At 48.6% G+C, this 51,822-nt stretch overlaps 1 protein-coding gene and 1 long non-coding RNA gene across 4 annotated transcripts; both read right to left on the bottom strand.

The window, feature by feature from the left end:
• Positions 1–8,027: 8,027 nt before the first annotated feature.
• LOC125755727 (uncharacterized) lies at positions 8,028–14,397 on the bottom strand. Of its 2 annotated transcripts, XR_007412879.1 has the most exons (3): positions 12,512–12,908; positions 10,097–10,409; positions 8,028–8,239 (listed from the first exon to the last, which is right to left on the bottom strand). It is a non-coding gene; the product is annotated as an uncharacterized LOC125755727 (long non-coding RNA). The 2 variants fall into 2 exon arrangements; XR_007412878.1 differs by lacking the exon at positions 8,028–8,239 and having other exon boundaries at positions 10,155–10,409; positions 12,512–14,397.
• Positions 14,398–23,862: 9,465 nt separating this feature from the next.
• On the bottom strand, positions 23,863–47,811 carry CCR7 (C-C motif chemokine receptor 7). 2 transcript variants are annotated; one of them, XM_025439652.3, is made up of 4 exons: positions 47,497–47,804; positions 38,348–38,419; positions 31,019–31,068; positions 23,863–28,125 (listed from the first exon to the last, which is right to left on the bottom strand). In XM_025439652.3, the coding sequence occupies exons 2-4, from the start codon at positions 38,355–38,357 to the stop codon at positions 27,046–27,048; spliced, it is 1,140 nt and encodes a 379-aa protein (XP_025295437.1). In that variant the 5' UTR covers positions 38,358–38,419; positions 47,497–47,804; the 3' UTR covers positions 23,863–27,045. The 2 variants fall into 2 exon arrangements, with proteins under 2 accessions (XP_025295437.1, XP_035577272.1); XM_035721379.2 differs by lacking the exon at positions 38,348–38,419 and having other exon boundaries at positions 47,497–47,811.
• Between the last annotated feature and the right edge of the window lie 4,011 nt (positions 47,812–51,822).

The raw sequence follows: 51,822 nt of genomic DNA, 5'->3' as shown, positions 1-51,822 counted from the left end.
GAGATGGAGGCTGACCTGCCCACAGAAGCCTGAAAAAGCTTAGGACTTAGATTTGCTGGATGCAATGGAGGATGACAAGGGGCTATGTGGCTGAAGATAGGGGCTTAATTGAAAACTTCCCTGACCCTTGTATGCAAAGTGCTCAGCCAGGCATGCATAATGCTCAGCTCTACACTGTACCCCTGTATCATTCCTGCCCCATAAAATGGAGAGTCTTTTTAAAAGAAATTGTCTGAGGAAGACTAGGAAAGCTGGATTTGAAGGTAGCACCTTTGAGTAAAGCATATCTCAGGCTATTTGGAAGCCCCAAAGCATAAAGATCAACTCACTCTGAAACAAAGCCTGCCATTCATCTCTTCTTATCCATTAGCACAAAGCTTCCAGGAAACTTTTCTACTGCTTTATTCTTAAATATGAATGGACAACCACAAGCCAGAAGCTATTTAAGGAAGCTTGAAATAGGAAATAGAAAGACAAAGATAAACAAACTGAAAATAAGACCTCTGAGGCAATCAAAAACAATTTATAGGTAGAAGTTAAAAGGAGAATTCAAGAAAGCACTGAATTTATAAAACATGAGTAGTGTTACAAAAAAAGGAACAATTAGAGAACAAAATAGTCCTGTAACATGAAAACTATAATATTCAGTAGAAATGTTGAACGTTAAAGTCAGAGTAATCTCCCAGAAAATAAAGCATAAAGTAAAATAATAAAAAATGTATTAGATAAAAGATCAGAGAAAAAAAAAACAATGCAGGAAGTCCACATTTGATGAATAACTATTTTAGGGAGAAGGGAATAAGCTGGGGAGAGAATTTTCAAATAAATAATTGAACAGAATTACCCAGGCCAAAAAGATTCAAGTCTTGAGACTAACACAGATCATCAAGCCCCCCATGTAAAGAACACACAAGATTTTGAAATTTCAGAATACCTAGGAAAATGAGAAGGCATCTCCTAAAACTTTCCAGAGAGAGAAAAAAGTAATCTACAAAGGAATGAAAATCAGAAAGGTGCCAGATTCTCACCAGCAGTGCTGGATGCCAGAAGACAGTGGAACAATATCTTCAAATTTCAGAAGTAAAATGACTTTCACTTTACAATTCAGTACCCAGCTAAACTGTCTACTAGGTACCAGGGCAAATCAAAGGCATATGGAGATAGATAAGGGCTGAGGAAGTTTACTGGCCTCATGCTCTTTCCTATTGAGGTATGTGAGGATGTGCCAAGGTAAAACAAAAGGGGAAACCAAGAAAAGGGAAAACATAGAACTTATCAGCCTGCAAGTTAGCTTGGTATGTGGTTTTATTTAGTAAGTTAATTAATTTCTTAAGTATATTTTCTCTTTGTTAGGTTTAGGCATCAGGGTTATGGTAACTCTGTAAAATGAACTTTCCAATCTTTTTTATGCTCTGAAAATGTTTGCACAGGGGATAATCTCTCTCTCGAATGTTTGCCCCCCCTTCCCACCTAGCCCTACCCATTTAGATTTTTATTTTATAGAGTTTAGTCATTCATTCATGCAATCTCTATATGCAGTGTGGGGCTCAAAGTCATGACTCTGAGATCAAGAGTCGCATGCTCCACCAACTAAGCCAGCCAGCCAGCGCCCCCCCTAGATTTTTTTTTAAAAGAAGCAGTTCTTTGACAGTATTTTCTATGGTTTCTTTCATCATTGTTTTATGACCTTTGTGAAGGTCATTCTGCTATCCAGAATTTGTTCTTGTTCTTCCTTTATTTGAAAGAACTCAATTTAACCAAGTTAGAAATTAAATTTCATAGGTCTCCTTGCAGAGAGGTAGGGCAAGTGGCACAGTTCGGGTCAATGTGAAAACATATATGTACTGAATGGACTTCCCATGAAAGCTATTGTTTTCCTGATAAAAGGGACAGATTCACCTGTTCCTTTGCCTTTCTCCCTCCCACCTGAAATGTAGATGGTATGCCTAGACATGGAGTAGAAATCCTGTGAGCACAAGGACAAAAGCCACTTACTAAGAAAGTGCAGCAGAAAGACAGAATGAACACTGGCCCAGGGTACATCATAGAGCTTCACATCAACCCAGGACCGCCCATCTTTGCATTTCCTGTTGTGTAAGAATATATTCCTTTTTAGTTAAGGTATCAATTGTTCAATTTTCTGTGGCTTTTTAAAAAGGATTTTATTTATTTATTCATGAGACACACACACACACACACACACATACACACACACACACACAGAGGCAGAGATACAGGCAGAGGGAGAAGCAGGCTCCATGCAGGGAGCCTGATGTGGGACTTGATCCAGGGTCTCCAGGATCAGGGCCTGGGCTGAAGGCAGTGCTAAACTGCTGAGCCACCCAGACTACCCTGTGGCTTGTTTTTTTTTAATGCTCCCCGGTCCCCTCAGCAAATTCACCTTTCAATCAGCACAGTCTTTAACCTCAGAGCTGCTTTCTGGAACAGAGGTGTTGAGGTTCTATGAAAAGGTATTGAGTGAATTGAAGGCTGTCATTAAGGAGGACAATTATCTCTTCTTCCCGTTCTCCCATTAGCCTAGAAGATAGGAACTTCCATCATCTTGGAAGTATTGGGAAGAAACCTTTCGACTTTCTTGCTAACCCTTCCTGGTTCCTCCATGTGAGATGAGGAGTGACTTCTTGGGTTGGTGGTGCAGGGAAAAAGGTATCAAGTGTGCATTGCTCAGCCTGTTCCTGGCTCTCACTCTGGGACTGACCTAACTCTAAGCGGCATGTTGCTTTCTCTGCTCCTGCCTCCTCCAGGCGATGAGCACCAGGGCAGGCCCAGCCCTGGCCTGAGAGGACTTCAATAGTCCAGCTGCTCTGCTGTGAGTGGGTGGGTAAGGTCAAATCAGGGGAGAAGGAAAAGGAAGCCCATTTGGGTCTTGGGTCTAAGCCACATCCTCCAATCCATCTGGACCAGCAATAAAGCTGACATTTTAATCCCTACTTGTCTCCTGTGACTATTTCTCAATTGGATCAGAACTTGGAAAATTGAGGGGTGTGATTAACTAGCACCCGCAATACCCAACATCTGTTGAATACTTAGCCCCAGTGGGAAAAGCCACAGTTAGATGAAAACAGTGGTTTAAAATTTTGATAATTATTACTGAGTTATACATTGCTTCTCCACACTTAATTGGTTATGTTTTTTGATCTCATTATAAAATGTGTATCACTTTTTTTTTTCAAGGTGAGAGGCTGGATTGAGAGCAACAAACCTCTTCTAGGTTTTGCTACCACTTACTTGCTCTGTGGCTTGACTTCTCTGGGCTTCAGTTTTGCCAGTTATAAAGTAGATGGGTTAGACTAGGTAAAGGATAGGAGTCAACCCAAGCGTTGATATTCTTTCATTCATTCAACACAGTTTTGTTGAGTAGCTAATTAATATGTATTGAACATTGTGTTGGAGGCTGGTTATACCACATTGTACCAAAAAAAATTATGGCCCTACCATCTTGGGGTTTAGAATCTAGTAGGAGAGACAAATATAAAATAAGCACATAAGTAAATATATAGTTGCAAACATCTCACTCTTAATCGATACAATTTTAATAAATGAGTGCCTGGATTATATACAACTTTCTACTGGGTATCACTTACCCACACTCAAGGAAAACCCTTCTGGCTGGTGGTACCACAAGGTTTGTGACTGTGTCAGAACCACTGTGCTCAGGATGATATAGTAGAGAAGCTTCCAAAGGGCCGGTCTTTTGGATTAAAAAATGCCTAAGCATTTTTTTTGGAAAGTTACAAATTAGTAACATGCATGTTATAAAAATTGAAACAGCACAGAAAAATAAATCGAAGAGAAAAACCACTTTCCCTCTCCCCTCCAACCTTCTTGGAAATAGAAACAATGGGTAGATGTGTTTTCTTCCAACACACCCAATTGTAGGTTCCAGGACAGCAGGGACGGTTCCTACCTTATCCACTGCTGTATTCCTTTTTTTTTTTTTTTAAATAAATTTATTTTTTAACTGCTGTATTCCTGATAGGTGCTCAGTACATATTTTTGAATGAGTTAACCCATAAGTAAAAATGACACATCAAGGCTCAAATACAGGTTTTGTGGAAGATCAAAAAGGGGATCATGCCATGTATGCTTTTTTTCTCCACCTTGATTTTTTTTTACTCAAAAGTCTATAATAAACCTCCTTCTGTGCATCAATTCCTATTTTTATCCATTCTCTTTGTTATGGATTGAATTGTGACCCCCAAAAGGTATGTTGAAGTTCTAATCCCTAGTACCTGGGAATGGAATCTTATTTGGAAATAGGATCTTTGCAGATCCATTGAGTTCAGATGAAGCCACACTTGATTAGGGTGGGCCCCCATCCAATAAGACTGGTATCCTTATAAGAAGACAAGAGACAGAGATGCAGGGAGAAGGTCATGTGATGACAGAGACAGAGACTGGCATGATGCAGCCACAAGCCAAAGAGTACTAAGGATTGATGGCCACCACTGGAAGCTAGGGAGAAGCAAGGAAGGATTCTGCTCAGATTCCCAGAGGAAGCATAACCCTGATGACACCTTCATTTTGGACTTCTAGCTTTAGGAATTGTGAGGCAATGAATTCCTCTTATTTTGAGACACTCCGTTTGTGGTATTTATTACAGCGGCCCTAGGAAACGAATACACTCCTCTTAAAAGATATCTAGGTTGCTTCAAATGCTGTGTTGTTATAAGAGATGACTACCGCCTTTTTCTGAGCAGTATGGCTGGGGCCCAGTCTGTTTGGAGAGGAGAGCCCTAGAATTAGTTCTTTTCTCCAGAAACCCTTCAGAACAATCATAGACTCCAGCCTTGATGCCTCCGACTCAATTCATATGTTGGCAGGGTTGCCAGATAAAATACAACATGTTTGTGTCCTATTTGAGACATACCTATTCTGAAGAGTTATTTGTTGCTTACCTGAAATTCAAATTTAACGAGGCATCTATATCTTTATTTGCTGAATCTGGCAACCCCTAAATATCAGGGTTGTGGACAACCCACACTGTCCCTGAAGGAACCCAAAGATCCTGATTTTCTGCAGGATTTCTGGAAGATCTCTCTTTGTCTTGGATCTCTGACTCTCTCCTAGCATCCTGAATGGTCTCAGTGGAACCCAGATGTCCTCTCCCAGAACCAAGCTGGCCTCCCTCTTGCCCACAACAGAGCGATCAGATCAGTGTTTCTTCAATTTGCCTCGCCTTTCCAGTGGTAGGTTGTGTCCAATCTCCCTTTGGCCTGCCTCCTCCCTTCCCCATTCACCCCCGCTGGGCTTGGACAAGACAGATGTGGACCTGGCCCTCAGGGAACTAACAATCAGTCTCCTGTATGCCCAGTGAGATGGGAGAAGGAAGTGCTGTGGGAGCCCATGACAGCGGTGGGCAGGGTCTCCCAGACCTGCATTACTTAACACATTCCCCAGGGCTTGTTGAAAATGCTCTTCTTGGGATGCCTGGGTGGCTCAGCAGGTTTAGCACCTGCCTTCGGCCCAGGGCGTGATCCAGGAGTCCCAGGATCGAGTCCCACATCGGGCTCACTGCATGGAGCCTGCTTCTCCCTCTGCCTGTGTCTCTGCCTCTCTCTATCTCTGTGTCTCTCATGAATAAATAAATAAAATCTTAAAAAGAAAAAGAAAAAGAAAATGCTCTTCTGGGGCTGCTTGGGTGGCTCAGTGGTTGAGGTCTGCCTTCGGCTCAAGTTGTGATCCCAGGGTCCTGGGATCAAGTCCCACACTGGGCTCCCCATAGGGAGCCTACTTCTCCCTCTGCCTATGTCTCTGCCTCTCTGTGTATCTCTCATGAATAAATAAATAAAATACTTAAAAAAAAAAAGTAAAGAAAAGTAAAGAGAATGCTCTTCTTAGCATCAGAAATTTCCAGGGAGAAGACTTGGTGGAAGCTCAGGGGAGGCCTCCTCAGGGAGGTGATGTCCAGGCTGAGGCTGAAGATTCAGTAGGGCTTAAGTAGGTGAAGCTTTGGGGCAGGTCAGGAGCCTGGGAGAGGCAAGAGCACAGGCTCCTACAAGGAGGTGGGAGGACCTGGCCTCCCTGAAACCAGGGAAGAGGCCAGTGTGGCTGGAGTGCGGAGGGCTAAGAAGGAAGGAGAGCTGAGCCTGAGAGAGATGAGGCCACTTCTGGGCAGGCCTTGTTGGCTTCTGCAAGGGTCTGGTTGGCCTGTCTTCACATGGCTACCCTATCCCTCCGCAAGACTGGAACACACTCAGCAGCTGGGCCTTTGTGTTAGGTGAGGTGGGAATCAGATGCCACAACCCTGTGGACATCAGTGCCATGGGGGCAGGGGACATTGGACTGTGGCCTGTGAGAAATGGGTTTGGGAGCTTGCCAACAGATTTAGAAAGTCTCCACATTAGACAAGCGATGTTGAAAATCCTGTTTTTGTTATTGAGAGGATGCTAAAAGTGTTCAAGTATGTGGTAGGCATACCACACGTCCTTGTGCAGTCCCCTCCCTCCGGGTGTGGGCTGGAAACCGGTGACTTGCTACTAATGAATAAAATATGGCCAAAGTAGAAGAATGTCACTTTTGAGATCAGGCTCATAAAGACTGTGGCTTTCATCTTGCTCGAGCTCTCTCTTTGTGACTCCCCTCTCTCATTTGCTCTGTTGAAGCTGCAGCCTGGAAGCTGCCCTGGGAGGGGCCCATGTGCAGAGGAGCCCTCCCGCCAACAGGCAGTGAGCAAATCAAGGCTTTTGGTCCAGCAGCCCACGAAGAACTGAATCCAGCCAACAACCACGGGAGTGAGCTTGGCCCTTTCCCAGTGGAGCTTTGAACTGACTTCAGCCCCGGACAGCACGTTGGTGGCAGCCTGAGAGAGACCCTGAAACAGAGGACTCAGCTAAGCTGCACCTGGATTCATGACTTTCAAAAGCTGTGGGATCATAGAAGTTGGTTAAAGACATTTAAGCTTTAGGGTAATTTGTGGCAGTAGGTAACTAATACCAAGTATCATTCAGAAAAGGACAGAGATACAGAGAGAGGCAGAAACATAAGCAGAGAGAGAAGCAGGCTCCCTGCAAGGAACCTGTTGCAGAACTTGATCCCAGGACCCCAGGGATCATGTCCTGAGCTGAAGGCAGATGCTCAACCACTGAGCCATCTAGGTGTCCCAATGTTCACGTAATTTGAACTCAAGGTAGACACACTAATTTTGAAATCTTTTCCCCCTTCCCCTTATCAGTAAGGGAGAGCTATCATATATCAGGGTTCATGGTCTGTATATGTGTCCACCAGAGTCCAGCCAGAAAACAGAAACTGTATTAGTCACCTTCACAGAATTTATTTTATTTACTTATTTTAACCTTCGTGGAACGTAATATGAAGAATCACACAACTTATTTCTATCACAGCACAGTGTGAAAAGTGAAAAATCACCAATAACCAATCATGAAAATCACTCTGTGAAACCCTCCACATCATCAGGCCCTGGGGCCTTGGAAACTCAGAAACTCAAAAGCTATGAATCGTTTAGCTGGATCTTACTGCTGCATTTCAGCTTCTTGCTATTTCCTTGGGGATGGTGAAGGCTAAGAAACTATTTTGAACACGAGCAGAGATTTCCCTCCCTCTCTGTGTCTCTGATAAGCATGATTAGTTGAATTCGCTAGCAGGGGGTGGGGGGTGGGTTGGGAGTGGGGCATAGTGGTGACACAGCGTAGGGTAGGAGCATCCCCATTCCCGTCACAGCCACCCAGCTGCAATTTTCCAGGCCTGATTGCCCATTGTGTTGACGTCCCAGTTTACTAAACCACTTTCCTACTCTGGTTCCCAGTTTTTGACCCTTAAGAAAAGACTCCACTGCACACATTTATGTAGATAACATTGGGCTTCCGTTGGAATTATTTCCTTGGAATCAAGTCTTAGGAATGAGACTATTGGGTCAAAGGGAGAGAAACAGCTTTATGGGTGTTGCTATCAGATGGTTTATTGCTCTCAGAGGAACTATGCCAACCTACATCAATGGTTTAGAGCATATGAGGGGTTGGGTGGGGGGGTAGCTTTGGGGCAACAAGCTAGGAAATCATCTTCCAGGACCTTCAAACACTACCTGAAAGGCCTCACAGACAAGGACAGCGGAGTGCTGCGTGGGGCCCTGGGCTGAGAAGTAGGAGGTCTGAAGGTCTAACGCCAAGGGGGCAGAGTAGTTAACAGTGTCAACTGTGGGCAACAGGTCCTGCGTTCAAATCCTGACTTTGTTCCTTAGTCTTTCTGAGACATTTGTCACCTATAAAATAGGAATTACAGCAATACTGAATCGCAGAAGTGAGATGAGGATTAAATGATTTATTACATGTGAAGTGATTAGTGAAGCACACAGGACAGCACACTGTAAACACTGAATAAATATTACTATTTGTCCTTAATATTTATCATTGCTACTATTTCTATTATCTCCTGACTGAGGCTCGATCTTCATCATTGGGTCCTGTTTCTCTAGTGGCTGACCATCTCTTCCTCTGGGCTTCCGCACTAGACCCCACCAGACTCCTGGTCTCGCCTTGGCTTTGAGGCATTGAGTCCAGTGGTCTCTGGATGCCCCCTTGTGGACAGTTGGATTTCTCTTGTTCTCTCCCCCTAAAGGGGAAAACCAGCCCTGCACCTGTGAGGGACCAGATGTGTGTGTGTGTGTGTGTGTGTGTGTGTGTGTGTGTGTGTGTGTATCTGTCTGTCTGTCTGTCTACCTGTCTGTCTCGGGTCGAGGAGGCCTCCACTTCTGCAGATAAAACAGGAAATAGCACTTCATGACATCCTTCTCGCTGGCTAAAGAGGGGATTGGTCTCTACATACTTATACATGAATGGGAACTGCTTGTGCTGGTTTGCATGTGTATACATGTGCATGTGTGTGTACACTCGATACCACTCTTCTTGTCACAGGGGTCTCATAGGGTTGGGGCCCATATGAGACTATCTGGTTTGAGAAATGAAGGCACTGTGTAGACTTGAGGCCTTATTATGTGTAAAAGCACATCTAATCACTCAGTTTAGCCATTTGCTCATTTGGACATTCAGTTCCACAGATATTTACTGAGTGCCTACTATGTGCCAGGTTTCCCGAGGTCTGGGGACACAACAATGACAGAGACAGAATTTGTTTCTGCCCTCTCCTAGTCTAGTGAGTGAGACAAATGAGTAAACTACTGCAGTACAGCAAATTGGTAGAGATGCCAAAGAAGACTGCCTGGAGGAGGCGATACCTGAGCTGAGCCATGAAACTGTGAGTGCTATAGCCTCTCCCCAGCTTTGGGGCAGAGGAGTTTGTGCAAAGAGCACTTGCAGGGTTTTAGAAGTGCAGATTTTAACTCCCAACTCACTGAGCTAGTCCTTTTCTTTGGACCTGTTTCCTCCTGGGGTAAGCCAGTGAGTTGGCCATGATACCTACAGTGTTGACCTTGATGCTTTCTGATCTTTTATTCCCTGAGCCTGAGGAATGCTCTTTCATTCTACTTTTCTGTCTACTTTCCTAAAGAAATGAAAAAACAGACTGAGTGATAGAGATTGATATGCCCATGTAGGACATGTGCATGTGCTCCTCCATTCCTACCCCTGCCTTGCTAGAAACCCCCGGGAGGGTCAGAAGTGACCTGACAAGGGAGAGGTGGAATGCAGGTGAGTTTTTCTCTTGGGGGTAGAGTGGAGGTGAGGGCTAACAGACACAGCTCCTTCTACTTGGCCCGGGTCATTTAGCTGCCCAGAGCCTCCTTCCAGATCAGCAATGTACATACACACCCGGCAGGGTGTCTGGGGCTATCAGAGTTGACATATGTGCAGTGCCCCCCACTCTGTGTAGGAACTAGTGAGCTTTTGGAAAATAGGAACTAAAAAGCAGATACATTTAAATATAGCTAGTGTGGCCCAGACACTTGTCTCTGCAGACATTTGTCTCTGAGGTGTGACTAGAACACACCCTAAACCTCCCAGTGACAGTAACCGGGGCGGGGGTGTGTATCGGACATGTACCAAACCCACTGTAGGTGACTCTGCTGTCCGTTCCAGTTAGAATGAAACTTATTAACTGGGTAACTTTGGCCAACTTAATCTTTCTAAGTTTTAGCTTCCTCCTCTATAAAATGAGGACTTACCAGCAGCTCCCTCCTAAGAGTGATGTGAGGATTAACTGAGGTAATGAACACGAGAGCATTCACTAGAGAGTTGCTAGCATATAGTAGGTGCTCAATACATTGGTAGCTGTTTGAATTGGTCAGGATAGGCTAACTGGTGTAACAAATAGGTCCAACAATGTGTACTGGCTGAGAGACGATAGAAGTTTGGTTCTTGCTCCTGTAGTGGTCTCAGGAAACACCAGGTTGGCAGTAGGGCTCATTTGGACACCAGGTGCTGACAACTCTGCCATCTTCAACGTGTAGCTTCCAAGGTTGCTTTGGTCATGGGCATCTAGGGAGCAGGTGGGGAAGAGAATGTGGAGAAGACACATCAGCTTCATATCGGCGTTGGCCCAGGAATGCCACTTCTCACATTTTATCTCGATGAGTTGGTAAGTCGTGTGGCCTCATCTTAATGCTATGGGAGTCAGGAAATGTAATCCTGGGCAGCCACTCCCTAGTGTTGACTCTGTGTACGGGGAGGCAGGATTCTCTGGTAAACAAAAATTTCTATTACTGTTATTGCTATTCCCACCCAGGGCAGAGTGCAGGAAGCATTGTATGGGAGGTGAAAGCACAGTGGGAGCTTAGCAAAGGGAGTGATGTATTCTAACTTCTGACCTCTGACATGTGTGTGTATATGTGTGTGTGGCAGTGAAATCTGAGGAGTCTGGAAGGAGACGCAGGACAGCCACAGGGGGAGATGGAGAAAGCTCATTGCAGCCAGAGGGAATCATATGAACAGAGTCAAGAGGGAAGAAAGATCAGAGAGGGGAGAGTCAGTGGTGGGAAGGGGTGGAGAGGTGTGTTGGCAACCTACTAGGAAGGCCTGGAATGTCAAGATAAGGGGGTGGAAATGCAGAGTCATGAATGGTCTTTCTGCAGTGGAGTTCAGGGGAGTAGGTGGTCATGGAGACAAGAGGGAGCAATGGGGGAGGAGGTGAGGAAGGAGAGACAAAGGAGGTGGGAAAGGAAAGTCTGGGGTCCACAGAGGAGAGGCTGGAAGGAACAGAGGCAAAGGGGTCTTGGACTGAACCGATCCCCATCCTTTTCCCAGGGGCCTCTCACGTCCCCCATGGTTGTCACCTGGCAGCCTTCTTTTTTGGAGGTCTGCCCACTTGGGGCCCAGCCCTCCCTGCAGGGGGAGTTTTTATCTCCTTTTTCTGCTTTGTTCTTCTTCCAGGGAGGAAGTGGCTCCAGATGTCGTGGGTGGGACATTCCTTGGCTCTACTCGCTGTTCCCAGATTTCTCATGCTTCCTAGTGACAGGGCTGGCACCTCTAACCAGCCTCAAAATGGGGCAGAGCCTTTCTCAGGAACATTCTGCACCCCAGGAAATCCGAGTCTCGTTTTGAGCCACCCCAGCCCTCTTAATGCAAGACCTTGCCTCTTAGAGAGATGCCATGGTCATTCTGATCCACCCAGGCCTGCTAGGCACCTGCTGTGTGGCTGGCACTGCGTGGGGCACCAGGGAAGACACACCAAGAAACCAGACAGGGCTTTGGCCTAGGAGCTCACAACAGACTGGGGGGATGAGATATTCTTTAGAGAACTGTAAACCTGGTGAAGTAGATCCATGGGGAGTCACATTAATGTGTGCATTGGAGGAGGTGGCATTTGTAATGGGTCACGAAGGAGACACAAGACTCCTGACAGGTGAAGGTGCCTGGGTGGGGATTTCAGGGGGAAGAAAGACCCCAGCAGAGGAGGAGGGGAAGGGAAATGCAGGCCTTAGTGGAGGAACGCAGACCAGTCCATTTTAGCTGAGACAAAGGGGGTGATGGGGAGTCATGGGGACACTGAGGAGGGTGGGGTTAGATGGAGGAGGATTCACCTGTGAAGTCTACATTTTCCTGAGAAGCAATGAGACCCTTGCAAAGTTTCTGAGCAGAGGGAGGATGACAAGGGAACAGGTGACCTGCTCCTTATGTGGGATGCACCTTTCTAGCTGCCCTCGGCCTGCGGTGAGATACTCCAGCAGCCTGCACTGGCAGTGCAGAAGTCAGGCCTGGAGTGCCACTGACCACACTGGAGGGGCTGAAGGACTTGGGAGTGGGAGAGTCTGCTTCCGGTGTCAAGAATCAAGTCCAGCTCACCTTTAAAAGGACTGAGTTTCCCAGGGCACCTGGGTGGCAGGGTCGGTCAGTTAAGTGTCTGAAAATGGCTCAGTTCATGATCTCAGCATTCTGGGATCAAGCCCTGAGTAGGGCTTCCTGCTCAGTGGGGACTCTGCTAGTCTCTCTCTCTCTCTGCCCCCTCCCCTCTGCTCTCTTTCTTGCTCTCACTCTCTCTCTCAAATAAATAAAATCTTTAAAAAAAAAAAAAAAAAAAGACTGAGGTCCTGGGGGATGTATTGGCCCTGAGGGGAGAGAGAGGCAAAGAAGCCTGGACTTACCTCTTGATTTCTGTACCCACCAGCTGTGAGACTTCTGACCTGTTGGTAAGCCCCTCTGGGCCTCAGTTTCCTCAAAGTGACATGAACATAACAGCACCTATTGCTCATGGGTAAAGTAAGACAACCACCACTTCAATAAGACAACTACTTACTTCAATAAATATTAGTTTCCTAAATATTGGGATTGACTTGGGTGGGGGAGGGGGAGGATCAGCTATTGGGTGCTGCTGGCAGGTCAGCCTGGCGAAACTACCCCTGATCCTTTTCACCCTGTGCCTGCCCTGGTTGGGGGGAAAGAAGTATGCAGCTGGAAGCCCTGCACCCTTCCCAGCTCGAGGTGGCTCTTTTTCCAGCCCTCCTGCCTGATAGGATGGGCAGGGCCCTGGAATCTGCACCCTCTGGCCATTATGACATCAGACCAGCAGGAGCTCTGCAGCACTAGGGGCTTGTGATCTCCTGGGAATGAGACTATGGGGTGGGGGCGCTGGGATCTCTGGGTCCTATGTCCATGCTGGCACAGCCACTGGGCCCAGGGAGCCAGCGGGTGCTACTCAGGCTGGCTTACCATCTCTCCTTTTGTAAACTTGCTCCAGGAGGAGTGTTAGAGAAGGGAAGGGGCTTCAGCACAGAGGTTCATTTGCTGGTTTTTGTCCACGAAGAGGGACGGGTTTGAGCTGTCTACCTCCTGAGGCTGGCCTCAGAATGAGAACAATGCACCCATGACCTCACCCTGTTAGACCTGGCAGAAAGTGAGAAAATTGGACAGAACTTGGTTCTAACCCTGGCTCTGCCACTTATTAGCTGGGTGACCTTGTGCACATTATTAACTGCTTCCAGCCTCAGTTTCCTTGACTGTCAAATGAGAATAGAACAGTACCAATTCACAGTGTTGTGAGAACTGACGGAGCCCATGGTTACACAGTCAGTGCAGTGGCCAACGTGTGTGAGGAGCCCTGTAAACATCAGTGTTCCTCTTTCCCTTCTTACCACCCTTCCTTCTTCTGGGGAAGGTGATGGCTGCCTTGAAGGCAGAGCTCTGAGGCAGGAGACCAGTGGATAGACAGGGGCAGCTCTCCCCCTCATAAAATCCCTCAAAATCCCAGGTGAAGAAAGAGGGGCAAACAGGAAACTAGTGACTTCACCCCAGGCACAGACCTGTGGGTGGAGGCTCCTCTTGCATCCCTTGGCCTTGCAGAAGTGGCTGGCTGGAGAAGGGTGGGAGGAGCGGAAACCAGCTGGACCTATACTTTCCCCTTCTGGAGACCAGGTCTCCTAAAATGTCATGGGCCAGATGTCCCATCCCACTTCTTCCAGGAGCTAATTCACACTCAGATGTTAATACCAATACATGAATTGATGATATTCACACACTAGGGGCCTCGATCGCTGTTCAGGGCTTTCCGGTTCAGCCAAACTGCCTTCTTAAGCAACTGAGCTCCTCTCCCCTTTCCCTGATGCTGCTGGCTGGAGCTCAGCTGGAGTGTCGGATCGCATGCAGGAAGTGGAGTTTTGGCTCTAGTCTGGGGCTAGGGAGCCCACTGAGGGGGTCCAGAAGAGGGCTCACCGGGGGGACACAAACCAAAGTGCAGGGATAAGCACAGCTGGAGCATTAGGTCTCCTTTGTGACCATCGATGGCTAGAGAACGGTTGAGCCAGGAGCACTTCACAGTTTGGTCAGACCAGGTGAGATCCTGTGTGTGACCCACTGCCCACCACTGCTCCGTGCTTCAAGACAGTCAGAGTCTGGAAGGTGGAGAGAGGGGTGGGCCGAGAGGCATGAAAAGGCATGGAGCTTCTCCTGCCCATCTTCAGCACAGGCAGCTAGGACCCTCTGTGGTTATGACCCCATCGCCCTCATCTGAATCTTTTCTCTGGGGGAAAGGAGGCAGTGGTGACTGGGGTGGACTGGGCTGCAGCCTCTCTTGGGCAGGACCTAATTCCAAGGAAGCCTGGGCCTGGGCTGGGAAGTCAACCAGGGATCTTGTCAAAAGGTAGATTCTGATTCCAAAGGTCTGGGCCTGAGCATCTGCGTTCCTTGTCAGCTCCAGGTGCTGCTGGTGTTGCTGGCGCAGGACCACATTTAAGTATTGGGGAGATAACTGGAAGCGGGGTGCTGGGGACTCTCCAGGCCTGAGGCATGTCCCTACGGTGCTGGCCTATGACCTCCAGTGTCCCTTCCCGTTCTGACACTGTACATCTCTAAGACCACATGGTGGTGGGCAGCCAAAGTGCTGAGCTCACCTATTCAGCTGCTCCTCTGTGTGTCATTCCAGGCAGGCAGGGGAAGGCAGCTGCCCTTTGATAGTGATTAAGCATAGTGAGTTACCCACTCCCGAGAACTTACCAGGAGATCTCAGCACTTCTAAGTGGCAGAAATCTGGCCCCAAGACATTTTTGTTTGGGTCCTTGGGGCTCTGGGTTTAGAGAAAGAGCAGGGGCAGAAACATGTTTTTCTTTCACAAGTATTTCCATCCAGGACCTCTCTGGGATGGGTGAGGGGGGCTGGCATCTCTGGGACCTCTGCCCATGAGGACCCTCTGGGACCCTACACTCCCTTTTAGGGGTTGGGGATCTTATTAGTTCCTTTGTCAGGCCCTAGCACAGTGCCAGAGCTGGGGACCCAAAGGGGGGGCATGGCACATGGCCCCACCCTGCCTGGGCTTAGTGTCCGGACACCTCACAGAGACTCAGATCATGTTGGAGGTGCTATCTCCTGCAGGGGAGGCACATCAGACTGGCCATGCTCCTGCAAGAGGGCTCTGGGAACTCAGGCCTCTCACCGCAGGTAAACACCGAGCTTTGTACTCCAGGAAGCTTTGGGTACAGAGTCTTCAGTCTCTCCCTTTCTCTCTCAGGGCTGGGTTCCTGTCAAAGAGACAGAGAAAGTTTCCATTGAGCGAGTGAGTGTATGTGTGTGTGTGTGCACGCGTGTGTGCCACCACCCACGTGGAAGTGCCTTATTATCTTTTCCTTTTTACAGAAAATCAGGTCAGTGGTTTGACTGTTGTCGTTAACCACACGGTGCAGTGGGGAGGTGGCATGAGCGGCCCTGGCCTCCAACTGCTGACATGTGAGGGCAGGAGGGTGAGGCCGGGGTCTGGGGCCACCAGGCCTCCACTGCTTGGCTCTCCAGGCCACAGGGTCTCCAGAAAGCAGCGGCCTGGCTGCCAATCTGGGGAGAGGATAGGCTGGCCACGTCCTGATTCCCTTTCAGCATCTCTCCCCCTTTCCTTGGGGCCTGGGCTCCCTGCCCGGGGCTGCAGCCTTCCTGGTAGACGTTGCTGAGTAATCGGGGAACTGGGCTGGCAGAGAGGCAGTCAGTCACCCTGTCTTGTGGCCAGGGATCCGCAGGAGGGGTGGGCAGTGTAGAGAGCTCTGGGGTTGAAACAGGGTGGCGTGGAGCTCCCCCAGTAGGTAATAAAAACAGCAGCAACGAGGGCTCCAGGCCGGAGCACTTTCACACTTCTTCGTCACCTTGCCCACGACTATGTCTTTGGAAGGGGCAGGAGTGGGTGTCAATTGTTATGTCCTGGGTTGTTGCTGAGGGTGCGCAGAGAGAGAGTGAGGTCAAGGACCTAGTTCAAAGGCATCTAAACTCCCATCCTGTCCTCACACTCCCTTTCTGGGGCCCCTGAGAGTGCTTGGGCCATGCACCTGTTGCCCTTGCAGTGTCAGGGGAGGGGCCTGGGGTAGGAGGCAGAGGCGCAGCCACCCTGGGCCAGGAACCCAGGAAGGTTTAGCTGAGTCCTTTGGCTCTGGGTCTTTTCCAGGCTCTGGTCATCTCAGGGCTTGACTTGGGAAGGACCTGCCGCCCAGGCTCTCAGCCCAAATGGACAAGGGACAGAGAGCAGAACATCTTCCAGCAAGCAACCCCTCCACTGCATGCACTTCTCATCCTGGCCTTTAAGATCACCACTGCCTGGTCCACCAATCACAACCCCTCCAGCTCCCAGGTCCTCCACTTTGCTTTTGCTTTGTGGTAATTTCCTCAGAGGCTCAGACAATAGAGGTTGATGATCCAACCGCTGAGAGCACAACCTCCCCATCCCCCACAGCCAGAAATCATCTGTTACCCATCACTGGGGCCCAGGCAGCTGGACGGAGACCTTGTGCATCCCTCCTACTTCGTACTGGAAATGAGCCCCCCAACCACCACCTCCCACTGCCCCCCGGCCTCCCAGAGGGAGGTCCGAGGACTCATCTCTGGCTCTACCCCTCTGCAGGGCACTGCTGAGCAGTGAGGAGGAAGGCCCTGGCCTCCAATTGGAGGCGCCTGCTGCCCCTAGAGACCCCTCTGGCAGAGGAGCCTCGCTGTAATCTCTCTGGGTCAGCTCAGCTGCCCTGCTCTGGACTCACACTCAAGAGAGCAGCTTGCTATGAGCTTACGATGCTGACGCTGCACAGAAATGTGCTGGAAATTACAGAGTGCCTTGGAGGGAAAAACAAACTGGGGTTTCAGTTCCTATGGAAACGGCATCTATTTGCAGAGAAGCCTGCGTCAGAGCCTGGACCCTATGCTTGGGGTGGGGGAGGGGGCAGGCACTGGCCGGCAAGGTCATCTGTTTACTGGCGGGAACTCTGCCAGTGTGGCATGTCTGAAAGGGCCCCCTTACCTTTAGCCTTGACTAATGGCTTTTCCCACAGATGGGGCCCAACAGCTGGGCATCTCTCTGCAGTGCAGGGGATTTTGGGCAGATTTTAACCTTATGAGTCAAGGGTGTGGGAAGACCCCGAATTCACCATTCATACATTTCTTCCACAAATGTTTTTGACCTATTCTGTGCCAGATACTGAGCTAGGCCAGCCAATTAGGAATTGGTTGGTACCTGCTAGGTTAGGTGGCTAAAGCTTCCCTTTCTGGAAGGAGCTATGTTCATAAAGGGGCACGCTGAGGACCACATGACACAGGAACACCAGAGGTTCACCGATGTCACTGCCCTTGTTCTGCAACCAAAGCAAGTGACTTCTGTTCTCACGGGTCAAGGGAGCTGGTTCCCACATCTCTTGGGGTAAAATTACCCCTAAATGGTCAAGGCATTGTACCCACAGGAGAGAGGACCAGTCATTGTGATGGGAAGGGCATCTTTGTTAGCTTTCCCCAAAGGGGTTGTCCCGGCAGGGAGGTTTTGTGTCTATCACCACCAGGTTGAGGCCCTTGTTCTACATTAATTTCCCAGTTAGAGATCAATAAGCAAGCCAATAAAGAAGTTTTTATTTTCACATCACTGTGCTGGTACAAAAGGCTCCTGTATCCACCATCTCATTGAATGTAATTCTTCTAACAGCTCTAGGAAAGTTGTTGGAACAACACCATGCCCACCGTCAGAGGGAGAACCCAAGGCTGTGGAGGGTCAGGCATTTGTCAAGATTACACAGATGGTACATGGTGAAACCAGAATGGGAATTGGGTACCAGATCCCTTGCTTTGCTGCCTCCTCCCTGTCAAGAGGCACCTGGTTACCAGACCACATCCCCGGCCCCCCCTCCCACCCCTGGCTGGCCTCCAACCTGCCTGAGGAATGGGAACCAGCTGTGTGCAGGAGAGCTGGAGTGGGTGGGGAATGATGGTTTGTATTTCGCCTCATGGGGGCTGCGTGGCAGAAAGACCACAGGCCCCTCTCCCCCATCATTTTACTCATCAGTGCCTCAGTTTCCTTATCCATGAATCAAGGAAGTGTCTGTGGCCATCTGAGTGACCTACGCCCATATAAGAATTCTAATGAAATCAAGGTTCTTGTTAGTTGCCACTCAGGTGCCTGTTCCTTCCTCCATGTGGGTGCACGTAATGGGGATAGGGCCACTGCCCTCCCTCGGCAACCAAAGCAAGTGATTTCTGTTTTCCTGTGTCAAGGGAGCTTGCTCCTACATCTCTTAGGTAGAAAGAGACACTGCACGGAACTGATTTGTTCCCTGGCTAACTCCTTAATGTCTGGTACCGCCTAACAGATTGTGGGGCCCTTAGGAAAGTGGCAGAGCCTGGAGCAATTTTTAATAGGGAAGGTGAGGAATGGGGGCAGGAGCTAGGAGGAAGAAAAGGTTCGAGGCCTTGAGGTCCTGCCTGGTTTGGGGGCATGTGGATAGTGGGATTGAAAGGGGCCTCAGGACGCTGAGAGTCCTAGAAGGGATGGTGGGCGATGGACGGTGCCTACCTGTCACGTCTGTGTCTGGCCAGGGAAGGAGGGGAGGAGAAGCCAGGAAACAAGCACGTCTGAACATCTGCCTTTGATGAGGGGTCTGGAGTTTCTGAACCACGGATCAGATTGCAAGGCCTGACAAGAAGACAAGATGTTGAATGCTGGGGAGAATCCAGGAGGCGTGGCCGCAGTATCCACACGAACTTCATAGCCCTCCAATGTGGACAATTGTTTTCCCTGTATTGAGAAGGAAGACAAAGCTGGGAAAGTTGAGCGGATTGCCCGAGGCCACATAGCTAGTGAGAAGAGGGAGTGGGGTTCCCATGACGGCCTCTCCAGGATGGGGTGAGGGGTACTTTAAGGGGGAGGACAGGGCTATTACTTTTTTGGAGTCCAAGACCTTTTATATTCTTTTTTTAAAAAAGATTTATTTATTTATTCATGAGAGAGACACACACACACAGAGAAAGAGAGAGAGAGAGAGAGAGAGAGAGGCAGAGACATAGACAGAGGGAGAAGCAGGCTCCTCGCAGGGAGCCCAATGCAGGACTCGATCCCAGATCCTGGGATCACGCCCTCAGCTGAAGGCAGGCCCCCAACCACTGAGCTACCCAGGTGTCCCAGACCTTTTATATTCTTATGGGACCACTCACTGCTCTGGCTAACTTGTCTGGAGATTTCATTACTGTTCTTATTCTTTCTTGCTGTTTCTCTCCTTCTCCACCCCATGCTCTGCTCTCTTCCTGCTGATCCTTCCACTTCCCAAGCTATACCTTTCTTCTGGTCCCAGCTGCTGGTCTCAGTCTGATGAGAGAAGCCAGCTCTAGCTGTTGGGGATTCTAGGGAACAGAGGAAATTGTCATGCTCCTTCCCCAGAGCTTTGTTCTGCTGCCTTCCAATGTTGAGGTAATCAAACTGTACCCCTCAGACTGTGGGTGAACTGCAGGTGTCTGAGTGCTACTAGTGAGCATTCATGGTCCTTTGGGTCATGTGTGTGTGCAGTGAGTGTGCAGTGGGATGAAGGGACTATTGCTGTACATGGATGGGGGTGTGTGCACATATTTGTACTTTTGTACACTTTCGTGTGTGTGTGTGCAGTATACACACTCTTGCATGTAGATGCTGTGTATGTCTTAGGCATATTGTGAATGTACGTACTTATGAATGTACACTGGTGGGGGCTGGTGCAGAATTTGTAGGGTCCAGTGCAAAATGAAAATGTTGAACCTCTTGTTCAAAAGTTATTAAGAAGTTCAAGATGGAGACAACTGAGTATTGAATCAAGCGTGGGTCCTTTCTGAATGCAGGCTCCATGGGACGGCACAGGTCTCAGGCTGGTGAAGCTGGTTGTGGATATGAGTATGTGCAACTTGTATATGTGTATATGTGTGTACTTGTATATGTCAGTGTGTTGGGGCGCGCTCTCAGGCACGAAATCTAAGCTTTTCCTCACCACCCCCAGGCCAGGCCCCTCGGCAGCTGCTGGTGTCTATCAAAGGAAAGGTGTGTTTTATTTTTGGCCTTTTTGGCGCCTTTGCCGCCTGCTCCCATAGTGCCTTGGGAGGCTTTTGTTTTACTGCTTTGTTGGAAGGGTGACAAACACTTCCCTCCACCTGCTGCCAGGGTGGCCCCACCAGAAACCACAGCTGGGGGTGGGGTGGCTTCCTCAGCCCCTCACCCACTCACTCTGTACCCCTTCCAGGCATCAGCATGCCCGGAGCCCTGCCTGGCTGACCCCACCCAGATGAGGTGTCTGCAGTACAGCAGAGCTGGAAGCAATGGTAGAAATCACTGGGTCCAGCTCCCCCACCTTGCAGTTAGGGAAATGGCAGCCTGGAGAGGGAAAGTTGGGCACCCGTCTTGCCCAGTATGTCTGTGGCAGCCAAGACACTTGCCTCCCGGGGCCTCCAGCTCTGTAGGGCTGACCTCTGGAGGAATGCTGGTTGGGATGCAGAGCCTGGAAGAGAGAAGGGAAGACCAAGCTTTTGAGGAGCAGCAAGACCTGGTTGCTATGGGGCTCTGGGGTCTCATCTCTCTGGTGGGTGGGGGCTGGATCTTTGTTATTTGATTTTCCCTCCTCCCAGGTCAGAGCTTTGTGTCTAGTAGGTTTTGCAAAATGTTGTCTGGTACATTTTGAGAATGTTGGCACAATGCCTGCCTGGCACAAAGTAGGGGCTCCATGTGTATTTGGTAATGAATGAACAGCTATTTAGTTGGCTCATGTAGTAGAGTGGCAAGAGTACGGGCTTCAGGGGCCAGCTAGAACTGGTCCAAATCACTTAGTAGATGTATCATGTTGGAGCTGTGTATTTTGGCATAGTTATTTATCCTCTCTGAGTCTCAGTTTCCCATCTGTAAAATGGGACTCCAGCAGGGTTGGTGTGAGGATGAAATGAGTTAAAATTTGTTGCTCCATACAGTGTAAAGTACATAATACTGTGGTAAGGGCATAGTTATTCTCTCTAGCTGTGTCACCCCAGGGAAGTCACACAAACTTCCTAAACCTCAAGTTCTTCACCTGCTGTCCCAAGAATTCAGTGGAAGGTGGTATGCCCAGCCCAGTCCCTGGCACGTCATGGGCACTCGGTGAATGTGAGACAGCCCCCCACCCTGCTGTCACCTCGCCTCTGACTCTCTTGGCGATGAAATCTCATAAGCTCTAGGCAGCCCACAGTCTCCCCGAGTTAGGGGGTAGGGAGACTTGGCGGGGGTGGAGGGGTAACTGAGAAGGAGGCAGAGTAGGTGTCATTCCTGGACAAAAATCCAAGTTCTACCTTTAACAGGGGCTGAAGGATTCCAGGTGTCCAGGCCTGTGTCCTGATCTGAAGATGGAGATGAAGGTGGGGGAGTTCTCCCTGAACCCCCCAAGGCTCAGAGCTTCCCGTTGTTCTTCTTACTCCCCTTCTCCCGGACTGCCAAGGCCGAGGTTGCCAGCAGCACCCCTTGGCAGCTGAGTGTCCCTGAAATTGGGGACAGAGAAGGCAGGTGGGAAGAGGTGTTAGCGCAGGCAGGACGCCAGTGTCCAGCCAGGGAGTTAGCTATGGGGGAGGAAGGAAGCCCCAGCTTGCAGGCAAGAGACAGAGCTGGTGCCACCGTGGGCGACTCCTGGCCCCTGCCTCGGCCACAGAAAACATCTCCTGGGCCTGGGAGGAATGCATCACTCGCCTTCACATGTGACCATGTTCCTGTTTTCAGCTACTCGAGTACAGTTTGCATAAACCGTAAATGATAAATGTGCATGCATTTTCCAGGCCTCCTTTACACGCCGGGAAAGGATTTGGGGCATTTCATCTGTGGCATCCTTTGAACTTCACGATGTCAGATATTTACTTGGAGCAAACATAAACTCTGCTGCCTTCAGCAGGCTCTGACATGGGCACAAGAGGGCTCGGGGGCCAGACGTGTGTCCTCACCTGCCCTCTTGCTAAGCGGACAGTCGGCCGACCTCGGGACCTACTGCGGCAGGAGGGAGTGGAGATCCTGCTCTGCTCGTGCGAGCCCGTGTTTGTTTACACAGAGATGAGAACCCAGAGGCCACACAGTGCGGTGGTTCCTACAACACACGAGAAAACTCAGCAAGTGAATTCCCTGGTGTTAGGGGAGCAAGAGACAAAAATAAGATTATATCCATCCTCACAGTGAATGGGGAGGAAGAGCAGTCTGAATTGGGACACACACGCACACACACACACACACACACACACACACACACATACACGAGTCTGTGGGAGCATTCACCGGCGCTCATTTCTGATTTCGGAGAACAGCTGAGATTCGTTAGTCTTGAGCTGCTTTGGCAGAGCAAGGGGCTGTGTAGCATTTTCTGCAGCAGACCCCTTGTCTGTGTGTCTCTTTCTAGGCCCCCAACAAGACAAATGACTGAGCTGGGGGGTGGTGTATATGCACGCACATGTGTGTGTGTGTGTGTGTGTGTGTGTGTGCGCACGTGTGTTTGTGTAATGAGGCTTCTACTCCCTGCAGTGCCTCTCAAACATCTGCTCTCATAGGGTGGAGGCTGGGAGGGCTGTCAGGGTTGCTGTTTTGATTTCAGGGAGAAGCACCCCCTCTTTTACTCCCTGCAGTTTTTCTAGGGGTTCAGACCAGGGAAACTGGGACATTTCCAACCCCCTCCTGGCAAAGAAGGCCACAAGTCCACCTGTCTCTAAGACTAATATAGCCCCCTTTCCCCACCTGTGATTGGGAGGCCCAGGAAAGTTGTGTATGTGGGGAGTCCTTTCCACCCACTGACAATACTCTCCAGGTCCGGCCCCTAGCTGGGTAGTCCCTAGAATGCATCCCTGCCCCACCTACCCCTACTTCTACTCCCTACTCAGAATTGCCCCCCTTGGCTCCCCATCTCATTTGCCTCAACTCCCACCCCTGCTCCTGTAGGACTGTTTCTTCCCCCTCCAACTATTTACCTTCAATAACAGAAATAAAACTAACTCTCAGAGAATTCTTTCTTAAAAAGATCAGTTGCCTGAATTCCTTTGGGCCTACTGCCATATTTCTTTTATTTTTTAAAAAATATTTTATTTGAGAGAGAGAGAGAGAGAAAGCATGGGTTAGGGGAATAGCAGAGGGAAAGGGAGCAGACTCTCCCCTGAGCAGAGAGTCTAATGAGGGGCTTGATCCCAGGACCCGGGGCTCAACCTGAGCCAAAGGCAGATGCTTAACCAACTGAGCCACCCGGACACCCCACCATATTTCTTTTCTTTGTATCTCATTTTCCTGGACTCAATAGCAAGAACAGGGACTATTTATGGGGGCAAGGGGAGATGTTCCTTAAGGACCTGGTCACAGGACAGGAGGGATGGTGCTTGCCATAGCAGAGCTAGATGGTCTGGGATGGGGGTAGCATATGCCAGGGTGGGCGTGTAGGGGAATACAGAAGAGTGCAGGAGGTCTCTAGGAAGAGCTCTGAATGGAGCTCGGGAACCTGGGTTCAAGTTCTATCATGGCCAAGAACTCCTAAGAGACCTCAGGTGAGTAATTTACCTCTCTGAGCCTCAGTTGACTTACCTGTACAACTGGTGGAATGTGACCTGACTAATCTTCCAGCTGTCCTTCAACTTGATTTATAAGTTGTAGGGGGATGGAAATGGGGCTAGGTAATTGAATTTGGTTTCCTTGTGGTTAGCAACTTTTTTTTTTTTTTTTTTTTAGCTATCATGTATTAAACATTTCTTAATGATTATCCACAACACAACACTTCCATAAGGATTTCTAAGCATTTTACATATATGTATTTATTTGCTCCTCACAACAGTCCTAGGAGGTAGGTGCTATGATTTTCCCCATCACACAGATTAGGAAACTGAAACACAGAGAGACTAAGTAAGGAGCCCAAGTAGCGCAGCTGAAATTCAAACCAGGCAGTCTGGCCGCAGAGCCCGTGCTCCTCATCACCACATTCAATATTCCAGGCACCGGGCTAGACGTTTGCCAAATCCTCTCCATTTTGCAGTTGAGAAATCTGAGACTCAGAGCAGTTGAGCAACAGCTGAAGGTCACACAGCTGGGAAGCAATAGAGATGAGGTTCACAGTCAGCCAGGCTTCCGAGCATCTGCTCTCCCTCATCCACCTCTCATCCATCCTGCCAGATCCTTAGGCCCCCCAAGGCAAGTTTATTCAGTATCCTTATATTGCAATATCTCTTCAAGCAAGTCAGTTCCTTCTTCTGGGCCTCAGTTTCCCCATCTGGAGAATGATTGGGTTGGACCAGCTAATCTTTGAGGTCCCTCGCAGCTCTGTGAATCCACGATTCTTGAGGTTCAGTGCTTCTGGCTGGAAGGACAGACTTGTCTTGGGGCTGCATCTAGGGAGGCTGGGGATGGGAAACAGGGGGAGCTGCAAGAGGGGAGGAGGAGCTTTGGGGCCATGAGCCCAGGAAGATGGGGCAGTTGTATGAAACAGATGAGACAGAGAGAGAGAGAGAGAGAGAGAGAGAGAGAGAGAGAGAGAAGCCCTGGGTGAGGGGGCTCCCCAGTGAGTCTGTTCCTTCCTCCTAGGGGTCCTCCCTAAGTTCAGGGGAGACACATGAGAGCACTGGGCAAGGGAGCAGTGGCCAGGCCAGCAAGGAGCCGAGATAGAGCAGTTTGGGGAATTAACATTGCTGGGGTTTTGCTGTCTTTGTAAATATTCAGAGATGTCCAATTACTTTAGAAAAATGTATTTGAAGCCGAGATGGCGTGTTTGTGCGGTTGGCCTGGCTTCCTGTTCATGAGCATTCCTTTGAATTCCTCCATTCAGGAGCTGAGGATCGGTTTCCTGCCTGTACCGCATTAGGATGTGTACACCAGTGGGCCCAGTGCTTCTGTGCTCCTCTCGGGGACCCCTCTCACCCCACATATGTGCACACACAATCACCACTGCACCTTTTAACATTCGATGCTATTGCAACAGGCACTGCTCCACGCTGGCTGCGCCTGTGCTGGCTTCGCTTCCCCTGGGGTGTCTTGGCTAACAAATAATGCCCAGTGCATCCTGTGGAGGAGGGCAGTGTCATGTGCTTATTGTGAAATTAGAGAATGGGCTTCATCACCAGGCAAGCTCTCTTCACTTTGGAAAATTGATGGAGTCACCTTTGCATGAGTGTCTCCACCCACCTCCCCCTGCCAGGCCCCCAGCTCTTGCTGTGCTGGGCCCTTCCGACAGCTCCTCATGCATCACAGCCTGGGCTAACCTCCTCTCTAGCTTGGGGGCATCAGAGCACCCTGATAGGACATGGATATAGGCAGGGGGTAGTGGCTGTCCCTTGATCCCCACTCCTCCACCATGGGTACATGGGCTGCTGCTGCAATAGGGATCAGGAGGGTGGGTCGTGGATGACCCTGGCTTTCAAGCTTCCAGCAAAAGGTGCAGCCTATCACATGGGTGCCATCTCAAGCCTCCTTCATCCAGCACGCTGTGGTCTGCGTGCCCAGGGGGAGGCCTTCCCTCTAAACAACCAGGGAACTTGAAGGAAATGACAAAGCATCAGGGGCTCTGGTTTCAGACCGAGCAGGGACAGACGAGTAGACCAGTGAGTGTATGTTGCTAAAGGTCAGGGAGAGCTCCTAGCCATCGAGGTTATGGGGAAAACTTGGTTCTTTCCAAAGCTCAGCTCAGACCCATGTCTCTGGGTCACTGCTGCTGGCACAGGCTTGGGGCCTCGCCCACAAATTCTGGAAGGGCATTTGCAAGATGGGCACCCTGGGCTTCCCCTCCCGCTGCCTCTTTCGAGCCTCTTGGGCCTGTGTTGTTGGACAGGCTTGGAGAACACAGCTTGAAAGACCTCACAGCTCTGATCACCTCTGAGAAATGAAGAGCAGGGAAAGGAGAGAAGTGGGGGCGGTCAGGTGGGAAGTTGGGGTTTGCAAAACAAGAACGCACCCATTGGCCGTTTACCAAAAAATTTCCCCCTTTCTTTTAAAGCTGTTGCTCCCTCAAGGGAAAACTTGTATTTGTGTGTGAGTAAGCTGTGCTGTCTTAATGAACTGAAAGCAGGACAGGATGAGAGTTTTTTTTTTTTATCCTCACGACTAAGAACAAAAAGCAGCTCATTGGTCTTAGGCAGCCAGGGCTGTCACCACCCCCTGGCCCCTAACCTTCCTCCCTGCCCTCTCCTCCATCCGAGCAGAGTTGAGAGCTGAGAAGGGCTGGCCACACGTCATCCTCGCCCCAGAGTCCTGGCTGGGAGTGTGGCTTTGGCCAGGCAGAGGCGGCTGGCCGGGCCCGCAGGAAACACCACCCCTCCCTGAGGAGGGCCTCGGAGGGCAGCAGCCTGATGAGAGGTGGCAGGCGAGGGGCTGGTGTGCTTTCAGGGAGGCCTGGAGGCTGCCATTTCTTGCTGGCTCAGATGACAGTGGAAAAAGAGATGGAGGGAGGAATTCAGAGAGTTTGACCCATTGGCATCCCTCTCCCCTGCCAAGCCAAGTTGGGAAGTCTCCCCAGCATCTCTGGTCTCCGAAACAAAGCCCTGTTTTCTGGAAGACCTTGCTCCAGCCCTTGAATCTCAGGGAGGATGTCTTTCTAGGTTAGAAGGAGCTTCATTCAGAAGCTCCAGGCCCCCTCCATCAGTCTACCCGTTACCAGCTCTCTCCCCTTCACTCTAAGCGTGGACTGTCTCCTGACTTCCACTTTTGGTTTTTGGTCTGGGGGACAACAGACACGTGGTTTCAGAGTGTTGCAGGATTTGGTATAGCTCATCGGTCACAATGCTTTGCAACCCGGGTGGAGGTAGCTAGGGACCGGGGTGAAGCCTGGGCCGCGGCACCAGCTTTCCCCACGAGATTAAAAACTTCACAGCCGGGACGGCCTTTCTTCCCTCTGCAGCTCTTGATGCCCGAGTCATGGGCTGCCTGGATCCGGCCCAGGGGCCCTGGGAGAGGTCCCACTAGTCCCGGCGGAGGAGCCTCCTACGGGGAGAAGGTGGTGGTGGTCTCGGCCTCCACGCTCATGGAGGAGCGCCGGGTGTGGCGGCAGGAAGACCACTGCCGGAGCTGCTCCTGGCTCAGGCAGCCGAGGTCCTTGAAGAGCTTGAAGAGGTCGCTTCTGAACTTGACACCAATGAAGGCGTATAAGAAAGGGTTGACGCAGCAGCGGACGCACGCCAGGCTGTAGGTGATGTCATAAGCGATGTTGAGCTGCTTGCTGAGCTCGCAGCTACCGCTGCCAGTGATGTTGAAGTTGGCCACTGTCTGGGCCAGGATCACCCCGTTGTAGGGCAGCTGGAAGGCTATGAAGACCACGACCACGGCAATGATGACCTTGATGGCCTTGTTGCGCTCAAAGTTGCGTGCCTGGAGCAGGGTGCGGATGATGACAAGGTAGCAGAAGCTCATGGCCCCCAGGGGGATCAGGAAGCCCACCACCATCTGCGCCACCTGGATGGTGATCAAGGCTTCCACCTGATTGGTGTTGAGGGAGCACCGCAGTGCTTGCTCACTGCTGCTCTTCTGGAGGCCGCTGTACAGCAGCTCCGGGGTGGAGAGCACCATGGCCAGCATCCAGATGCCCACACAGGAGAGCTTGCTGATGAAAAGGACGCGGGCACGGTGGCGGTGGGCCGAGACGGCCTGGACGATGGCCACGTAGCGGTCGATGCTGATGCAAAGAAGCAGCAGCATGCCGCTGAAGAAGCTTATCTTGTAGATGCCAAAGATGATCTTGCAAACGTGGACGCCGAACGTCCAGGACTTGGCCGCGCTGTATGCCCAGAAGGGAAGGGTCAGGAGGAAGAGGATGTCCGCCATGGCCAGGTTGAGCAGGTACGTATCTGTCATGGTCTTGAGCCTCTTGAAATAGATGTAGGTCAGCACGACCAGCCCATTGCCCAGCAGGCCCATGAAGCAAATGATGGAGTACATGATTGGCAGGAACCAGGCTTTGAAGTTCCGCACGTCTTTCTTGAAGCATACAGACTCATACAGTGTATAGTCCACCGTGGTATTTTCTCCAATGTAGTCATCCGTGACCTCATCTTGGCACAAGCACACCTGCGGGGGAGGGGACAGGGCGACAGGATCCAGCTTAGCTAAGTGGGATCTAGCTCAGCTCAGCTCAGCTCATCTTGCTGCCCTGGGATTGTCCAGAGCACTGGTTTCAAATGTGGTACCTATCACAGGCATCATACCATCACCTGCAAATTCTCAGACCCCACCTGAGACCTGCAGAATCAGAATCTTGGGGGTACGGGTGGGGCCCTGGAATCTATTTTTCTAAACTCTCCAGGTGGTTCTTTGGTTTGAAACCAGTGCTTCCCAAATTTTCACATGAATTACCTGGAGATCTTGTCAAAGTGCATGTCCTGATTTAATAGGCTGGGACCTGAGATTCTGCACTTCTCGTAAGTAGCCAAGGTCTGTTCTTGCCAACTCAGAGAGGCTTGACATGACGTGCCCCGATGGTGGACTGGAAAGCGTCTGTGCTTTGGGGTCACATGAGCCTCGGGTCAGATAAACAGACTTCGTCTCTGAGCCTCAAGTGGCCTCATCTGTGAAATGGAGATGACTACTGTCTCCCTCCCATGGCTGTGGTGAGGTGTGGAACCTCGGTTCTGGCACCTGGAAACTCCAGGAGAGTAGGAATGTGTGTCATTCATCTTGAGCCTCCTTTAGAATCAGCTAGAAAGAGTTTTCCAGGGAGCCTACAAAATACTTTAGCTTTTGAGGGAAAATCCACATCGGAGTTAAGGTTGAGGAGGGCCTGGAGCCAGTAGAGAGGAAGGCACATGCTCTGTTAAGAAGCCTGGAAACCCTGGTTTGGGGTGAGCTGCTGTGACATTGGGTGGTGAGTGACTTGCAGAATTCTACAGATCCCTGGGGCCCGAGGCACTATGCCCCGCACACAGCAGGGGCTCAGGCAATGTGGGCCCAAGCTCACAGAACTGCACAGCTGTGACAGGAGGGGATAAGGCACCGCTGGGCCACTGCCTCCTCAGCAGTGATGGAGTCCTCCCTGCACCCCAGGAAGAGCGTGTGGCTCTGTCTCCCACTCTCCCGCTGCGCTGCTCCCACCCTCTTCCCCTACCTCTCTGTCTCTTTCTTCCTCGCAGTCTCTTCCGGCAGATCCCAATCAGCCGGGCTCAGCTGCTCAGGGCTTTTTTTAGCCCATCTGCAGGGCAAGGTGAAGGTTCAGGCAGCCTGCTGTGATTTTATCAATGAAGGAGGGCACAGGCCCTTGTGCCTCTGGTGCACCGTGGAGGCTGAGCCTGTGCAGGCTGGCAGCTGGGCTGCAAGACGGCTCACGAGCCCTCCTCTGGGAATTGGGCTCTGGGCAGCTCAACCTGATGGGTTTGCATGCAAGACTGGGGAGCTGGAGGGACATCAGAGATGAGGACAGGAGGTTTTTGGAGAACCTCACTCAAGGTCACACAGCCAGAGTGGAACCCAGTCTCTTCCTCACATCCTGTCTCTGTCTTTACCACTTCCAAATGCTGAATTTATCAGTCACAGAATGAGGACAAAATGATATCCAGAAGCCTTTTCTTTGGGCACTGCTATCTTGAGAAAAGTCAGCGGTAACCCTCTTTCCCTCATCTGGGAATGACCGCAGCCTGGGAGTCCTGAAGACACTGGCTGTTCTTGGCACCCATGGTCAGTCTCACAGTTTTAAGTCCGGGGTCCCTGGACATAAAGGGGTACACCCAGTCTCTGTGAAGTGTGCTCCGTACCACCCTGTCCTGCCTTCTTTTTCCACCCTTTACTACTTCCGGACTCCTTGATGCCTCTGCAGCCCACAGCTGCACCACATCCTGCCCCATCTGAGCTACCCCATCCCCCCAAGTAAAGAGAAGAATGAGCCCCAGCTGTCCCTCATCACCTCCCCAACCTTCCAGCCTCCACTTCTAGCAATACAGCCCCTCCCAGGTCCTGGAAATGGGAAGAAAGAGGGGAGGGAGTGGTGATGGGGAAGGGGGCCAGGCTGTAGGCTGTAGCCCAAGCTCCAGGGGGCCTCTGGGATGGGGTTTTGGGAACAGTGCCCAGCTTGGGGCCTGCCTCTGGCCAGAGCTCCTGGAAAGCTGCCCCTCTGGCCTCCAGACTTGGGGAAGAGCCAAATTCTGAAGGACTGCCTCCAGCTCTGGCCTTGGCCTCCCCCTCCCCCTCCAAGAGAGCTCCCACCCCCAACAAATGGCAGAGAGGAGACTATGAGTTACAGTTTCTTCTAACTCTGGCACTTGGTGGGGCCAGATTTCCTGTCTCCATTCCTGGGATTGAGAAGCAGAACATTGTAAATTGGGGGACTTTGCTCCTGCAGAGTTTGGGCCCTTATAAAGTATGTGCACTACCCCCACCCCCAGGTCTGGGGCCCCATCCTTCCTTCCTTCCCCACTAAATGGGGCTCAAATGGGCCTCTTTATTTCACAGAAAGGACTGGAGCTTCCAGGGGAGGCTTTGGCTGGACACTGGAGGAGGGAGACGGCTTTGGGATGATAGGATAGTAACCCATCCACCAGAGGAAAGTTTCTTCCCTCAGCTCATGTATGAAGTTTTGCACGCATGGCTGTGCACATGTCTGCACAGACTCCAGTGACCTCACAGCCTTTGCTTTGTGCAGTTTCTCTCCATAAACTCAGATGGGGCCCGCATTTCTGTATCCTGGATGGGGATAGTGGAAGTGTGGTGGTATCTTACTTTCCTCTGTGTTTTCATTTAAATGGAGGTGAGGACATTCAGAGACCATGTATGGCTTTGTAGGGTCACTCAGCAGATGGAGATGGGCAGCCATCAGCTTAAGGAGTGGAGAGTGTTTGTGTCTGGATCTATTTTCTTCCAGCAAGTGCCCACCTCCTCCTCAGGACCCTGGAGCTGGGGAGGGGTGGGCTTGGGGAGGGTGGGAGGGGGAGTGTGTGGAGAAGGGAACAGAGATTTTCTTGGCCACAGATCTCACCTGGAAAATGACAAGGAGAGCCACCACCAGCAGGCTTTTCATTGGTTTCCCTGCAGGAGACAAGGGGAGAAAGTTAATGCTTGGAGGGGACAGCTCTTTGTTATGAAAGAAAGCCTTAGGGAGGGGTAGGAACACTGTTGGGAACTTTCATCACAAGCCCCAGGCACCACGCTTGCCTGGGGCATCAGAACCAGATTGTGCCTTGAAGCGCCTGGCTGGCTGCCCAGTCTTGCCGCCCTCACCTCCTCTTCCTCCACTCTGAGGTCCCACAAAGGAGTGGGATTGGAATGCAGGGCAGCCCCCGCTCCCCACCCCCTTCTTGGCTCTTCAGGGTGTCTCTGGAGTTAGAAAGTCCACCCTGGTCCACACCACTCCTCAAGGCTGAGTTTTCAAATGACCCTGACTCCTGAGTCTGAGGGGCCCCTCCCACTTTGGGTTATGTGGGAAGCAAGGCCCTGAGGTGGTGGTGGTAAGGGTGTGCCTGCGTGCATGGGTGCGTGTGTGTGTGCATGTGTGTGTCCTGCACTGCTCCTGTGCCAGGAGCCATCGAGGAACATTTTTCCTGCATCCAGCCCCATCTGCTGCCCTGAATGTCTTCTAGGGGAGGCCAGCTAAGGAAATAGGCTGATGTCACAGGACTAGGTGGAGGAGTGTGGTTATTTCCTGGCATCTCAAGGATGGGAAAGTGCTTTGGGGACCCATCTGCTCCCCATAACCCCTCATTCAACTGACATTCATTAAGGCCACCTGGTGGTTTACTTGGTCTAATCCTCAGCCTGCCTGTGGAGCAGGGACCTCTTCCCTTTTATCCAATGCAGGCCCAGAATAAAAAAGGCACCCAGGAATTATGTCTTGATGAATGAATGAATGAATGAATAAGTGAATGAATGCCTGCTTCCCCTTCTTCCAGGAGAGAGAGCATCAGGGTGGCCTGAGGGGATGCTGTCCTATGACAGTGTGATACAATAGAGACTGTTCTCTGAGGTAACTACCCTTTTTGCTTCACTGAAGTGTGTATGTATGTTTGTTCTTTAACTTGTTTTTTTTTTTTTTAAGATTTTATTTATTTATTCATGAGAGACAGAGAGTGAGAGACAGAGAGAGAGATGGAGAGGCAGAGACACAGGCAGAGGGAGAAGCAGGCTCCCTACAGGGAGCCCTATACGGGACTCAATCCCTGGACTCCGGGACTCCAGGATCCTGCTCTGCGTGGAAGGCAGGCGCTAAACTGCTGAGCCACCCAGGGATCCCCTTTTCTTCAACTTGTTTCTAATCTAGGGCCTTGTGAGATGTGGGAAGATACTCCGCTACGGAAAGGGACCCAGTGCGGCCTACATTCTGGAAGTCAGGAGGCTCTCTTGAGTCTGAGCAGCAGGCAACAGGTTGAGACTCTGGGTTTGCAGAGGCCTGGTGTGCTGTGGACAGAGGACGGGCACCTGGCTGCTCACAGTTCTCCTTTGAGGCTGAGCTGAGGGCTGGAGTGGGAATTTATCTCCTCTGAGGACTGAGCAGGGAAGACTGTGCACAAGATAATTTATGTAGGAGTCTTATCTCACCTAACTATTTGGGAGTACCCAGAGGGCAGGAGTTGTGCTTTCTTACCTTTGTATAACCTAACCCTCAAGCTCCCAGCCAGGGCCTGGCCCACATGTCAGTAACCGGGGGATGCCACAAATGAATGCCAAGGTAGAGTTTGCAGGCTGGTCGCACCTTCAGTCTTAACAGGGACAGAGTAATGTTTGGAACTCTGTTTCAAGCACCTTCTGGAAGCTGGGAGCCCTCTTTCAGCAAGCAGGGTGTTCTGCTTCCCCAGTGGAAACAGCAGCGTGGCCAGTGATTCTGTCCTTGGCCACAGCACCACCTGCTGGAAGTCTCTCTGCATGACACCCAATTCACAGTATGCTCCAGGTGGAGCCCCTAAGGTGGGGAATTCTGGGCTTAGGGGTTCCTGGGCAAAGGAGGAAGGGCTTCAAGCCACATAAATAAAAAGGCATTTCTTTCACTGCAATCAAGTTATACTGCACACTACTGCTAGATATGTCTTTCTAAGGCAGAGCTCTGATGCCAACCCTCACCAGTCCTCCTCCTAAATCCTGAGGACTTCTCTCTGCAGCCCTAAGGAGGAAGCCCCCGAAGCTCAGTATGACAGTCAAGCCCCTCACTGCCTCTTGCACCTGCCTTCTTAGTTGTGTCTTCTCTTTCTGAGGACAGGTACCCACTGTCCTATTGGCCCCGAGTATCTGCAGTCCTAGAATAAATGGTTGTGCAACATTCTAGCTTCCTTCTCCCATCCTCCTTCCTTGCTGAATTACCCCAGGGAGACCCTGCTTAGTCCCACATCTCTACCTTAACTATGTTAGAGTTCAACACACCACTCATCCTCCACTGATTCATCCTGGTGTGAAGTGCTCTTTAAACATGTACAAGTCTTTCGTTACTCTAGAGAAAGCCTACTTTGACTGTCAGTGAGAACTGAGAAACCTCAAAGTTTTGATAAGTCACAACGGGTAAGATACAAGGAGTAAGAACTGTTTCTGTTTCACTCTATCAACCTCTTCTCTTGGGCCCTGTCCCATTTCTTTGCCACTGGTGGAGGGGAGGGGAAAGGAGGTGCAACCTGTGCTGTGTGTGTGTGTGTGTGTGTGTGTGTGTAGATGACTTCTTATTCCAGGTGTGTTGGAAGTGGAGGATGAATTAGGATTTGTAGTCCAAAATAGGGCGTTTTCAAGAAAGGTAACCAAATGGGAGTTTAGGGGAACTCTGGTGTGTGGCAGGAGCCTGGTCAGCAGCCATGAGTCAGATCATTCCTGTCTGTTGCAAAGTCATAAAGTGACGGGTCTTGGGCAGCAGCTTGGGTAAGGCCACTGTAGTTGGGAATCTTGGGGGTTGAGAAGTAGATGACTTATATGTTGGGTATTTTCTGAGTTCTTGAGTTTCGAGTAATAATCATAACAAAAAAAAAATTCCCTAGAACTCCAATTTGAGCTCTCAGCAAGGGAAGCTGCCTTCTCATCTGGGAGGAGGGGATTGCCAGGTGGATTTGCTCTCCCAAATTTCAAACATTCATCCCCACATTTTCCAGTGCCTCTAGGGGATCATGGCTGCCCATTACATTAGCTGGCCCCCAAAGCCACCCCAGACTTTTTCTTTCTGGAATTCCTCACCTGTCACAACTTTTTTTGTGTGTGTGTGGGTGGGTGGGTGGGTGGGTGAGTGTAATGGAAAGTGGGGAAGAAGCAGGGAAGCTGTAGGAGATTTGGAGGTGAGAAGCCTGGGGGACTCCCCTTTCAGATAATAGGCAGAGATGGAGGACAGCTGGTTGAGCCTTGTAGTCACTATGATATCAACTCCCTTACCCAGTGATATAATGCAAATCCAGTGAGCTCTCCCTCACTTTGCACCAAATTGTCCCATGTATGATCATTTCATCATCACAAAAGCCCTGAGGTAGGCATGACTGTAATCTCCATCTAAGTACTGAGAAAACTGAAGCCTAGTGAGATTAGCAAGTCTCCCAGAGTCTCACAGTTGGCCAGTAGTGGAGCTGGGCTTTAAATCCTTTGGTCTCCAGAAACCATACTCCTAACCTGCCTTTTGTGCTGCCTCGTGATCTTTGTGTATCTCTCCCTCATAACGTCCTGTGAGCGATGCCTTGTGATTCTCATGCTATGTTCCAGAAAATAGAGGCCCAGAGGGATTAAGACACTTGCCTGGGGTCACACAGCTGCTAAGAGATGAATCTGAGATTTGACTGGAACTCTCACTACTGTCACATTACGTCTCTGAGGAGTCCTCAGTGTAGAGGGGCCTCCGAGGAGTGAGTGTGATGGGGAATCTCATTTTCCCACATCTGGGGGGTCATCCAACTCTGTTGCTTCTAACCCCTAATATCCCAGAGCCGGCCCCACCTCTGCCCTGACATCAGCCATTGCTGCCACAGAGCTCCTTCTGAAAGGCAACTCGTGTCCTTTAACTCACCTGACTGAAAAAGAAAAAGCTTTGCTGGCTCCCCATCACTTTCAGGATGAAGCACACACCCCTCAGCAATACCACACATCATCTTAAAGGCTGGTCCTGCCTGTCCCTCTAGCCTTCCTTCTTACCTTTCTCCTTGGCCTGGCCACGTTGTCAAACCCCCCTCAACTTGCTTCTTCCTTGCTTCTGTTAGCTTTGGTCAGAGCTGGCTGGCTGGGAGGCCACAGGCTGAGTCCCCAGGCTATTCTGCTTGACTACCTTGGATCTTTCTTTTCTTTCTTTCTTTCTTTCTTTCTTTCTTTCTTTCTTTCTTTCTTTCTTTCTTTCTTTCTTTCTTTCTTTCTTTCTTTCTTTCTTTCCTTTTAAAGATTTTATATATCTATTCATGAGAGACACAGAGAGAGGCAGAGACATTGGCAGAGGGAGAAGTAGGCTCTATGCGGGGAGCCCGATTGGGGACTCGATCCCAGTACCCTGGGATCACGACCTGAGCCGAGGGCAGGTGCTCAACCACTGAGCCACCCAGGCTCCCCAGCTACCTTGGATTTTCAAAACATTGGATTTGAATGACTTTAGGTGTGGCTTGCACCCTCTGGCTTGCTCTGCTCCCCTCCACTTACTACACCTCACGCCCCTTCCCTCGTTTGTCTGGTTGGCCTCTGATGGAAATCAAGTCTGTGATCCCTGCTGCATCCTGCATCCCTCGTTCGTCCTTGTCTGGTTGGGTAACTTTTATACGCCTTTGAAAACCCAACTTCAATGCCCCTCTGACCCATGTTCACTACTTTACTTTGAGCTTCCCACGTGGCTCCCCCTCAGCCCATCAGCACTGAATCTCCCTCTATCCAATGGCTTTTTGACATGTGCATCTCTCCTCTTGCAAGACTGGTCATGCCCAAACTTCGCACTCAACGATAGTTGACCGGAAGAAGGTACCTCAGAGCAGAGATTTTCCCAGCAGCTCCCTGAGGCTGCAGGACTCCTCTCGTCCCCAGCCATGCTCCCAGGCCAGGGGGCTTTGGCCCTGTGTTCCTTTAACTTCCCTCTGCCACCATTTCAGGCCAAGTTAGGAGAGAGTAAGTCTCTCACAGGCTCATCTTTTTCTTTTCTCTATTTTGGAGAATTCTGAGGTCTTAAGGCTCCTCTCTCAAAGGTGGGGAGGGCGCCTCCGGGCTGCTCATTCAAATCATGAAAGAGACCAACTCAGCCCCGCTTTGGTGTTTTCATTTTGTGTAACAGAAACTCTGCCTCCTCATCCACCTCTTGCTCCCTGCTGGGCAGACAAAGAGAGAAAAACAGATCGTTCATGACCCACCTGCCCTCCCAACGGCCCAGAGTCCGTTCTGAGCAAAGCGTCTCTCAGTGGCTTCCCTTCCTACCAGTAGTTTAGACTTAGCCGTTGGGGTTCTCTCTCGGGTTGAGTGAGGCAGGCGACAACATCCCTTTCTCCTAAACCAGAGGTTATCCTCCCTCCCCGCATCAAAGCCTGTGAGGCTAGCACCCCAAACTCAGGTCTGGGGGTAGACCCTCAAGGGTAGACTGGAGCTGGTTTTCAGAAGCCCATGAGCCAGTTGGTGTGTACATCCCTCCCTGACTCCGTGTTCAGTCATTTCATGCCTTGAAATAGTCTGAGCTTAAAATCAACCAGGGGAGGGGGTATGGGGAGGACGGCAGGGAAGAATTTACACTATAGAAATTGGCAAGAACTAGCAATTGGGGCTCTTCCTCCTTTTCTAGGAGAGCAGGTTTTCCAACATTTCCCAGCATACCACTGGGACACTGCTTGGTTTCCTTCATGGAGATCTCACAGAGGGTCAGGAACCAGTCCTCAGTGGGTGATGTCTGCATTCTGTGATTGTGGTTAAGTGGGATGGGGGTCTGGGGAGTGAGATTAGGGAGTGGGCCGCTGGGAAGACAGGCAGTTGGGAGCGATTTTTAAAAACTAAAATCAACTCTGAGTTCTTGATGCCATTTATTCATTCATTCATTCACTCCACAAACTTTCTGCTCACCCCACCCCCTCCTCCCCCAAGCATCTGAGATGGAGATGCAAGGATCAGTCTCCACCTCCCAGGTTGGGTGGCTACCTTAACCCCTTTCCAGGTGATCGCTGGGCCCACCCGGAGTTCTGGGTAGGTCGAGGGTAGACAGAATCAAGGCAAGAGGCTGTGGTGTGGTGGGAGGAGTATGAGGACAGCACAGGGCGCACCAGTGAACCTTCACTTTTTAAAGCCAACCTCTTGCGGCTTTGAGGCCGCCGTGGTGCTTTGCTTGCTGGTGAGAACGAACCATCCAGGAACTTGGCCCTTTGTAGCCTCAGTCGGGTCTGATTTCACAGCTGAGATTTATAAATGGGGTGTCCAGAGGTGGACATACACCTCAGAACCTTCTCAGAACTTCTTTTGTAATCCCTCTTGTTAAAAGGGTTAGAACTGAGGATGGGCTTTTTAAAGGGAAGAGCCATCTGCCAGGGCAGAAAAACTAAAGAAGTGAGGCAGGGACCATGCTGGAGGCTTGGGCTGTGACTTCTCTGAGGTGAATGCCCTACTGCTGTCCTGTTTCCTGTTGCCCACCTACCCTTTAACTGGTGAGAGGCGTCAGCAAAGCCAGGGGGATGTATGGCCTGCTTACCTAGTCCTGCTGGCACAAAGTGTCACCTTTCATTTGCTCCTAAGGGAACAGAACTTCTGATCCCTGCTTAGCAGGTGAGAAAGGTAGAAAGCAGAGGAAGGAAGAGGAATGGAGGGTTTGGAACCCTCTGAGGACTTTGTCCCTGATGAAACAGGTCCCAGGGAGCCTCACCCGTCACCCCAACCTGAGATGAAAACAGGCACCCTCTTGGGCCACCTGGGTGGCTCAGTGATTGAGCATCTGCCTTCAGCTCAGGTCATGATCCCGGAGTCCTGGGATTGAGTCCGGCATCGGGTTCCCCACCGGGAGCCTGTTTCTCCCTCTGCCTATGTCTCTGCCTCTCTCTGTGTGTCTCTCAAGAATAAATAAATAAAATCTTAAAAAAAAAAAAAAGGAAAACAGATACCCTCCATATCACCACCAACCCCAGCCCTGCAACCTTCTCCAGTCCCTACTATTCTAGAAAGACACAACCTCGCCACTCCCCTCCCATTCTTTCCTGGTACCAGTGGTTACCCTTTTCCCCAGGTCTGAAAGGTGCATCCATTGTGTCTGGGAGAACAGAGTGGCATTCTCTGGAAGCAGACAGATTCCCACCAAGGCAGAACCCAATTTCTCTAGGAAGCTCCCCCATGCCTTCCATCCCCCTCTTCCACCTCAAAGTCCAGTTGGATGTCAGAATGACCTAGAACTGCTCTTTCTCGCATAGGGAGGTTCACTCACCCAGGTCCATGACACTCTTTGGGCAGCTGAAACCACACAGGAAGGCTGTGCCGAGTCTTGAGCTCCCACTGTCTGGGGAGGAAGTGCTTTTAAGTTGTGAGAGGAGCCACCCTTTTCTCTGCCCCTCCTACCCCATCTCTTCCCTCCAATCCGAACTTAAAACCAGGGTGCCTACAGTGCTTTCTAGAACCAAGATGAGAAGGTGACAGTGACAGCCCACTCACTGGTCATAGGATCATGAATCATCAGGTTATTTATATTCAAAAAGCCCCCTGTGTAGCCCAGCAGACAAGGATCCCAGCCCAAGGTGAGAGAATAAGGGCCAGTTATTGGTTTGATGCATGTTTATAGCCTGAATACAATGGGCCAGGGACTCAGAGGTGAGTGAGGAATTATCCCCATCCCTCCTTGGTCCTGCTCAATGTCACAGAAAACTACATTTCTCAAACTATTCTGCCTTCCAGCCTCTTGGGTATGTTTGGCCAATGGGAGATACTGCAGACGAAGGTATGTCGGAATGTTTCTGGCAGCCTTATTGAGATATAGCTCACATATAAATTTAAAATTCACCCTTTTAAAGTGTACCAATCACTAGTTCTGTATAGTCACAGAGTTGTGCGACCATTGTCACCATCAATTTTAGAACATTTGTTTTATTACTTGCCTCTATTCATCAACAATGATGCCCTATCTCCCCTCCAACCCTAACCTTGCCCCCAGCCTCCAGTAGCCACCAATCTTTCTATCTCTGTAGATTTGACTCTTGTAAACACTTCACATAAATAGATTTATATAATATGTGGCCTTTATGCCTGGCTTCTTGCACTTAGCATAGTATTTTAAAGGTTCATCCATGTCTCATATCCTCCTTGCTTTTTTATGGCTCAGTAATATTCCATCATATGGATATACCACATTTTGTTTATCCAGTTCAACATTTGGATTGTTTTGACTTTTTGGCTCTTATAAATAATGCTATGAACATTCATGTATAAGTTTTTGTGTGGACAAATGTTTGTTTATATTTTCTCTTGGGTACATACCTAGGAGTGGAATTGCTGGGTCATATGGCAATTCCATGTTTAACGGTTTGTTTGTTTTTAAAAGAATTTATTTATTTATTCATGAGAGACACAAAGAAAGGCAGAGGCAGAGGGAGAAGCAGGCTCCTTGCAGGGAGCCTGACACGGGACTCAATCCCTAGACCCCAAATCAGACCCCAGGTCAAAAGCAGATGCTCAACCCTGAGCCACTCGGGGGTCCCCCCCCTTTTTTTAAGGATTTGTTTATTTAAAAAAAAAGGATTTGTTTATTTATTTGACAGAGGAAGAGTGTGTGTGTGTGCGTGTGTGTGTGTGCGCAAAGGAGGGAGGGATAGAGACAGAGGGAGAGATCTCAAGCAGATTTCACACTAAGCGCAGAGCCTGACACGAGGCTTTATCTCATGACCTCGAGATCATGAGTTGAACTGAAGTGAAGAGTTGCTTAACTGAGCCACCCAGGTGCCCCTCATGTTTAACATTTTGAAGAACAAACTATTTCCCAAAGTGGCCTCATGATTTTACATTCCTGTATGTAATATATGAAGGTTTCATATAGGGTTGAATATATAGAGGATCTTTTGCAAAACCTGTTATTGTCTTTTTGATTCTAGTTTTCTAGTGGTTATGAGATGGTATCTCATTGTGGTTTTGATTTGCATTATCCTAATTATGTTGAGCAGCTTTTCATGTCCTTATTGACCATCTCTGTATTTTCTTTGGAGATATGTCTGTTTAAATCATTTGCCCACTTTTAAACTTTTTTTTTTTATTGGCAGTTGTAAGAATTTCTTATGTATTCTAGATACAAGTCCTTTATTGAATATATGACTTGTAAATATTTTCTTTCATTCTGTGAAATATCTTTTCACCTTCTTGATGGTGTCCTTTGAAGCATACAACTTTAAAGTTTTAGGGCCCAATTCACTTATTTTCTTTCATCACTTGTGCTCTTGGCATTCTATCTACAAAACCATTACCTAATTCAAGTCCAAGAAGATTTAATTTATTCCTGTTTTCTTCTGAGAGTTTTGTACTTTCAGCTTTAACATTTAGCTCTGATCCATTTTAAGTTAATTTCTAGATCTTTTCCTTTGTATTCTCAGTATGTTAGAATTTGTTAAATGTTTCTTTTGAGTTTACCTTTTTTTTTTTTGTCTTTTGTTCGATTAAATATGGTGTATTATGTAGATTGATTTTTGTATGTTGAACCAACCTTGAATTCCTGGGATGAATCACTGGGTCATGGTGATTTTTTTTTTTTAATATGTTGCTGGATTGGGGTCTTAATATTTTGTTGAGGATATTTTTGCATCTATATTTATAAGGGATAATTGTAGTTTAAATTTTTTTAAAATTTATTTATGATAGTCACAGAGAGAGAGAGAGAGAGGCAGAGACATAGGCAGAGGGAGAAGCAGGCTCCATGCTCCGGAAGCCCGATGTGGGATTCGATCCCGGGTCTCCAGGATCGCGCCCTGGGCCAAAGGCAGGCGCCAAACCGCTGCGCCACCCAGGGATCCCTTTTTGTTTTTTTAAGTTTTATTTATTTATGATAGCAGATTGACCTTTTTATCATTATAAAATGTTCTTCTTTGTCTCTATAATCAATTTTTGTCTCAAGGTCTATTTTGTCTGATATCAGTATAGTTTTTCAAACTCCTCTTTGGGTGTTGTTTGGGTGGTATAGCTTTTTCCATCACAGGGATGTTTCCTTCTCTGCTCCTGGTAGCATCCCCAGTGGTAGCTACCTGTCTGTGATCCTAGAGACCATCAGCCAGCCCCTACCTCTGTGGTACCAGCACCAGATAAGTATCCCCACCTTGGCCCCAGCTCCTGCCCTAGTTTCTGAGCTCTTGTAATACTATCTTCCCCCTGTGTCCCTTCAGCTCCAGGGAATACTGGCAACTTCCTGCTGTTATTAATCTCTTGGTGGCTTCACAATGCTTTGTTAGACTTCTCAGCTTTTCCATCACCTGCATAACTGGCTCCCTATATTATTTTTTATAAATCTTTTATTTATTTATTCATGAGAGACACAGAGAGAGAGGCAGAGACATATGCAGAGGGAGAAGCAGGCTCCCTCTGGGGAGCCTAATGTGGGACTCGATCCCAGGACCCTGAGATCACGACCTGAGCCAAAGGCAGATAGTCACTGAAATACACAGGTGCCCTGGCTCCCTCTATTAAATTGCTTTGTTTTGAATACCTAGAGTGAGTCTTGTTTGCTTCAGCCTTGACTGATACAAAATGCTTCCTGTCCCCAAAAAGTTTTTTTCCCCAAAAAGTTTAAGGTACAGAAGAAATTAAGGTGAGATTATACCCCTGTTCCTTACAATTATGACCAAGACCAAGCATAACATGATGCTTTACCTAAAATAAGGGAAAGAAATCCAAGATTGCATAGCGCAGGAAGGCAGATGGACATGTACATAGAATGGAATTTCTTCTTCCCAAATTGATGAACATTCTGTTGGTGTGTAGTGCCATGAGCTTAGTCCCCTGGATGATCGTGGGCAAGTTGCTTCCCTTCTCTGGGCCTTATTTTTCTCAAGTGTAAAGTGGGGAGATTGGGCTGCCTAGCAGACACCTATGCTTTGGCATCTGAGACTGAAGTGCAGGACTTATCTTGTGGCATCCTGCTTATTGCTTAACCACTCCCATTATCCCAAATCTCCCAAATGGAAGCATGAGAAGCCCTCATTGAACCTTCCCTCCAGGCCAAAGGTTTTGACTACTCTCATCATTGGCATTTGGAGCCCATTTGCTTTCAGGGATATAGGAAATCTCTTGAATTAGGTGGAAAGGACTCTTAGGGGTTATATCTGGGCAGGGTGTTGGTAAGGAAGAGCAGGCAACTTCGATTTGGAATTATTCCAGAAGGTTCCTCCTGCAGCCCTTTTCCATGTGCCAGACGCTTCTAAGAAAAACTGAGAGGCATAAGACCTGTGTTCCAGCCTTGCCTCTGCTGTAACTTTGGGCAAGTCAACTTCTCTTTCTAGTTCTTGGCCACCCAACTGAAAATCATGGGATTGGACCACTTAAGGTCCAGGCTCTCTTTTCAGGATATTTCTTATTATTCCCAAGGATTCTCTAGCTGATGTAGGCCCTCATAGAAGGTCCAAAAGTATACTGGGAAGGACTGGAGAATTTTGTGGCAGATGCAGCACATTGTTGGGGTAGAGGGATAAGGGGCTGCTCATTCTGGTCTCCTTAGCAGCCTCTGCCTGATCCTAAGTGGTGGTGCTCATTCCAAACACTTTTACTCCTATCCCTGTCCTGCCCAGCCCCTTTGACTCTGGCTATGTGGACATTGCATGTTGTGGTCTGGAAGACTCCGGTTTCAGTTTCTGGTCTCTGAGCAAGACCATGGGGATTCCCCAGTATTTTTCAACACTAATTGTGAGCTTTCCTTCTTTATGATAGCATGTGATTAGTGACTATTCACTGTGAACACTTTCTTTATGGATGGTACAGTATAGGAGGAGTCCAGTTTGACTAAACTGGGCTCCAGGTCCCATCCCATCCATGGAGGCCCAGGATGGCCCACCTCCACCGCCCTTTCTTCTCTGAACTTCCATTGCAGTTTACTCTGGGGACACCCAAATTGGCATATGCAGCAACGGCATGTGAACTATTTTCTATTCTGGAGTAACTTTATGCTTCTTGAAACCAAAATTGTGCTGTGTACTTTTCTGGGTCATCTTTGCATTGCTTCAAACAGTGCTATGATTTTAAAAATCAATTTTAAAATGTAGCTTGGTATAGTTCAATAATAGTTCAATAATGGGTCCCGTGGTTGATGTCCTCTATCATGGAATGTTCTGTATCATCCCACTTGTTATGGAGCATGTGTTGCATGTCTAGCAAGAGACCAGAAGCCAGCTTCTCGAGACTGCTGCTTCTTTCCTTATGAGAATCTTTTTTTTTTCTTAAGATATATTTGAGAGAGAGAGAGAGAGAGGTGAGAAGGAGAGAACATGAGCAGGAAGAGGGGCAGAAGGAGAGAGAGAATCTCCAGCAGACTCCCTGCCGAGCACAGAGCCCAACATGGGGCTTGATCTCACCACCCTGAGCTCATGACTTAAGCTGAAATCAAGAGTTGGATGTTTAACTGACTGAGTTACCCAGGTGCTCACTCTCCAGATTTTTTTCCTTCTGGAGAATCTTAAAAGTCAAAGCAAGGACTTTGCTTCCAGAAGTGAAGTCCCTTACTGATGCTTACTTAGGGTTTTGTGGGATTGGGCTCCATTGTGTTCAAGCTATGCCAAGGATGCTTAGTCTTATAAATGAGGGTGAGCTCTTTGAGTTTATGTTCTCCATTTGGAGTGCAATGAATACTCCAAAGTGTCCGTACAAAAGATATGTCCATAAGAGAAGCAGTGTGCTTGCTTATATCCAGAATATCTTTCGACCATTCTAGGTCTTTGGTCCTTTAGAGACTGATTGCCTCACAGAAATGGAGGCCATTCAACACTGAATGCCTGATCAGCAGGTGCCTAATAAGCATTTAATTGATTAATAAAGTGACTTTCCTAAGATGAAAGCACTCTCTCCACCTTTCTTGGGAAGTCCTTTTTTCCTTTTAAATTGACTTTCTTGAGTTGACTACAGACGCTGGTCTCAGCAGCAGCTTGAATAGGACCTGTATTATGGCAGAGCAGAGAACACCTTGGTCACAGGGAATAGGCGCCAGGACATCTATTTTGGTTCTACAGTGACTTCATTTATTCACTTTACAAATATATTTGACAAGCACTTATGTGTCAGGAATGGCTCTGGACTCTATACAGCAATGAACACCCATGGTCCCTAGCATTACCTAGCTCTCTCAGGGCATATTGGGTGTATTAGTCAGCTCAGGCTGACAAAATACCATACATTGGGTGGCTCAAACAATTGAAACTTATTTTATCACACTTCTGGAGGCTGGGAGTTGCAGATCAGGGGCCAACAGAGTCAGCCTCTTTTCTCAGCTTGCAAGATGGCTACCTTCTCACTATGTCCTCACATGGCCTTTTCTCAGTGTGCAAAAGGGGGAAGGGGAGGGGTTAGAGAGAGAGAAAGTCAGGCCTCTGATCTCTCTTCTTATAAGGACATTAATCCTATTGGATCAGGGCTCCACTCTTATGATCTTATTTAACCTTAATTACTTCCTTAGAGGCTCCAACACCAAAATGTTGTCATCTTAGGGGTTAGGGCTTCCATATATGGATTTTGGAGGGACACAAACATTTGTTCCATAGCAGTGGGGAAGATGGAAAAATGAAGAGGCAATTTAAAAGTACAAGCACTAAAAGCATAAAAACATGCATGAAAAGGTATGCATTCAACTCAATATGAGAAGGGAAGAGGACACAAATACAGAGGTATCCAGGAATATCATGGTATTATTCTGTATACCTTGATGTATTAAATATTTCATAATATTTAGTAAGAACTAATGGGTGGGGGTGAGGCAAGCCCAAGATGCCACAGGAGCACATAGGGAGAAAAGTGCCATCTAAGAGCAGTAGGAGTAACCCAGGGGAAGAAAGGAGGATCGTGACGAGTGGTCAGTAGCAAGTGCCAAGGCCAGAAGTTTTGCTCAGCAGACCTTGAACAGGCTGCTTATGTTCTCAGAATTGCTCAGTTTGGGAGTTCAGGACCCTGGGAGAGCCCCACTGTTTAACCTGGCCTTCTTGCAGGGGAGATGTAGCCTGTGGGCCAGATTTTTGGCCTTTGTTACCTGAGCAATGGGAGGTTGTGTTTGGCACACATCTTTTGCTTTTGCTGTGTCTTCAGAGCAAATCTCTCTTTGCCGTTGTGATGTGTCAACAGATGGTGTGCAAAGCATTTCCTAGAGTTGACTGTTCCCCACTAGTCTATTTGTCTATTTGTCTATTCATCCATTCATCCAACATCCACTTACTGAGCTCCTGCTCTGCCAGGTATTTGGTCAAGTGCTAGGACTTAAAGATCTAATAAGCCATGGTCAACTACAGATCACAGAGCATGCCAACTAGTGGGAAATAAGAAGTGACCACATTTGCATGGGGCTTCCATATTTCTAAGTGCATTCTTATATCTTATCCACGTAACCTTCATGGTTTCTCTATTTGCTAGGTTTCAATTTTCTGATTGAGGAAACTGAGATCTCAAAGAGAAGTGACTTGACCTTTGACTCCAAGCTAAAGGGCTTTTTGCATCATGCCAGGCTGACACCAGGCATGACCTGAAGGACTCAGGCCATGGTTGTCCCCTCCTTGCTTGGAAGGGGACAAGGCTCTCAGACAAGGCTTTCCGCACCTCATCTCTGAGAATGTGTGCTCTGCTTTTGGGGAAGTCCTACCCATGAACAAAAGTTTCTAAGAAGGAGCAGGGAAGAGGATCTGGAAGAAACCTTCCTAGTTACTCAGTTCAACCACACAGTGACGACTTGGTGGCCTAGAGGGTAAAGAATAACATAGTTAAGCTGTTTCTGTCTGTAAAGCCCTGACCATGGCCTTACTGTTTCTTACCAATTTTTGGACCCACCTTGTATCCTTTTAATGAACTCCTTTTTCTGAATCAATTAGCTTAGGTTGCATTTTCCAATTAAGAACCTAGGCTGCTAGAATTTGTAAAGAGCGATGGACTATTTACTGATGTGACCCACCCAGTCTTCTCAAGTGAAATGGGGCCCATATGCAAATTCTGTCAACAAACTGGAACAATACTGATTCTTCAAGATAAGATTCTAGGGGCCTAGGTTAGATGAACCCGTCTTATCGTGTATATTAAATGAGATATGCAGAATATATGTATGATATTGACTGAATCCAGAATCTAGAAGAAATTAAAAAATACCAAAGGCATGTCAGAAAACAGTATTAAAAAGTCTGGATTTGGGGGATCCCTGGATGGCTCAGCGGTTTGGCGCCTGCCTTTGGCCCAGGGTGCGATCCTGGAGTCCCAGGATCGAGTCCTGCGTCGGGCTCCTGGCATGGAGCCTGCTTCTCCCTCTGCCTGTGTTTCTACCTCTCCCTCTCTCTCTCTCTGTCTGTCTGTCTATCATGAATAAATAAAATAAAAAAATCTTTAAAAAAGTCTGAATTTGGGGCTCCTGGGTGGCTCAGTTAGTGAAGCAACTCCCTTTGGCTCACGTCATGATCCTGGGGTCCTGGGGTCAAGCCTGTGGGGAGCCTGCTTCTCCCTCTCCCTCTGCTCATGCTCTCTTTCTCTGCCAAATAAATAAATAAAATCTTTTAAAAAAGTCTACATTCCCCTCTCTCATGGCTGAAATCTCTCAAAAACGTTAATAAAAGCGCATTTATCTTTGTCAAGCTTACGCATGAACTGAAACATCAGATCACAAAATAAGGTGAGCAGAGTGCAGGAGCAGTGGACACTGAGCAGGAGTGTGCTAGGAGGCATGGTCGCTGCATGTGACCCTGATGGATAGTATATTTGAAAGTTCCTAAGAGTAAATCATAACAGTTCTTATCACCAGAAAAAAATTTTTTGTATCTATGAGACGGTAGATGTTAACAAATTGTGGTAATCATTTCATATTTCTAATATGTATTACATCAAGTCACTATGCTATGTACCTTGAACTTAATACAGTACTGGATGTCTATTATATCTCAGTAAAACTGGAAAAATTGTAAAAAAAAAAAAAAAGGAATAACTTAGCTGACCATAAACTCATGACCCTGTTACCATAAGAAAGAACAGGGTGAATCTTGAGCAGGGCAAGAAAGAATGGAGATCTTCTTGAGAAGGTGTGATCTGGAAAGATCTAACAGAAGGAAGCACACCCCGAGTCCCCTGGAGGGAGCCAGACCTGTAGAAACACAGTCCCACCTTTCCTGCAGCTGGAGCCCTGGTCAAAGTACCAATTTCTTGGCTCTACCCAAGATGTCCTACAACTTCCATAACCTTCTGGGCAAGTAGATCAGTCCAGGATGGAACCTCTTATTCCTCCTTCCATCTCCAACCCCTGTTTTTTTTTACTTGGGAACAATCTATTCCCATGTGAAGCCAAGGAGAGTGGGCCTCCCTCAGTGCTGGGTAACTTGTATAGATTTAGGCTTCCAGCCAGCAAGGGACACCCCAAAGTTGAGAAAGGTTCTGCTTTGAACTTACCCTGGAAGTTTGTAATCTTCAAATCCAAAGAAGAAGCTCTCTTAATTCCAGCGTATGTGTATATTTTTTGTCGGTTGGTCAGTATTAAGAATTATATCTGGAGAGAGGCTATAATCTTTTTAGGGCGTAGGGCCCCTTTTAGGTCTTTAGCAGGCTCTGGGCCACCATGAAGGAAAGGATAAGGCAACAGAATGAAGTGAGGAGCTGTGGGCCTGCAGGGGGAAGGAGGCAGCTCTCTAGGAGGAAGAAAAGGGAAGAAAGGACAGGCACAGACTAGCATGAGGCCTCAGGTCACCCTGACACCTGTTGCCACGGCCTGGTGGTGGTTTCCTGCCGCTTGTCGGGACACGCGTGCACAGAGTACACGATGGGTTTGCCTTAACAAGAAGATGCTTCCTGTTTTGCCACCTGGGTTCAGTGCGGAGAGGAAGAGTTTATGGGTCTGTGTTTCTCACGTCGCCAAGCTCTGAGAGGGAACAAGAGGGGGCAGGTGACGATGGGGGTCTGGGAAAAGGTGAGAAAGAAAGCAGGGGAGGGATGCCTGGGTGGCTCAGTGGTGGGACACCTGCTTTTGGCTCAGGTCCTGATTCTGGGATCTGGGGTCGAGTCCCGCATCAGGCTCCCTGCGAGGAGCCTGCTTCTCCCTCTGCCTGTGTCTCTGCCTCTCTCTCTCAGTCTGAATAAATAAATAAATTAAAAAAAAAAAAAAAAAAAAGAAAGCAGGGGAACAGTTTGTTCTAGAATTGCTCAGAAAAAGCTCATGCTATTCTAGTCTCAGCCAGTTCAGGGAAAGAGATGGCCACGTTGTCCTGCTGTCCCAACAGCTCCATGTCAGAGCCCCTGAGTGTACATAAGGGTTGCCCAGAATTCCCTTGGCTTTTTTTGTTCCTTAGTGAGAGTCACCATGATGACTTTTGCAGTGACCTTTATCTTGGTGAGGTGGCGAGGGCATCTGGAAACTTGGACTGAAATAGCCTCTGTGGTAAAAGCAAAGGCCGGAAATAGTGATGCTGATCTCAGGGCAAGTGATGAATGAGAAGTCCAGAGTGCCTGCGCCCCACCGCTCAGACCGAGCTCACCACTGGGTCAGTCCTACATAATTCACAATGGAATTTGTACATTTTATTTTAATTAAGTTTAATCAATCAATCAATTTTAATTAGGTTTAATCAATCAATTTTAAATAAGTCTAATTAATTAAGTTTAATTAAGTTTACTCAATTAATCTTAATCAATTAATGTGTGTAGGAGGGTAAGCTTTATTTCTACTCACACTCTTACAACTTTGCATAAAATTGTGTCTCTACTTCAGAGATGGCAGGTACTATAATAAGCGATGCACCCCTATGCATAACACAGTGAATTTTATGTCCCCCACTGCTTTGGGGGAAGGGAGGTCACAGCATACATTTTGAGAGACTCCCCAACAGTTGTCTGGCACTCTGGTACAGAAAGGATTTGGTTCAATTTCTTGCTGGCTTAAGATACTAAAAGGCACATAAAGTTTGGTTGCTCATCCCCTCTGGACTGGGGTGGGGCAGAAGGTGGATATAGGGAGGTGATCTGGGACAGAGGGGCAGTCCCTGGGTGTGTGGGCTCAAGTTCTTGTTGACAGAGGTAGTTGATCCTGAGTGGCTGCTGGGGTGGCTGAGGGTAGCCTGAGTGCTCAGGCTGGGTGGATGTTGCCCTGGTGGCCTTTGTCTACCCAACACACCTGTTCACTGCTCTGAAAACAGAGGAGGGGATCTCCTTCTGCCCCTGCCCCCGGAATCACTGGCATTGATGATGTTCCTGCTGAAATCTTCCTTGATGGTGTGAGGGCAGCCTCAGCTGAGGCTGTGTCCATCCTATCATGGCCCTTGAAAAGCAGACCACACTGGGGCCTTCCTAGACCATGGATGCCATTGACCAGAGCTCATGTAGATGATAAGGGCTGAGTATAAGGGCTTTCTTTGCAGGTCACAGTAGTGCTTGGCAAGGACTCTGGTGCCTGCAGCATCTTCATCTCCACCAGCCTGAAGTCCCTCCTATCTAAGCACCAAATTACATCTCCATTAAGCCACTGCTTCACCCCATTTGTCTTCAATGCAACCAGGTCCTGGATCCAAGAGGACCTGGATCCAAGAGGACCCTCCTGAGTTGGAGCATGTGAGCAGGCTCAGGCTTGGAGCTGAGAGCCACTCAGCAGCCCAGGTTCCGTGATGCCTTCCAAGAGGCTGCCCATGATCTCCCACTCAAGGGCTGCTGGTTGAGTGTTTAGAGTTTGTACACTTTGGTTATTAGAAAGCCCAGTCTTTATGCTTGTTTAGCTTGAGACCATCTGTTGTGGTGGAAGAGTAGGGTTTCCAGCCTCAGCTTGGCCAGCCAAGTTTCCAGGAGCCCCTCTCTTATTTCCTCCACTGGGGATTGAACCAGATGATCTTGGATGCCCTCTCTGGCCTCAGAGTTGGGGGATTTCAGTGACCATCTCCAAGAGGGGTGGAGAGATTCAGAGAAGCTTAGTTTATGCACATTTAGGAAACCCTAGTAGAGCTTTGGACAGAAAGAAAACACAGGAGGAGTCTTGAAACCATCCTTTCCACTCATTTGTTTAAGGAGACCATGTCTGCTTCTTCCTCCTCCTCTTATACCTTCTCCATGGCATGCAAAGCCCTTTTCAACATGGCTCATTCACCACCTCTGGCCTCAATCTCTGACTCCCACCTGTCCCCAGAGTATGCCATTCTGGGCCAACTTTGAGTTCTCCCAAAGCACTGTTCATATTCATTCTTCTGAGCTCTTCCACATGCTCTTCTCTCAAGGAGAGAAGGGTCTTTCTTCCTCAGTTAGAGTCCAGCTCATCATTTAGGAACCAGCTCTAGTAGCCCTCAGTTCCTTTAGAATTTCTGGTGCCTCAAGCCCAGAGTATGCCATTCACACCCGATGCCCACACCATGTGTTCACAGTGCTATCATAGCACCTCTCAATCTAATATTTATCCTAGGCACGTATGCATCTTTCATCTCCACCAGGTTACAACTAAGTGGCAGCTTATTTATTTCTTAGATGCTTAACACAGCACCTGGCATATTCCTGATGCTCAAACCAGTGGATATTAAATCAACTAAAGCAATTTTCTGTTGATTTGACCTCAAACAGGATTCACCCAGAGCTCATGAAATAGTGGCCATTCTTTGGTACAGCTAGGGAGGAGATGGGCAGAGGAGAGAAGCTTAATGGGCCTATCCATACCTAACTGCATGGCCACCTGCTCCCCCTCCTCAAAGTTTAATGTCAGCTTTGGCTTCTGAGTAAAACTCATGGGGTCTGTACTCTGGGAAGGCTTCCAGACTGATAAGGCTGGTCAGCAATTTCAAGGATCTTATCCTACTGTTTGAGAAAGGAAGGAAGCTGATACTTATTCAGACTCTGCTATATCGCCAGACCTGGAATCACCTCATTTAATTTCCCAACAATCCTATGAGGTAAATACTCTGATGCCCATTCTACAGATGAAGAAATAGAAACTGAGAGAAGTTAAGGACTTTCCCAAAGGGGATGGATAGTTAGTAGCAGAGAGCAAGGAATGGAACTCCCCCATCCATCCTCTTTCCCCTAAGTAGCACTAACTGGTAACCAGAACCCAACTTTACAACTACTGAAAGTCCCAAAATTGAATGTTTCTGAAGCCAATACACCAGCAAAAGTGGAAGCCCCTTACAGACTGGGTATCCATATGACTCAGTTCTGAAGCCAAGTCTTCACGTCCATTTCTGATTGGTGAAGAGTAGGTCACATGCTTGTGTCCTAACTTCAAGGGAGCCTGGGAGTCAGAGTTCTTGACGTCTTGGGGAGGCAGGACCATAACAAGGGAATTTCCTCCAGAAAGGCCAATTATAAGATGATGGGCATCTACAAATTTGACAGATGTTCACGACACTGACTTACCTTAAATGTCACACCAAAGGAAGTTACTTTAGATGCCGAATACATTTTGCTTTCAAATCCTGCTCCTTTCTTAAAATGTGGTTTGAAGGAAGAAGTTTTATTACACAATTTTTGGGGATATAATTTACATATAGTAAAGTTCACCTAGTTTAGTGTACACATCTAGGGGTTTTTATAAATGCACATAATTGTGTAACTAGTACCACCAAGCAAGACACAGTATATAACAGTTTCATCGCTCCCTATAGTTTCTGAAGCAAAGACCTTTTAAGCAAAGAACAAAAATGGAGCTGAAGAGATCCTCTGTGTAAATATCAACATATGCATGCAGAGCCTTGGCTCCCGTCCTAGGGGTAGAGAAAGACAAAGATTGCTAGAAATAGATTGAAATGGTCAAAA

The sequence above is a fragment of the Canis lupus genome, chromosome 9, assembly GCF_003254725.2.
Source record: "Canis lupus dingo isolate Sandy chromosome 9, ASM325472v2, whole genome shotgun sequence".
NCBI lineage: Eukaryota > Metazoa > Chordata > Mammalia > Carnivora > Canidae > Canis > Canis lupus.
This window is presented reverse-complemented; position numbering and strand designations above follow the sequence as displayed.

Bases quoted from the DNA above. Each gene is read 5' to 3' on its own strand.
- CCR7 (XM_025439652.3), bottom strand. The intron at 28,126-31,018 runs GTGAGATCTGTG...CCTCCCCCGCAG, and splicing joins CTCTCCTTGTCATTTTCCAG to GTGTGCTTGTGCCAAGATGA.